The sequence below is a fragment of the Phyllobates terribilis genome, unplaced genomic scaffold (assembly GCF_046119375.1).
Source record: "Phyllobates terribilis strain yellow unplaced genomic scaffold, ASM4611937v1 Scaffold_1__5_contigs__length_1240528914, whole genome shotgun sequence".
Taxonomy (NCBI): Eukaryota; Metazoa; Chordata; class Amphibia; order Anura; family Dendrobatidae; genus Phyllobates; species Phyllobates terribilis.
In genome coordinates, this window is record NW_027362761.1 from 846459881 (window position 1) to 846531969 (window position 72089).

The following is a 72089-nucleotide window of genomic DNA, read 5'->3' on the forward strand; positions in this document are numbered from 1 at the left end:
TTTGCTCATGGGAAAACCACTTTAAAATATTTTTTTCAGTAACAAAATGGAAAAATTTTGGATTAGTGTTTGGTACATAGGACTGAATGTGTTAAAATAAATTACGGATTAGATATTATATTTACAGCTCATTCAAGCAAAAATGGGGTGAAATATCTAAGCAATATATTAAAGTATAACTTATTTGCAGTGTTTTAGTTCCATTTTGTGAAGGTTCATTGGCTGATGAGGGCATGAGGCACCCTATTTTATAAACAAATTACATTCTGTCATTTCCAATTATTGTGCTATATACAGCTCCCAGTGTGACTTATTCTGCTGGATATTTATATCTGTGATTACACTTACGACATTATCTTCTCCTCTGCTGTTCAAGTTTTCATATGATCCTTTTTTATGTAGACCTGGACTGTGTAACATATTTTTAGTGTGTTGATTCTGTCATTGGTTACATTCCACTTGTTGTGACCACAGCTAATCAATTTTATTAAAATAAATATAGTTTTTCTTATTTGACAAGGTAATTTATTTATTTTTTTAACCAAAATGTTACTTGTGCTATTCTTACATTTGTATTACACAATGATCTAATATGGATATTTCTTTTGTCTACAACAATACTCAAGTCTTGTGCCTTACTGGATGGTATTCATTGCATAGAGGTCAGCCAGCAAAATTCAGAGCCACAGACTCCACACTGAATCCACAGATGAAGATGAGGGATAAAGTACTTGAACTTTGCTACCCTTCAAATACAGGTAGTAAGCTTTGTTAGGCTACCTCTAAATACTGGACATAATGATAATCTACTTGAAGATGCTGCCCAATTGTCTAAATGTGCATAAGTAAAGCAGATGTAGTTAATAGAGATGAGCGTTGTTCTACTCGAACTGTTCGCCAATCTCAAATTCGAGCTGTTTTGGGCGGTGTTCGAGCCGTTCGGCGAACACGAACAATTTGAGAAAAATTCGGCTGTTCGAGGTTATGTTCGATAACTGTTCGTGCACCAAAATCATAACTGGATTTTTTCTCAGTAATGATGAAAATTAATGTTAATACGCAGTTTGAGTGTACAGCGGGGTGGGGGGAGGGGCAGGGGATGGATCTCTGCAGGAACAATGAAGATCTCCATTTTTTTTTCTCTTTCCCGCATTTACAGTGGGGAGGTGCAATCTGTCAGCCTATCAGCAGCGCACACACGGAGCGAAGTGCTTTTTTTCACACAAGCAAGGGCATGTGTCATTGGCAGTGTATGTCACATGTCCTTGCCCTATAAGACCAAGCCATTTTCCCCGTCGCCACCATTTTCTCACTGCTGCAGCTGCGTGTTAGATGGCACCGCTGTTGCTGTGTGCGCTATACCTTGTTAATTTCAAGCCAATTTTCGCACAAATATACAGATAGCTTGGGAGTAGGGAATAGTTGTGATTGCAGTCCTTTTAAGGACTAGGTTACAGCATTTCCTACGACTTTTATCAGGCAGGTCTGTGCTCTTAAATAGATAGGTTGTGGGAGTAAAGACAAATTGTAATTGGAGTCCTTTTCAGGACTAGGTTACATCAGTTCCTATCAGTTTTTGCCAGGCAGGTCTGTGCCAGTGCTGTGCAAGTTTTTTTCACAGCATTTGGCTGAATCTAGCAAAGCTAATCCTTTTTGGCCTATTGCAGAGTGTGTTAGTCAGTGGAGTAGCCTATCTGTGTTGCAAGATATACCACCTGTGTATAGAATACCAATTTTTTTACTGCACCTAGTGAAGTAAAATCTTTTAGGCATAGCATCATTCTATTAGTCCATCTATACTGACCTCCATCAGGTTGCAAACTGAATCTAATTTTTTTCTGCATCTAGCTCTGAAAAAATATTTGGCCTTCTAGCAGTGTGTGGGACTTGTTCTATTAGTCCACCTATACTGACCTCCATCAGGTTGCAAACTGAATATATTTTTTTCTGCATCTACCTCTGAAAAAATATTGGGCTTCTAGCTGTGTGTGGGACTTGTTGTATTAGTCCATCTATACTGACCTCCATCAGGTTGCAAACTGAATATATTTTTTTCTGCATCTACCTCTGAAAAAATATTGGGCTTCTAGCTGTGTGTGGGTCTTGTTCTATTAATCCATCTATACAGACCTCCATCAGGTTGCAAACTGAATATAATTTTTTTCTGCATCTAGCTCTGAAAAAATATTTGGCCTTCTAGTAGTGTGTGGGACTTTCTCTGTTAGTCCATCTATACTGACATCCATCAGGTTGCAAACTGAATATATTTTTTTCTGCATCTACCTCTGAAAAAATATTGGGCTTCTAGCTGTGTGTGGGTCTTGTTCTATTAATCCATCTATACTGACCTCCATCAGGTTGCAAACTGAATATAATTTTTTTCTGCATCTAGCTCTGAAAAAATATTTGGCCTTCTAGTAGTGTGTCGGACTTTCTCTATTAGTCCATCTATACTGACCTCCATCAGGTTGCAAATTAAAAATAATTTTTATCTGCATCTACAGTACCTCTGAAAAAATATTTGGCCTTCTAGTAGTGTGTGGGACTTTCTCTGTTAGTCCATCTATACTGACCTCCATCAGGTTGCAAACTGAATATATTTTTTTCTGCATCTACCTCTGAAAAAATATTGGGCTTCTAGCTGTGTGTGGGTCTTGTTCTATTAATCCATCTATACTGACCTCCATCAGGTTGCAAACTGAATATAATTTTTTTCTTCATTTAGCTCTGAAAAAATATTTGGCCTTCTAGTAGTGTGTCGGACTTTCTCTATTAGTCCATCTATACTGACCTCCATCAGGTTGCAAATTAAAAATAATTTTTATCTGCATCTACAGTACCTCTGAAAAAATATTTGGGCTTCTAGCTGTGTGTGGGACTTGTTGTATTAGTCCATCTATACTGACCTCCATCAGGTTGCAAACTGAATATAATTTTTTTCTGCATCTAGCTCTGAAAAAATATTTGGCCTTCTAGTAGTGTGTGGGACTTTCTCTGTTAATCCATCTATACTGACCTCCATCAGGTTGCAAACTGAATATATTTTTTTCTGCATCTACCTCTGAAAAAATATTGGGCTTCTAGCTGTGTGTGGGTCTTGTTCTATTAATCCATCTATACTGACCTCCATCAGGTTGCAAACTGAATATAATTTTTTTCTGCATCTACCTCTGAAAAAATATTTGGCCTTCTAGTAGTGTGTCGGACTTTCTCTATTAGTCCATCTATACTGACCTCCATCAGGTAGCAAATTAAAAATAATTTTTATCTGCATCTACAGTACCTCTGAAAAAATATTTGGGCTTCTAGCTGTGTGTGGGACTTGTTGTATTAGTCCATCTATACTGACCTCCATCAGGTTGCAAACTGAATATATTTTTTTCTGCATCTACCTCTGAAAAAATATTGGGCTTCTAGCTGTGTGTGGGACTTGTTCTATTAATCCATCTATACAGAACTCCATCAGGTTGCAAACTGAATATATTTTTTTCTGCATCTACCTCTGAAAAAATTGTGGGCTTCTAGCTGTGTGTGGGACTTGTTGTATTAGTCCATATATACTGACCTCCATCAGGTTGCAAACTGAATATATTTTTTTCTGCATCTACCTCTGAAAAAATATTGGGCTTCTAGCTGTGTGTGGGACTTGTTGTATTAGTCCATCTATACTGACCTCCATCAGGTTGCAAACTGAATATATTTTTTTCTGCATCTACCTCTGAAAAAGTATTGGGCTTCTAGCTGTGTGTGGGACTTGTTGTATTAGTCCATCTATACTGACCTCCATCAGGTTGCAAATTGAATATAATTTTTTTCTGCATCTAACCCAGCCAATAGTTTTGGCCTAATACCACAGTTTGGCCACTCAGCTCTGCTCGGTTACCATCCATTGTTTTTTTGTGCAAACAACTCCAGAGTTGTGAATTAGTTAACCACCAAAATGAGTGGAAAAAGGCCTGCTGCTGGTGGAAAGGGGAATAGGCGTGTTGGGAAGGGGAAAAAAGTTTGTGTCCGTAAGGGGTAGGTGTTAAAGCAACAGTAACATCTGCAGAAGAAAGACCATCTTCCAGCCAAACTAAAATGTCTACTTCTTTTAACGGACAATGTGATAAGATCCCTTTCTTACGGCCACGCCAATCGCTGCAAATTCCAGATGAGGCACAAAAACAGCAGGTGCTTCAACGGATATCAAGTGCTCCTTTAAGTGGGCTCTCCTCCACATCAACTTCAACATCACAAATACTCCAGTCCTCAAAGGTGTCACCCAAATCGCACTTGCTTCCTCACAGCTCCCAAATCTCCAGCTGCCCGTCTGAGTATGAGGTAGAACAGATGGTTGAGTCTGCAGAGCTGTTTACTCATACTATAGCCTGGGAATCAGAGGTCGACTCCAGCGCTTCTGTGAATCCAGACGAGGAAATGATCTGCACTGATGCCCAGAATCTTTATGAGTCGGATCCAGGACCAGACGCAGAAGGTTCTGACCATAATGTAGACCCTCATTCCCAAACTGTAACTCCTGTTGGTGGAGACAATGAGGAAGACGATGATAAGACTCAAATACCTGATTGGAGCGACAACTTTAGTTTTTTGTCAGGGCAGGAACAGGTTGGCTCTGAGGACGACGGGTGTGATAACACACAGGGTGATGATGATGAGGTTGGAGATCCCACTTACTGTCAACCCACAGTCAGCCAAGAGATGAGGTCAGCAGAGGAGTTGGAGGAAGATGCTAGTGACGACGAGGTCAGGTTGAGCCTTCCTGGACAGAGACGTAGTACTGGAAGCACGTCAACAACTGCATCCTCAAACACAACTCTGCCTCTCACCACAAGTCGTGGTGGCTCTTCAGGTCGCATGGGTGCTAAGCCTTGCATAGCCTGGGCATTTTTTCAGATCGATAAAGATGACCCAACTCGTGTTATCTGTAACATTTGTCAGCAAAAGCTAAGTAGAGGCCAAAAAATACATAGTTTGAGTACTTCATGCATGAACCGGCACATGGACATGAAGCATAAGTTGCAGTGGGAAGCTCAGTGTGCTACAATGCGGCCTAGCCGGCCGGGCCAACCACCGTCTGCCATATCTTGTGCATCCGCGGCCTCTTCATCCTCTGTGACTGGGGGGACAGCAGTCACACCTGTTTTGGGGCACAGACCTGCCACCTCTTTACCCGCAACAGCCAGCGTGATTGGCAGGTCATCATTTTCTTTGGAGGTGGTAACACCAGCTGGTGTTGAGCGCTGTCCGACATCGATAGCACCACCTTTGGATCAAGGCAACCTAACATGTCCGCCTGCATCTTCCTCACAGACCGGCAGTTTGCCGGGGACACACTTATCAACCCCGTCTAAGCACAATAGCCAGCCCTCGGTCCCTCAGATGTGGACAAGTAAAAGACCATTTCCTCCTAGCCATGAGAAAGCTAAGAGGTTGAATTTCACCATCTGCAAGCTCTTGGCTACAGAAATGCTGCCTTTCCGCCTGGTGGACACAGAGGATTTTCGAGACCTTATGTCCGTCGCAGTGCCCCAGTACCAGATGCCCAGTCGGCACTACTTCTCAAAGAAAGGTGTGCCTGCGCTCCACCAGCATGTCGCACACAACATCACCGCTTCTTTGAGAAACTCTGTGTGTGACAGGGTGCATTTCACCACAGACACTTGGACGAGTAGGCATGGACAGGGGCGTTACATGTCGCTGACTGGGCACTGGGTAACTATGGTGACAGCAGGACAAGGGGCTGCTGTCCAAGTCTTGCCGTCCCCACGAGTTGTGCGTCAATCCTCTTTATGTCAAAGTTCCTCCACTGCTTCTGCCTCCTCAACCTCCTCTCGGTCTTCCACCTGCACCCAAAGCCTGTCTGGTCATGCCACAAGCTTTCTAACTGCGCAGAAGGGATCCTGCACACCTCCTTACTATGCTGGCAGTAGGGCTCAACGTCATCAGGCGGTTTTTACTTTGAAATGTCTGGGAAATGTGAGTCACACAGCTGAGGAGTTGTGGTCAGCTCTGGAGAACCAATTTCATGAATGGCTGTCTCCACTGGACCTGAAACCAGGGAAGGCCGTGTGCGACAATGCTGGAAACCTGGGTGCGGCCCTTCGCCGGGGCAATGTCACACACGTGCCTTGTATGGCTCACGTGTTGAACCTGGTTGTCCAGCAATTTTTAGCCCACTATCCCAGACTAGATGGCCTTCTGCAGAGGGCACGGTCGCTGTGTGCTCACTTCCGCCGTTCGCATCCCGCAGCTCAGCGACTTACATCTCTACAGAAGTCGTTGGGCCTGCCACTTCACCGGCTAAAATGCAATGTGCCTACCCGGTGGAATTCAACTCTGCACATGTTGCAGCGACTGTGGCAGCACCGACAAGCCCTGGTGCAATACGTTCTGACGTATAGCCTGGGCCAACGAGATCCAGAGGTGGGGCAATTCACGCTGGAGGAGTGGTCTCATATCAGGGACCTATGCACCCTTCTGCACAGTTTTGAAATGGCGACGAAGATGTTTAGTGCTGATGATGCCATTATCAGCATGACTATTCCGGTGATTTACATGCTGGAGCACATGTTAAACAGAATTCGGAGTCAGGTGGTGGCACAAGAGGAGGTGGAGGAAGTAGAGGAGGAGGAGTTGTATGCGGAAGGGCTAACATCTGCAAGGTCCAGACGGTCGGCAGCACCAAGGCGGCAGGCATGTGAGGGTGGGGGAGATGGTTTTACCAGGGCGCATGGTAGCAGCCAAACTAGTGAGGAAGGTGCAGGAGCCCAGGAAGAAGTGGAGGACGAACTGATGGAAGACTCATCAGATGAGGGAGACCTTGATCACATTTCTGTTGTGCGAGGTTGGGGGGAGAGGACAGAGGAAGGAAGCATGATTGTTACCTCGCCACCAACACAACAGGGACTTGGTGCTCCTGGATGTGCAACACACATGAGTGCCTTCTTGCTGCACTACCTGCAACATGACCCTCGAATTGTGAGAATTAGAAATAATCCTGACTACTGGGTTGCCACACTGTTAGATCCCCGGTACAAAAGTAAATTTGCCGAAATTATTCCTGCCATAGAAAGGGATGCACGCATGCAGGAGTATCAGCAGAGACTGTTGCAGAATCTTACATGTGCTTTTCCACAAAACACCAGTGGTGCACGTAGTTAATCTCACAGTTCCAACTTGCCAACCGTGGGATCGTCAAGTGTTCAGCACTCAAACCGTAACAGAACCACAGTATCTGCTGGTAACATCAATTTTGCGGAATCATTTCACCACTTTTTAAGCCCATCCTTTGCAAGGCCACAGGAGACAAGAAGTCTGACACATAGTCAACGCCTAGAGACGATGGTACAGGAGTATCTCCAAGTAAACATTGAAGCCACGACTGTGTCACTGGACCCTTGCTCTTTTTCTGCTTCCAATCTGGATAAATGGCCAGAGCTAGCCACTTACGCCTTGGAGATCTTGTCATGCCCCGCAGTCAGCGTTCTGTCTGAACGTGTGTTCAGCGCTGCTGGTGGTGTGCTGACAGATAAGCGCACGCGGCTCTCCACTGATAATGTAGACAGACTCACGTTCATAAAGATGAACAATTCATGGATCCGAAACGACTTTTCTACCCCTGTGTCATCCTGGGGAGAGTAAAAGCTTGATGATTGGTTAAAATCACCCTACCAACCGGTTTAAGCTTTCAAATTACTAATCATGTTTATCAGTATCTTGACTGGAAAATAATTTGGGCTTTGTAGCAGTGTGCAGCACTGATCCTATTTAGCCATCTATAATAAGCTCCACCAGATTTAAAATTAAAAATAATTTTTAGCTGCATCTAGCCTGGAAAATAATTTTGGGGCTCCGAGATGCGCAAGACACATAAGTGCCTTCTTGCTGCACTACCTGCAGCATGACCCTCATATTGTCAGAATTCAAAGTAATCATGACTACTGGGTTGCCACACTCTTAGATCCCCCAAACTTTTCGATCAACCTTTTCATTTTAATAAAGACCAAAAAAATGGTCATTTTTGAAATTATAAGCATTAGCAGGTTGTTAGAAACTGAAATCAAACAGTTTTCAACTCAAAACTTTATTCTAGGTGATGTTACATTTTCACATAGGACCCCTTGTTCGAAAGGAGCTTCTGAACTCTCTCGTCCATTGAATTTGTCAGGTTTTGGATGGTTTCTGCTTCAATTGTTTTGCATGAGGACAGAATACCCTCCCAGAGCTGTTGCTTAGATGTGAACTGCCTCCCGCCATCATAGACACTCCTTTTAATGATGCTCCAAAGGTTCTGAATGGGGTAGAGGTCAGGGGAGCATGGGGGTCACACCATAAGTTTGTCCCCTTTTATGCCCATATCAGCCAGAGATGCAGATGTTTTATGTGCAGCATGAGATGGTGCATTATCATGCAGAAAAATGATCTTGCTTTGAAATACACGGTTCTTCTTCTTGAACCATGGCAGGAAGTGCTGTTTGAGAAAATCCACATACATTATGGAGTTCATCTTTAGCGCCTTCAGGGATCCTAAAGGGGCCGACAATCTCTCTCCCCATGATTGCAGCCCAAAACATTACTCCACCTCCTCCTTGTTGGCGCTGTAGCCGTGTTTGCGTGGGGTGTCCATCAACCAGCCATCCTCCACTCCATCCATCTGGACCATCGAGCGCTGCACGGCACTCATCCGTGAACAAAACAGTTTTGAAATCAGTCTTCATGTAATGTTTGGCCCACTGGAGCCGTTTCTGCTTGTGTGAAGTGGATAGAGGAGGTCGACAGGATGGCGTATGCACAGCTGCAAACCTCTGAAGGACCCTGCATCTTGTTGTTCGGGGGACGTTGGAGGCACAAGCAGCTTCAAAAACTTGTCTGCTGCTATGACAAGGCTTTTTTGCCGCTGCTCTTTCAACCTGACGTAATTGCCTGTAGGAAAGAGTCCTCAATTTGCCCTTATCAGCACGCACACGTGTGTACTGTGAATCAGCTACATACTTCTTGATTGCCAAGACACTTCATCCTGATCATCGCACAATGTTGATTGTAGTCATGCCTTGACCTAAACACTCCACAATTTGTTGCTTCTCAGCAGCCGACACATCCTTTTTCTTTCCCATTTTGGCAGAAAATGTAGGCTGCTTAATAATGTGGGACAGCCTTCTTAAGTAGTCTTGCCTTTCATTGGACACCACTGCCAAACTAATTAGCACAGGTGTCTGCAATTGCTTACAGTGATATAAAGAGCCCTGACACACATCACCATCAATGAGTTTAACTGACAAACAAACAAATTCTTCCCTTATCACTCCTAAACACTTTTTGCATAATAATTTGGAACACAGTGTACATGTGCTTTTCCACAAAACACCAGTGGTTCACGTAGTGAATCTTAGAGTTCTAACTTGCCAACCGTGGTCTGTATGGAATTGTTCAATAAAGGGCCCAAAATTAAGATAACATAGATGGGAGAGGTCTCTATGAATAGGAATTCCTAAGTATTTGATACCCTGTGAGGGCCAGGCAAAGGGAAAGTTGAACTGGATGGAATCCTATATGGATTTGGGGAGGGAGACATCGAGGACCTCAGACTTCGCTGCATTGATTTTAAAATTTTACCATGTAACAAAGTGATCTATTTCAGCCATAACAGCAGGGATGGATATATGTGATTGAGTGATATATACTAGGACATCATCAGCAAATAGAGAGCACTTGTACTCGGTGCCTCCCACCTCAATCCACCTAATATTGGGGTTATGGCGAATTGATGAGAGCAGGTGCTCCGTCACTAGGATGTATAAGAGAGGGGACAGAGGACATCCCTACCTTGTCCCATTGGTGATTGTGAAAGGTGATGAAAATGTTCTGACGCACCCCCTGGGCCTTGGGACACCCGGAGCCGGACCCTTTTTGGTGGATGCTGGTGGTTGTAGTCTTCGTGGCGGCGACCCGATTCCGTGGCTCAGGGCGGTCAAACCAGTGGCGGAACTATTTATGTGGTTTTGATGTTTAAATGTCCGACTACGCCACCCGTGGATTGCGGTCAGAGTGAACCGCCGCTACAGGGCAGACCGCTGAGGCTGGTGTTGTGGGTGCAGCAGAGCGTAGCATAACTCCCCACGGGAGGAGTATAGCCTCAGGGCAGTGTATGCGGAGGATGGGGGTGATGGTGCAGGGCAGCAGCAGTAACGACACGGAGTCAGTGATGCAGTCCAGGGCCTTTACTCACAGTCCTTATTATCCAGACTACGTCTGCAGGTAACGGCTGCCCACGTCGTACTGTGCTCACCAGGTGAGGGGCTCAGACAACTCCCAGATAACTTTGGAGCACTTCACAGGACCCCCTTTGTGTGTCCTTTGTCTGGCCTTTCTTACCAACACTTCTGTCCGGCTGCCTCGGGCCTCCTCTTGGTAAACTTGGCGCCAGTTTCCCTGACCCTATGTGGTGCCTTCCTAGCGGGTGTAGCGAGGGGCTGCGCCACATAAAATGTCAGAGCCTCCGGTTTGTAGCTGAGGGTCGTTTCCTGCCTCCACTAGTTCGGGGACCGGTCTCCCCCTTTGGCCTGACCCCTCCACGCAGGTGGATTCGGGCGTGCGGTGGCGACTCGCCCGTCCGCACCCCTGGGATCCCTACATTCCTCGTTCCTGGAGCCTTCTCCGCTCCTCTTCCTTCCTTCTCCCTCTTCCAGGCCTGGGCCTCTGTTACTAGGCCCGCCTCCGGAGCAGAGCTCATGCAGAGCCCCTGCTCCCTGCCACTTCTGCTCAGATTTCTCTGCACTGAACTAAGATGGTGCCCACCTTTTATACTCCCTTCTCAATGCACCCAGGAACTGCTTCCTCCCTGCTCCTGCACTACAGGGTTCCCCTTCCTCAGTGTTCCCTCCCCCCACTCCAGCCAGGGACAGGGACTGTCGTGCCCATCTCAGGGGCATATTGGTCGCCCTGCCCCACGGCAATGTGGTGTAATGCATGCAGGTGTCGGGTCCTGATCCACACTCCATCCTTACCTGAGAGTGAGATATCACCGAGCAGACACTCAATGGGTCAATACTGGGGGTGTAGCATAGAGGGGAAGTACAGGCTGAACAGGCAGGGAGCTGGATAACAGTTAGGAGGGATAGAGGGAAGAAGTATAGGAAGGCTGGTTCAGAACCGGCATTATTGGAGCACGACAGATCCTCTGAACGCCGGTAGAGTGTATGCTCCAGTAATGAGGGGGAGGGGGGAAGTGTAGGGCAGGCAAGACAGGTTCTGGTAGTGGGTGACTCTATTATTAGGGGGACAGACAGGGCAATCTGTCACAAAGACCGGGATCGCCGAACGGTGTGCTGCCTCCCTGGCGCTCGAGTCCGGCACATCGCGGATCGGGTTGACAGGTTACTGGGTGGGGCTGGCGAAGACCCAGCGGTCATGGTCCGCATCGGCACCAATGACAAAGTGAGTGGTAGATGGAGGGTCCTAAAAAAAAGATTTCAGGGACCTAGGTAGGAAGCTTAGGGCAAGGACCTCCAAGGTAGTTTTCTCAGAAATACTACCAATCCCGCGAGCCACACAGGAGCGCCAACGGGAAGTTAGGAAGGTGAATAAGTGGCTAAAGAGTTGGTGCAAGGCAGAAGGGTTTGGGTTCATGGAGAACTGGGCCGACTTCGCGGTCGGCTACAGGCTCTACCGTAGGGACGGGCTGCACCTCAATGGGGAGGGTGCAGCGGTGCTGGGGAAGAAGATGGCTAATAGGTTGGAGGAGTTTTTAAACTAGAGACGGGGGGGGAAACCAAGGAAATAGGTGGGATGTGAGGCAAGCAAGGGGGAAGGGGAGAAGTGAATATAATGAGGATGGAGAGGGGGGTGGGGATAATACAGTTAGATCGTTAGAGAAGAATAGGATGCTAAATAACCCCAAAGTTTTATCTTGCATGCTGACCAACGCAAGAAGCCTGACCAATAAGGCGGATAAGCTGCAGGCGCTTATATCGGAGGAGATGTATGACATCGTAGGTATAACAGAGACTTGGCTAGACGATAGCTACGACTGGGCGGTAAATTTATTAGATTATAGTTTATTTAGAAGGGACCGGAAACAGGGGAAAGGCGGAGGAGTCTGCTTATATGTAAAGTCATGTCTAAAACCCAGACTAAGGGAAGATATAGGAGAGGGAGAAGAGGGGGTCGAGTCCATGTGGGTAGAGATAGAGGGAACTAAAAATAATAATAAAATATTACTGGGGGTCTGCTATAAGCCACCCAATATAACAGAGGAGAATGAGAATCTGCTATTAGGACAAATAGACAAAGTAGCAAAACATAATGAAGTGATTGTAATGGGGGATTTCAACTACCCGGATATTGACTGGGAAACAGAAACCTGTAGATCTCAGAAAGGAAAAAGGTTCTTGACAAATATTAAGGATAATTATCTCTCCCAACTAGTGCAGGAACCAACGAGAGGGAAGGCCGTGTTGGACTTAATATTGACTAATAGGCCTGATAGAATAACTGAGGTACAGATAGGGGGCACCTAGGTAATAGCGACCATAATATTATCGACTTCAAAATGCCCTTCAGTAGGGTTATCAATAAGGGAACAACAAAAACATTAAACTTTAGGAGGGCGAAGTTTGATCAGCTGAAAGAAAGCCTTCAACTTATTGACTGGGACAAAGTTCTTAATCAAAGGAATACGAATAGTAAATGGGAAACCTTCAAAAGAATTCTGAATACTCAGTGCGAGAGATATATACCGTATGGGAATAAAAGGGCCAGAAATAAGAGGAAACCAATATGGTTGAACAAGAACGTAAAAGGGGCGTTAAATAGCAAAAAAGAGGCATTCAAGAGATTAAAACAGGAAAACAGTAAGGAGGCACTAATGTGTTACAAGGAAAAATCGAGAACCTGTAAAAAACAAATAAAAATAGCGAAGGAGGAAACAGAGAGACGTATTGCTAGGGAAAGTAGATCAAATCCCAAACTGTTCTTTACGTATATAAATAGTAAAAGGATTAAATTGGATAATATTGGACCGATAAAAAGTGAGGAAGGCAAAATCATAGAGAAAGATGAGGATAAAGCTAATCTATTAAATAATTTTTTTTCGACAACTTTCACAAAGGAAATCGAACTAACAGGAGAAATGAGAAGTGACAAACTTAATCCTCCACTAAGTATGACAAATCTAACCCAAGCTGGGGTACAGAAACGCCTCAGTAACATTAAAATAAACAAATCACCAGGACCTGACGGCATACACCCACGGGTACTAAGGGAACTAAGTAATGTGATAGACAGACCGTTATATCTTATATTTAAGGACTCTGTTGAGACTGGGTCTGTGCCACTTGATTGGCGACAGGCGAATGTAGTGCCAATATTCAAAAAGGGAGCGAAAAGTGACGCCGGAAACTATCGGCCGGTGAGTCTGACGTCCGTTGTGGGCAAAATTTTTGAAAGCTTCTTTAAAGAGGCAATTACGGAGCATCTTGATGCTAATAATCTTTTAATCCAGAACCAACATGGATTCATGAGGAATCGCTCCTGCCAAACAAACCTGATTGACTTCTACGAGGAGGTGAGCTCTCGATTAGATCAGGGGGAACCAGTGGATGTCGTGTATCTCGACTTCTCAAAAGCGTTCGATAGCGTGCCACATAATAGGTTGGTATACAAAATGAGAATGATGGGGCTGGGGGAAAATGTCTGCAAGTGGGTAGCTAACTGGCTAAAGGATAGAAGGCAGAGGGTGGTTATAAATGGAATATACTCAGATTGGGTAAGCGTCACTAGTGGGGTGCCACAGGGGTCTGTACTAGACCCAATGTTATTTAATATCTTTATTAACGACATAGTCAACGGGATAAATAGTAAAATATCAATATTTGCAGATGACACAAAGTTATGTAAAACAATTAATACAAAAGAGGACAGTGCAGACCTACAGAGGGATTTGGATAAGCTGGGTAGGTGGAGCATTAAATGGCAAATGAGGTTTAACGAGGAGAAATGTAAGGTCATACATATGGGAAGGAAAAATGGAAGTCACCAGTACTCACTGAATGGGAAATCATTGGGGAATTCAGAGATGGAGAAGGACTTGGGCATCTTGATTGATAGCAAACTAAATTGGAGTGCCCAAAGTCAGGCCGCTGCTGTAAGAGCAAACAGGGTAATGGGATGTATCAGAAGAGGTATAGCTGCAAAGGATGAGAACATTGTTCTTCCACTGTACAAAGCACTGGTCAGACCACACTTGGAATACTGTGCTCAGTTATGGGCCCCAATATATAGAAAGGATATAAATGAGCTTGAAAAGGTACAAAGGAGGGCAACAAAATTAATAAAGGGAATGGAGGGACTGCATTACCCAGAGAGGCTGGCAAAACTAGGACTATTCAGCCTGGAAAAGAGAAGGTTGAGGGGGGACATAATAAATGTGTACAAATATGTTAGGGGACAGTATAGAGATCTTGCCCGGGATTTGTTCAAAAGGAGGGATATTACGGTAACAAGAGGGCACTCACTAAGACTGGAAGAGAAAAGGTTTCAGCACCAGCACAGGAAGGGGTTCTTTACGGTAAGAGCAGTGAGAATATGGAATTCACTGAGTGAGGAGACGGTAATGTCAGATTCACTACACCAGTTGAAGCGGGGACTGGATGCATTTCTAGACACCAGGCAGATTTCAGCGTATACTTAATAATAGAATAAAATAGTAGGTTGATACAGGGATTTATTCTGACTGCTGGTTTCAGAGTCGGGAGGGAATTTTTCCTCAGGTGAAGATTGGCCAAATCATTTGGGGTTTTTGCCCTCCTCTGGATCAACTTTAGCAATTACAGAACTAACAGGTCGAACTTGATGGACGCAAGTCTTTATTCGGCTTTACAAACTATGTTACTATGTTACTATGTTACCTCTGGGTGAGGTGCAATACGTCTGTAGCAACCGAGCCCTCAGGGTGCTACAGTTCCATTTATCTTCAGCCTAGGTGACGTATTGCGATACAGGGCCGTGATTTTGGCTATAAAAGGGTCCCCTAGACCCCTACCCCAAGCTTTTTAAGAGAATCATATATGGCGTGCCAGCAGACTAATTACAAATTTTTAACTGCATCTAGCCCAGGAAATACTTTGTGCCTAGTAGCAGTGTCTGCTAGTCAGCGGATTATCCCGGCTGTTAAGCAAGTTACACCACCTGTAGTTTAGACACTTAATTTTTTCAAAGGAAATGCTTCGGGACCATGGGATACTTAGTGAAGAGCATCAGGAGGCACCCCAAGGCATAGGGGCTGGGACTGGCAGTAGGATGCCTTGCGGTGGACAGCCGAGCTCGATCCTTATAAAAGCTTTTTAACTGCAGCAGCTTTAGTGGACGCTACTGGAGCTGGAATTACCGCGGCTGCTGGCATGAGACTTGCCCTCCAATAGATCCTTGTAAATGGATTTAAAGTGTATTCATTCAAATTAGAGAGACAATTTAAATTAAAAAGCTTAGAGCTGCCTCCACCACAGGGGGGCTCGCTCGACCCACCAGCGGACAGGCACCAGTATTGGGAGAGGGGGGCTGGCCGTCAGGGTTCACCGCGGCTCTGGCACAAACCCGGCGACACGGAGGTGGCACGGGCAGGAGCGGACTGGCCGTGTCGGCTTCTCACTTTTTGGATTTTAGAAGGGCATGACATGCCTATATCTGTGTCTCCCCCTCCTTTTACTCCTCCACCTCTTTTATTTTCACATGACTATATGTACTTGTCACTTTTCCATGTGTTAGTTATGTCTTCTGAGCAGTTTTTCAGCTTTTGGACACCTTTGAAGGTGTTTTCTATGTGTTTCTATGTGTTTTTGTTTGCCTGCCATTGGTTTTAACGGTGTTCGAAGGTGTTCGACGAACAGTTCGACGAACAGTTCGGCGAACACACGGGTGTTCGACGAACCGAACCGAACTCGAACACTACGGGGGTGGCTCAACACTAGTAGTTAACCAACTATTTCACAATTTTTTTTTAAGATTTAATCATCTAATATCAGATGCAATATCTAGTGCTCACAGATACCAGTAAAATACAAAAACTATTCTAATGTATCCACATTCAGAAAGATAGGGGAAATAATTATACCTTCCGTGTGTAATTAAAATTCCTATATCATTTATAGACTGATGATTACTGATCTTAACCTAACAATTTTAATCCAACAGTAGCTCTAATTACAGAAAGGGAGGGGAATAGATTTCTAAAGAACACAAAAGCCTATAATTTAGAGGGACACAGTGGGCCAGCAAGTTGACATCTGTGAATTATGCAAATAAGCGAAAAAACAGTAATGTCCTATTGAACAGGCTGTAGACAGACAAGATAGTAGACACCAGAAAGTGAAGGAGAGTGAAATTACACTTTTTTTCTGATAATTATTAATGTTGGGAGGCAACTATTCCCATGGTGCATTTTTTATGGAAGAGTACTTTGTTTTGGCTTGTCTGTTCAAGTGGAAACCGAAGTGTAAATTAAAAAATGGCATGCTGTGCTTTTGGAGTGGCTGCTGTTTTCTATGCCAGGACGAAAGACTGCATAGAGGGCAACATGTCATTGCTCTAGAAGCCCAAATGCTCTTTTTAAACCCCTGTGCAGTGTAGTAGATGATATAATGTTGCTTGTTAAACATAGATTATAAATAATGATACAAACAGCATAAAAATTTTACCAGATCGACTTTTCTTCCAACCTGAGTTGGAGCTACCACCTGCTCTTTAGAATTTGAACACCAGAGAATGAATCTTCTCTAATTATTAATTACGCAGAAATTTTGTCTCAATGGAAAAATACTTCTCTTTGCTTGAAGTTTAAGTCAATTTATTTGGAATTGTATTAACTAACATATGCCTGGCACAGCAATTGACTCTCTCTATGAATACATATATTATGAGCAAACAATATGGAACTGGAAAAAATCCAGAGCTCATTGAATGTCTTCATAATGCATCTGTGTATGAAGTAAGAATCATAATTTTTTAAATGTGCAGCTGATGCACACCTTCTTAGCATTAGCTTTATTCATAAGAAGTTTCTCTGCCACGCCATCTATTTCACAAAACTACAGGTAATGTAAATGGCTTATTGCATAGATAGAAAAATATATATTTTTTACCTGACAGCTTTAATAGATGTGAGGAATGCCTGTTTTTCCAGCATTCCTCACATGTATTAAAGCTGTCAAACAGTCGCAAATCATGTTCACGGAGCTAGGAAAACGTAACGCCCGAGCACGCTGAAGATAATAAGTGCTTGCCAGAGCATGCTTGTAAATCTCGAGCAACGAGCATGCTCGCTCATCACTAACTGCTAGGTCATTTTTACTATTCAGTAATCCCAATGCTCAATCATCATTACTAGCAGTATGATTGTCCAGTTCTGTACAATTATGGTGATACCAAACTTGTGCTTTTAATTTTTTATTTAAATTGTGCAAAAAAATTATACATTTGTTAAAAAAAATTTAGCTTATGTTACAATTTTCCAAGACTTGTAATGTTTTCATTTTTACATTGAAGGAGCTGTGTGAGAACTTGTTTTTATTGAATGGTGAGCTCACATTTTCATTCATACCATTTTCAGTAAGATATGACATTTTCATCGTTTCTTATTACATTTGTCGGGGCAACTAAGAAAACATGATTTTGATGTTTAAATTTTTTTGCTTTATAGCATTTACCAATCAGTTTATGTAAGCCCTTCACAACTTATGACGTATCTGTGGCACCCCACGGGTCCGGTTGCCACAGTGGCATTGCCTCCCTCACAAGGGGTGATGCCATGCCTGGAAGCAAGCAGGGGTCCCCTAATCAGGTATACTAGCATGCAACACTTTCCTGGCTCCAGACCAGCAAGGGGAGCTCCTCCCCTTAGCAACTGGGATTTGGAGGCGGGTTTAGTTAGTTAGGGAGAGGAATTGAATACAGGACAGCGAAGAGGAAAGACCTGGGGAGTGGAGCTGCATGGCAGTTCACCCAAGAGAGGAGAGTAGAAGTACCGGACACCGGAGCCGGAGGTTGTGGGGCACTGAAGGCCAAGCAGCAGAAACCGGAGGGCAAGAGACTGCAGGACTCCTGGCCCCATCAGACGCCCGGAAGCTCAGCAGCACATAGGGCCCAGCACCGCCAAGTGGGAGCGACACTCCAGGAAGGCCCGAGCTGCCTGCCATATGGGTGAGCACAAAGACGTTTTACTCAGGGATGAGGGCCACAGTACAGATATAAGCAGCAGGGCCAAACCACCACAAGTAAAGATAAGAGGAAACTGCCATTAAGCTGTGGGCTGGTCATTATCTGCGCTATCCCCTGCACTACACTGCACAGCAACATCTATCACATCACCACTTCCTGCCCTGGAGCTAAGCTCTGCATGTGGAGAGCTGAACCAACTCTGCTGCGTCACCATCAGCTCCAGAGGATCTGCACTGGAGCGGCGGCTCCATATAGCCGCATAGCACAGGTGGCGTGACTAACATTTATATAAAAACTATAATCCCCTTTCAATAATCCCCCTTTTATTGACCGCCCTGGGTCACGGACCGTGTCACCGCCACTGTCACATCCCCTGCACTGACTGGCCCGGCACCGAGTACCCCACGGCCCAGGGGGGCGCGTCATATCTATATGTCAAATGTCGTGTCTCCCACTTCGATGCTGGCTCCGGTGCGGAGCATGTATTTTTTCAGGCACATAACAGCTGATCTGATCAGCTGTCATGTGCCCCTAACAGCCGCAGGTTGAATCGCGATCCACCTGCAGCTGGTACACATGTTAAAAGACGCTGTCAATCTGACAGCGGAATTTAATATGCCAGCGCTGGAAGTGCATCATAAGACCCGCCCATCGGTGCCCCTGTCACATGATTGCAGGGTGCCAAAGGGTTGGCATCACAACCTGGGGTCTGCAGGAGACCACTGTGGTTGTCATTGTGGATCTGCTATGAGCACCGTCCCATGGCTGATGCTCGTAGAGGGTGATCAATTTTGCTACAAGTAGCAAGGCTGAATCCCTGCTATGCATAGCACAAGCGATCAGATGATCACAGCTTCAAGTCTCACACACATCAGAAAAGGGTTAAAAATATATATATTTTTTAAACATGTTTTTTATTTCCCTTAGGCGACTTGAACCTATGATCATTAAATCTCTTAAACTATACACTGCAATACCAAAATACTGCAGTATGTAGTAAAAATTATGGTCTTCTATAAAGGCCAGCCAAGACAGGCATGGTTACATTCATCTGTTTTCCAGTTGCTATGGTAAATCATCACAATGGGCACATTGAAAACTTCCCAGGACCAGCGCTGAAGTCAGAGATAATACAGGCGTTATCTACCAATATGTCCAATGTTGAGGAGGGGTTAAGACTGTATAGTCTAAATTTGCATACTCCAAGAATTAGAAAGTATTGAAAGAAAGTATTGATAAATATGCCTCTCTGTGTTTCTTTTAAATTTATACAGTACATTGTACTGCAGTGCTTTAGTATTGTAGTATATTGTGAAATTGACTTTCGCTTATGAAGTCCAGCCACACTTTCAGTAGGCTATGGTGTTGTCATCTCAAGCCATTTGTACCCTGTAGTGTTGAGCGAGTACTAAAATGCTTGGGTGCTCGAAGCTCTGGCCGAGCTCGCCGTGATACTCGGGTGCTTGACCCGAGCAACGAGCCCAATGTTAGTCTATGGGAGACCCGAGCATTTTTGCGGCGGCACCTCCGGCAGTCTTTTAAAAGCCTAACAAGTGCCCAAAATGATAGTGACAGTGTTCAAATGACAAGGGGACAGCATGGGGATCGCCCCAGGAAGCATCTATGACCCCCAGGTCACTGCTCTCAACAACGTGGTCAGAGGTATTAAGCCACTTTTAAGGGCTCACAATAAAACATTCAAAAACGAAACTGAAACTGCTTTCCTGTGAAATATGTTAAGGAAGTTCCTTTCCAGGGTAAAGACTTGGGTATAAGGTAAAATAAATAACCCCCCCAAAAAAATACTCCTCCACACTTTGGGCTATGTTCACAAGTTGCATTTTTTATGCGTTTTTGCACTTTTGTATTGCTTTAAACCGTGACAAAAGCATTCACCGGGAAATGTCATTTTAACATTTTACAATCTTATCTGGCCATGTGCTGTGTGACACATGCATACAGTGCTGAAAAGACATGGGAACAGCTTGAGGAAGACCCCTGGAAGCATCCGACACCCAGGTCACTGCCTAAAAGTGTGCCCATCAGAAGTCGTCCTTGCCGCATCAGAGGATGCAGACTTGCAACTATCCCCGTGCAACTTCTTGTCCCAGGGCAGTGTTCAATTGTACGTCCCCCATTCTTTGCAATGCAAGAGCAAATATGCAGCCAACCACCCACCCCCAGGCTGCAATACAAGACAGCTTGCTTGCTTGCACTTGAAATTGGGACTTTTAGGCATGTGGAGGCGGAATCTGGCCACCACCTCATGGCTGTGTTGGCGGCCTGGAATCCATACTCAGTCCCCAGCCGCCCGGCGGCCGGGTGTCCACACTCGGCCCCTAGCCGCCAGGGGGCGGCCGGGTGTCCATACTCGGTCCCCAACCGCCCCACGGCCGGGTGTCCACACACGGTCCCCAGGGGGCAGCCAGGTGTCCATAAACGGTCCCCAGCCGCCCCTATTTCTCCTTGGAACATCCACACACATACTTTTCTTAGCCCGGCCTGCTTTAGGGCAGCATTGGACGAGCCCACCAGAGAACCAGACTCCTTGGGTGTGCCCTGGCTTCACCATCAGGGGAGTTGAGAGTGCCAAGGTGAGAAGCATGATGATGATGATAGAAGTTAGCATCTGCTTTGTTTTCTTGGAATGCAAGTGTATGTATGTTGTAGCGGCTAGGCCTGAGGTGGTCAGCGTTTTGGCGCATATCCTACCCCCTCCGAGGATTGCTGGATGTTTTCCTGCTACTATCCCATTTCTATGACTCCCGTTAAAACAAAGCTTCAGGTGATAAATGATGGATGAGGTAGTGGCAAAGGAGAAAGTGAAAGGTACTTGTTCCTCCTGCTCATCAATATCAGGCCAGTCAACCACATATGTCTTGTAGGATATGTTTCTGTAACAAAAGGAGCGGATCGGCTACACAGTTATAGGGCATACAGTGAGTGCAATGCCTACCAAAAATTTTGAGGCACTCCAATGCCCCTTGGAAATGACATGGAGGCATAGGGCCTTAACTAAACCGTTTTTTCCATTTATAGCAACTGGGTCTCCTGTACACTGTTGGCCTAAGGAGTGAATGGAAGGCTTTCCAAAAATTATGAGGAACTGCAATGCCCCTTGAAACAGACATGGATTACAGCGTACTAAAAACCTTCTACCCATTATTTGGGAGTGGGTCTCCCTTAGTTTTCACCTCTGCATTGAAAAGCAAAAGCTGACTAAAATTAGGAGGAAATGCAATGCCCATTGGAAGAGTCGTGGAGGTTAGAGGTAACTAAAAACAACATTTCAATGCCCCTTGGAAGAGCTGTGGAGTTCAGAGTGGCTTAAGAAGATGCGGCGATCCGGTTACTTACTACCTGTGCCTCCGAATAGTGTCCCCCTATTGGGCTGCTTCTGGGAAGGAGCATACTATATAGATCGCTGTTTGCCCATGGGGTGGACCAGATCCTGCTCACTATTTGAGGCGTTTAGTTGCTTCCTCAATTGGGTTGTAATGGACGTTTCTAAGGGGGCACATATTATCCATTACCTCGACAACTTCTTATGCCTGGCCCAAAAGATTCGCCACAGTGTGAATACACGCGGTAGTCCACTTGTGAGAAGGAGAGAGCTGGAGGGAGAGCGGACACCACAGAGCCGAGGGGTTAGATGGAGAACGGAAGAAGGAATGAGGGCGAGGGAGGTAAGGGAGTACAGTGGAAGGCCGACCTAAGCTCCCCCACTTTCCTGCTGGGCGGGGAACAGCCCTGGGAAGAAAAGCCACTTGAGCATCCCTTTGAGGTTACGGGCGCGAGCGGGGAGAGGGACTACACTGGAGTGCGAAGCCGACACGGCCAGTCCGTTCCTGCCCGTGCGACCTCCATGTCGCCGGGTTTATGCCAGAGCCGCGGTGGACCCTGATGGCCAGCCCCCCTCTCCCAATACTGGTGCCTGTCCGCTGGTGGGTAGAGCTCCCCCGCGGTGGGGGGGGGAGTAACATCTGCAGAAGAAAGACCATCTTCCAGCCAAACTAAGATGTCTACTTCTTTTCGTGGACAATGTGATACGATCCCTTTCTTACGGACACGCCCATCGCTACAAATTACAGATGAGGCACAAAAACAGCAGGTGCTTCAACGGATATCAAGTGCTCCTTCAATTGGGTTCTCCTCAACCTCAACTTCAACATCACAAATACTCCAGTCCTCAGAGGTGTCACCCCAATCGGATTTGCTTCCTCACAGCTCCCAAGTCTCCAGCTGACCGTCTGAGTATGGGGTAACACAGATGGTTGAGTCTGCACAGCTGTTTACTCATAATATAGCCTGGGAAAGGGAGGTCTGCTCAAGAGCTTCTGTTAATCCACACGAGGAAATGATCTGCACTTATGCCCAGAATCTTCGAGTCGGATCCAGGACCAGATGAAGAAGGTTCTGAGCATAATGTAGACCCTCGCTCCCAAACTGTAACTCCTGTTGGTGGAGACAATGATGAAGATGATGTTGAGACTCAAATACCTGATTGGAGTGACAACTTAACTTTTCGGTCAGGGCAGGAAGGTTGGCTCTGAGGACGACGGGTGTGAGCACACACAGAGTGATGACGACGAGGTTCGAGATCCCACTTACTGTCAACCCACAGTCAGCCTGTCGATGAGGTCAGCAGAGGAGGTGGAGGAGGAGGCTAGTGACGACGAGGTTAGGTTGTGCCTCCCTGGACAGAGACGGAGTACTGGAAGCACGTCAACAACTGCATCCTCAACGACAACTCTGCCTCTGATCACAAGTCGTGGTCGCTCTTCAGGTAGCATGGGCTCTAAGCCTTGCATAGCCTGGGCATTTTTTCAGATGTATAAGGATGACTCAACTCGTGCTATCTGTAATATTTGTCACCAAAAACTAAGTAGAGGCCAAAAAATCCATAGTTTGAGTACTTAATGCATGAACCGTCACATGGATATGAAGCATAAGTTGCAGTGGGAAGCTCACTGTGCTACAATGCGGCCTAGCGGGCCGGGCCAAACACCGTCTGCCCCATCTTGTGCATCCACTGCCTCTTCATCCTCTGTGACTGGGGGGACAGCAGTCGCACATGTTTTTGGACGCAGACCTGCCACCTCTTTACCCGCAACAGCCAGTGTGATTGGCAGGTCATCATTTCATTTGGAAGTGGAAACACCAGCTGGTGTTGAGCGCTCTCCGACATCGAGAGCACCACCTTTGGATCAAGGCAACCAAACTTTTCCGCCTGCATCTTCCTCACAGACCGCCAGTTTGCCGGGGACACCTTACTCAACCCCGTCTAAGCACAACAGTCAGCCTTCGGTCCCTCAGATGTGGACAAGTAAAAGACCATTTCCTCCTAGCCATGACAAAACTAAGAGGTTGAATTTCACCATCTGCAAGCTGTTGGCTACAGAAATGCGGCCCTTCCGCCTGGTGGACACAGAGTGTTTTCGAGACCTTATGTCCGGTCGCAGTGCCCCAGTACCAGATGCCCAGTCGGCACTACTTCTCAAAGAAAGGTGTGCCTGCGCTACACCAACATGTCGCACACACCGCTTCTTTGAGACTAGATGGCCTTTTTTGAGACTAGATGGCCTTCTGCAGAGGGAACAGTTGCTGTGTGCTCACTTCCGCTGTTCGCATCCCGAAGCTCAATGACTTACATCTCTACAGAAGTCTTTGGGCCTGCCAGTTCACCGGCTGAAATGCGATGTGCTGACACGGTGGAATTCAACTCTGCACATGTTGCAGCGACTGTGGCAGCACCGACAAGCCCTGGTGCAATACATTCAGACGTATAGCCTGGGCCAACGAGATCCAGAGGTGGGGCAAATCATGCTGCAGTAGTGGTCTCAGATCAGGGACCTATGCACCCTTCTGCACAGTTTTGAAATGGCGATGAAGATGTTTAGTGCTAACGATGCCATTATCAGCATGACTATTCCGGTGACTTACATGCTGGAGCACCTGTTAAACAGATTTCGGAGTCAGGTGGTGGGACAAGAGGAGCTGGAGGAAGTAGAGGAGGAGTCGCATGCAGAAGGGCTAACATCTCCAAGGTCCAGACGTTCGTCAGCACCAAGGCGGCAGGCATGGGAGGGTGGGGAAGAGGGATTAACCAGGGCACATGGTAGCAGCCAAACTGTTGAGGAAGGTGCAGGAGCCGAGGAAGAAGTGGAGGACGAACTGGCGATGGGCATGGAAGACTCATCAGATGAGGGAGACCTTGATCACATTTCTGTTGTGTGAGGTTGGGGGGAGAGGGCAGAGGAAGGGAGCATGATTCTTGCCTCGCTACCAACACAACAAGGACTTGGTCCTCCTGGATGCGCAAGACACATGAGTTCCTTCTTGCTGCACTACCTGCAACATGACCCTCGGATTGTCAGAATTCTAAGTAATCCCGACAACTGGGTTTCCACACTCTTAGATCCCCGGTACAAAAGTAAATTTGCCGAAATAATTCCTGCCATAGAAACGGATTCACGCATGCAGGAGTATCAGCAGAGGCTGTTGCAGAATCTTACATGTGCTTTTCCACAAAACACCAGTGGTGCACGTAGTGAATCTCACAGTTCTAACTTGCCAACCGTGGGAGTGTCGAGTCTTCATCACTCAAACCGTAACAGTAACACCACTTTTTTAGACCATCCTTTGCAAGGCCACAGGAGACAAGAAGTCTGACACATAGTCAATGCCTAGAGAGTATGGTACAGGAGTATCTCCAAGTGAACATTGAAGCCATGACTGTGTACTGGACCGTTGCTCATTTTGGGCTTCTAATCTGGAAAAATATCCGGAGCTCGCCACTCACGCCTTGGAGATCTTGTCATGCCCTGCAGCCAGCGTTCTCTCTCAACGTGTGTTCAGCGCTGCTGGTGGTGTGCTGACAGATAAGCGCACGTGGCTGTCCACTGAGAATGTAGACAGACTCACGTTCATAAAGATGAACAAATCATGGATCTGCAAGGACTTTTCTACCCCTGTGTCATCCTGGGGAGACTAAAAGCTTGAGAATTTGGTAAAATCACCTCACCAACCGTTTTAAGCAACTCTGGGGCAATTGATGCCACTTAAGTGGTGTCTGTGCCACAATTTTTGGAAAAAATGGAGACTCTTTTTGGATCTCCCTTGCTGTGTCAATTCCTGGTGGGTTGGGTCGCTCCCCCCCCCCCTTTTCACCGTAAGAAACTACATACACTATGGCTTGGGGTAACACAGATGGTTGAGACTGAAGAGTTGTTTACTCAGAGGTCTGCTCCAAAGCTTCAGTGTCTGCTAGTCAGCGTAGTAGCCCAGCTCTGAAGCAAGCTACACCGCCTGTGTATCTAATAAGAATTTTTAACTGCATCTTGCCTAGGCAGACTGTGGGGACCCCCAACCAAACCCAGATGCTCAGCAGCCCTACCGCCCCCCTTTCCTTGACAATACAGTAATGTAAATCTTACAACTGGATGGGTGAGGATCGGTCACAGCTTTATTACCTCTTTATACTCATTCCATTAGAAAGGCATTTTATTTCTAAAATAATTCAGCTTGTTGCAGCATGCCCTGTGTTTCCACACCGGCAAGTTGGCCAACAAGTGTAACTCTCCAACATGTCCTTTCTATTTCCAGGCCATGGAGGATCCTGCGTACTCGTATACAGGACTCTGACCCCCATCCATCACTTTTAACGTTTTTTCCACTCCGTCCTGGAGTCCTGACAGGAATATGTCCAGTCCAATATCCATTAAGTGAACACCGTCGGGCCGTATGAGGCCTGCTTTATCTCCTTCCAGTTGTCGGTGTCGTATCACTACACCACCTCTGTTTCTTCTAAATTTTGCCATCTGAATATTTATTACCCGCCTTGTCCGTTCGATGGCCGTTATGTCTCGCTCACCTTGCCATACCGCTATCGGCACAATCTCTGACCATACTATAGTTAGTTTTGTGAAAAATTCTCTGAAGCGCTCAGTGTCTAGTTTCATTATTGCCATTAGTTCTGCGCTCTTGTGATGACCTATGTCGTTTCCCCCGGCCTTTATAACTAAGATGACCGGACCTCTTGCCTCTCTCCCTACCTTGATTACCTCCATTAGTACCTGTGGCCATTGCAGGCCTCTAAGACCTCTCCAGTTAAAATATGTGTTATGAAACTCTAATTTCCTCACGCCTGGGTGAACTTTTGCCATTTTTTCTGCCCAATATATATACGAGTGGCCTATCACCCACACTGTTGGCTTAGCGTCACCTGTAAAAGAAACAAACCACGTTAGGATAACAAGTCCAGTCTTATGTATCTCGCCAAACACGTGGATCGCCATCTCCCTATTCTTTGAACTACCGTTTCTGACAGTCCTGCTCTTGCTGCTTCCGTGGCCGCGCCTATGCGGATTGAGTGTGTCCCGTAATCTTTGGGATGGTTCCCTGCCGATGTTAGGCATTTATTAAATATAGCTTGGAACTGGTATCTTGATAATGGCGTTCCATCAATGTGTGATAGGAAGAAATTACTTTGTGATCTGATGGTTAGATATGTTTTTACTATTGTTACCCGACTCAGTGTACCGTTTGTGGGTTGTAGAAGTACCCAAGTGCCCCTGCCCGCTGGAACTGTTTTCGATTTGCGTATGCATAGACGTATTGCATTATTGGCTATGACTACGTCCTGGTGTAATAAGCCTCCACTGGTGGTAATTTTGGATTGAGGGACTAATTCGCTTATGCATAGCGCCCCGAAGAAGGTGATCGCAAATGCAGTAGACAGTAGTGTTGCTTCAAATTGTGAGTGTCATGTTAATGGTGTTAGGGATATGATGAGAAATCAGTTTTAGTGACACGGGACGGGCCGTCTACACTCCTGACTTGGCTCACCACTTTTCCACCCTTTTATGGATTGTCTGATGATGAATCTTTGTCACACCTCCCCAATTCAGTTGTTGGAAGTGAAATGCTACTCCGGTTAGACACCGCTGCGCTGACGCCCCTGATATGCCCCTCATCATTAGCTGGTGGAGAAATTCTATGGTGACTTGTGATCTGGCTTGTTCACATTGGTCAACTCGTCTGCCTGCTACTAGTCGTGTCCGCTCTTCCCATGGCTTACCGTATGCTTGCCACGTAACTGACACTCTGATAAATGGCATCAACTATTCGCCACTAGATCCCATAGGGAGGGTGGGCAACTGTTGCCCGATGGGTGGGCATTGGGGAGGAGCTCTGTGAAAATCTGCCAATTGAATTGTGATAAAGCGTTAGCAGCAGCGTTAGACGCCTCAGCTTCGTGGCTAGCACGGACCCATACATTGTGTTTTAGGCACAGGAATGCTAGCCGGTGTAGTAGGCCTAGCACTGGGAGAGACGATGATGCCATCTTATTAATGCAGTGCGCTAGGCTGGTGTTTTTTGTAATGAAGCGTATATTTTTGTTAGCCAGGCGCGCCCCATATTTCTATTGCTACCACTATTGGGAAGAAAAATTATTTTCCGGGCTAGATGCAGCTAAAAATTATTATTAATTTCAAAGCTGGTGGAGCTTGGTATAGATGGCCTAATACAATGAGTACCACACACTGCTACTATGCCCAAAATTATTTTCCGGGCTAGATGCAGCTAAAAATTATTATTAATTTCAAAGCTGGTGGAGCTTGGTATAGATGGCCTAATACAATGAGTACCACACACTGCTACTATGCCCAAAATTAATTTCCGGGCTAGATGCAGCTAAAAATTATTATTAATTTCAAAGCTGGTGGATCTTGGTATAGATGGCCTAATACAATGAGTACCACACACTGCTAATATGCCCAAAATTATTTTCCGGGCTAGATGCAGCTAAAAATTATTATTAATTTCAAAGCTGGTGGAGCTTGGTATAGATGGCCTAATACAATGAGTACCACACACTGCTACTATGCCCAAAATTATTTTCCAGGCTAGATGCAGCTAAAAATGATTATTAATTTCAAAGCTGGTGGAGCTTGGTATAGATGGCCTAATACAATGAGTACCACACACTGCTACTATGCCCAAAATTAATTTCCGGGCTAGATGCAGCTAAAAATTATTATTAATTTCAAAGCTGGTGGATCTTGGTATAGATGGCCTAATACAATGAGTACCACACACTGCTAATATGCCCAAAATTATTTTCCGGGCTAGATGCAGCTAAAAATTATTATTAATTTCAAAGCTGGTGGAGCTTGGTATAGATGGCCTAATACAATGAGTACCACACACTGCTACTATGCCCAAAATTATTTTCCGGGCTAGATGCAGCTAAAAATTATTATTAATTTCAAAGCTGGTGGAGCTTGGTATAGATGGCCTAATACAATGAGTACCACACACTGCTACTATGCCCAAAATGTTTTACATGGCTAGGTGCAGTAAAAAATTCTAATTACATACACAGGTGGTGTAGCTTGCAACACAGATAGGCTACTCCACTGACTAACATACAGTGCAAGAGGCCCAAAAGGATTTGCTTAGCTATATTTAGCCAAATGCTGTGAAAAACACTTGCACAGCACTAAAACAGACCTGCCTGGCAAAAAGTCCTAGGAAATGCTGTAACCTAGCCCTCAAAAGGGCTGCAATTACAACTAGTCCCTACTCCCAACCTATCTATCTATTTAAGAGCAAATTCGCTTGCAATTCACTCAGTTAATAAGTATAGTGCCCACAGCGGCAGCGGTGCCGTCTAACACTCAGCTGCAGCAGTGAGAAATTGTTGGCGACGTGGAAGATGGCTGGGTTGCATGTGTGCGCTGCTGATAGGCTGACAGACTGCACCTCCCCACTGTAAATGCGGGAAAGAAAAAAAAAATGGAGATCTTCATTATTTCTGCAAAGATCCATCCCCTACCCCTCCCCCCACCCATTGTACACTCAAATTGTGTATTAACATTGATTAACAGCATTACTGTGAAAAAATCCAGTTATGATTTTGGTGCACGAACAGTTATCGAACATAACCTCGAACAGCCGGATTTTTTTCAAATCGTTCGTGTTCGTCGAACGGCTCAAACACCGCCCAAAACAGCTCGAATTTGAGATTGGCGAACAGTTCGAGTCGAACACCGCTCATCTCTGCTTCCAAGCAAAAGCTGCCAAAAATTAGGACAGAGGAACTTGCAAAGCCCCTTACAAGAGCCATGCAGTACAGCATATTATAAACATTATTCCCATTATTGGGGAGTGGGTCTCCCATAGTATTTGCTTATGCCTTCCAAGCAAAAGCTGCCAAAAATTAGGATGGAGGAACTTGCAATGCCCCTTACAAGAGCAATGCAGTACAGCATATTACAAACATTATTCCCATTATTGGGGAGAGGGTCTCCCACAGTGTTTGCTTATGCCTTCCAAGCAAAAGCTGACAAATATAAGGACGGAGGAACTTTCAATAATGGCAACATGGACCACGGTCACCCTGCTGGTATAGTGGTGGTGGAGGCTGAGGATAAGAAGATTAAACAGCCGAAACGAGGAAGCGTATACCCATGTGTGGGTGTGAAGCGGTGCATGTGAATACACCTCCCGAAACAACACAGTGGATTTGACTTTATGTTACTCTGCTGTCATTTGGTGGTGATGAGAAGTCTGGCCCAATCCAGCCCTTGTTCATTTTGATAAGGGTCAGCTTGTCAGCATTGTCAGTTGACAGGCGTTTGCGCTTATCAGTTATAATTCCCCCACCGGCACTAAGAACACGCTCCGATAACACGCTAGCGGCAGGGCAGGCCAGGACTTCCAAGGTGTACAGAGTGAGTTCATTCCAAGTGTCCAGCTGGGATACCCAATAATTAAAAGGCACAGAGGAATCACGGAGGACGCTGGTACGGTCGGCAAGGTACTCCCTCACCATCTTTTGAAACATTCCACTCCTTGTGTGAGTACCCCGCGCCTCAGGGCCTGTAAGCTGGGCGGGTCTAAGAAATCTGTCCCAGAACGTTGAGTGTTCCCCTGCCTCTGCTGGATTGGAGTTGCCTCTCTCTCACTTGTACTCTTTGGTTGGTCAATGAACTGTGACCTCTGCCGCTAGCGTGTTCAGATGGGAATTTTTTTAACAGCTCTGCAGCAAGGGCCTTCTGGTACTGCCCCATTTTTGTAGACCTCTCCACCTCAGGAATAATAGAGTGAAAGTTCTCCTTGTAGCGGGGGTCTAAAAGTGTCACCAACCAGTAATGACTGTCACCCAACATTTTGACAATGCGAGGGTCACAGTTAAGGCAGCGTAACATAAAGTCAGCCATGCGTGCCAGACTGGTAACGGGCAAGACTTCCGTGTCCTCACCAAGATGACGACTGACCATGCTTTACTCCTCCTCCTCCTCCTCCTCCTCCTCCCCCCTGTCCTCAGACCACCCACGCTGAACCGACTGTATGACAGTTGTACAGGTACTACCGTCTTCAGCGCATGAAACAAGCTCCTGACCTTCCTCCTCCTCCTCCTCCTCTCACCTTCTCTCCCTCACTGTCCCCCAATGCACGTTGGGATGAGATGAGGCTGGGCTGTTTGTAATAGACTGCTACGGCTTCTTCATCCATCTCATCATACTCTGGCTGCAATGCCTCCTATTTAATTCTCTGCAGAGAGCGTTGCAAAAGACAGACACGTGGAATGCGGACGCTTGGTGGACTATTCAAAGTTTGTCAAGATGGTACATATGTCAGACATTCAGGTCCACTCCTGTGGGGAGTCTGACCTGAAAATCGACGGCCTTGTCGCAGCTGGTACTCCACAACTGCTCTCTTTTGCTCACAAATCCTTTGCAACATGTGGGGGGTAGAGTTCCAACATGTGGGGACATCACACACCAGTCGGTGTGACGGAACCTGCAAACGCTGCTGCAACACAGCAAGGGCGGCGGAAGCTGTAGCCGACTTGCGAAAATGAGCTGACAGGTGGCATACTTTGACAGGCAAATATGGCAACTCGGGGTACGATTTAAGAAACCGCTGAACCACGAGGTTAAGCACATGAGCCAGGCATGGTACGTGTGTGATCTCGCCTCGCCTCAGAGCCGCCACCAGGTTACGGCCATTGTCATACACGACCATGCCTGGATGTAGGTTCAGCAGTCTCAGCCACAGATCTGCCTGCTCTTTAACAGCTGTCCACAACTCACAACCAGTGTGAGGTTTCTCACCTAAGCTTATGAGTTTCAGCACAGCCTGTTGCCGCTTGGCGGAGGCAGCACTGCAGTGCTTTCAGCTTGTAACTGATGTGGTGATATCTGAGATGGAGGCTGAACATGAGGAGGAGGAGGAGGATGATGCGCAGGAGCTGTACACTGTGGGGGCAACTCTGACTGACATAGGGCCCGCCATCCTCGGTGTGGGGAGGATGTGTTCCGTCCTAAGGTCCGATTGGGTCCCGGCTTCCACTATGTTTATCCAGTGTGCCGTCTGGGAGATGTACGATCCCTGGCCACAAGCACTTGTTCACGTGTCCATTGTCAGGTGGACTCTCCCAGTAACTGCGTTGTTGAGGGCACGGCAGATGTTTTTGGACACGTGCTCGTGTAGTGCGGGCATGGCACTCCGCGCAAAATAGTGTCAGCTGGGGACCGAGTACCGAGGGACAGCCACCGCCATAAGGTTGCGGAAGAATTCCGTCTTCACCAGCCTAAAAGGCAGCATTTCCAACGCAAGCAGTCGTAAAATGTGCGAATTTATGACTGTGGCCTGTGGGGCAATAGCTGCGAATTTCCGCTTTCGTTCAAAGGTCTGGGATATGGACAATTGAACGCTGCGGTGGGACGTGGACGTGGACGTTGATGCTGTTTCTTGAGAAACTGCCATAACAAGTGAAGACTGAGAGGAGGGGGCATCGTTACATGCTATATGGACAGGGGATTGCCTTGCACACACAACAAGGGGGGTTCTATTGCACACACAACAGTGGAAGAAGCAGTGGTGACACTCGCTGACACTGGTCGTGGACCCTGGGGTTCGCCCCACAAAGTCGGGTGCTTTTCTGCCATGTGCCTGATTATGCTGGTGGTGGTCAGGCTGGTAGTTTTGTCACCCCTGCTGATGCTGGCATGGCAGGTGGTACAAATGGCCTTTTGGGGTTATCAGCAGAGTCTTTAAAAAAATTCCACTCTCTGGAAGACCTACAGGTGGTACTGGCTACGTCCCTCTTGTAAGTGTTACGGGGAACTGTTGCCCGCCTTCTGTGTGCGGCCACCACACTGCTTCTTCCTGCCTGTTGGGGTACTCTGCCTCCCTCCCCCTGTGTGCTGCTGGCCTCACTCTGCGTGTCCTCCTGCCACATTGGGTCAGTTACTAGATGATCCACCACCTCCTCCTCTTCCACTTGCGCACCACGAACCTCCTCCTCACTTCCTGGCAATTGTGTCTCGTCATCGTCCACCTCTTGTGACAAATTGCCAGCGTCGACTTCCTGTGTCCGTGGCAGTTCAAATATTTGGGCATCGCTACATGGGATCTCCTCTTTCACCACTTCAAGCGGAGCAGGTGAGGGGCACAAATATGGAAATGGACCAGTGAACAGCTCTTCAGAGTGTCCAAGTGTGGGATCAGTTGCTGTTTGATGACACTCGGCATGGTGGGAGGAAGGAGCATCAGGGTGAGGAGGAGTATGCGGTCGAGACTCACGGCTACTAAGAGTTGACCATGTGGAAGACAGAATGGAAGTGGTGGTGCCCAGGTAACTGGAAGTATTATCTGCTTTTCAATTAATAACCTGTTCACACTGATCAGTTCGCAATACTGGTGTTGTTCTGTGCTTCCCTAGTAATTCGGTCAAGAAGTGGGAGCGAGAATATGTGGCTGTTGGTTGTGGCACATTTTCACCTTGGCCACGGCCCCGTCCTCTGCACGCACCATCACCAGAACGTCCAGTTCCACGTCCCTTGCCACGCGCCTTGCCCATTGTAAAGGAAGTAAAATAGCTTACACTCGCAATATCAATGGAAAAATGGTAATTAAAGGTAGATTAGAACTGTGGAAGAGGAAAACCACAGTTCTATTTTTCTTGCCTACACCCGACTCTTTTAAACAATCTTAACAATCAGGGAGAAACTATTACTGTTTTTCTTTACGAAAAAATACCAAAAGCTGAATAATAGAGATTTTTTACTGTAGTTATTGTTTACTGGGGTATACCAGAAAATTTTAAATAGATATATTTGCGGCTGAACAGTGAGCGACGCACGCAAACTGTTTTTTTTTTAGGTAAAAATGGCCCAAAAGTGGATAATACAGAGATTTGACTGGTGGAACTGCAAAACCACACTTGTATTTCTCGGGCCTACACCAGACTATTTTCAACAGATATATTTGTGATTGAAAAATCAGGGAGACACTATTAGTTTTTTTTTTTGCGGCAAAAAATGGCAAAAGCAGGATAATAGAGATTTTTTACCGTGGAACAGCAACACCACAGTTATAATTTACTGGTGTATACCAGACTTTTTAAAATATATATATTTACGGCTGAACAGTGAGCGACACACTCAAACAGTTTTTTTTAGATACAAATGGCCCAAAACTGGATAATACAGAGGTTTGAACCGTGAAACTGCAAAACCACACTTCTATTTCTCTAGCCTACACCAGACTATTTTCAACAGATATACTTGTCTGAAAAATCAGAGACACACTTTTTTTTTGGGGGGGGGGGGTGACACCAAAAGGTTAATAAGACGGGTATTTGTACAGTGTGAAGGAGGAAAAAAAAAGAGGATTTAGATGAAAAAAAAGGATTTTTCCTGGCCCTCGAGACCTGGAGCTAAGTTCAGCAACAGGAGCACACAGGACTGTAATGCAGCGCTTGCTGGTAAAACCACTGAATCTCCTATACAGCCTCCTGCCAGATATCTGGGATGGATATTAGTCCTGAGTAGTGTTGAGCCACCCCCGTAGTGTTCGAGTTCGGTTCGGTTCGTCGAACACCCGTGTGTTCGCCGAACTGTTCGTCGAACTGTTCGTCAAACACCTTCGAACACCGTTAAAACCAATGGCAGGCAAACAAAAACACATAGAAACACATAGAAAACACCTTCAAAGGTGTCCAAAAGCTGACAAACTGCTCAGAAGACACAACTAACACATGGAAAAGTGACAAGTACATATAGTCATGCGAAAAGAAAAGAGGTGGAGGAGTAAAAGGAGGGGGAGACACAGATATAGGCATGTCATGCCCTTCTAAAATCCAAAAAGTGAGAAGCCGAGACGGCCAGTCCGCTCCTGCCCGTGCCATCTCCGTGTCGCCGGGTTTGTGCCAGAGCCGCGGTGAACCCTGACGGCCAGCCCCCCTCTCCCAATACTGGTGCCTGTCCGCTGGTGGGTCGAGAGAGCCCCCCTGTGGTGGAGGCAGCTCTAAGCTTTTTAATTTAAATTGTCCCTCTAATTTGAATGAATACACTTTAAATCCATTTACAAGGATCTATTGGAGGGCAAGTCTCATGCCAGCAGCCGCGTAATTCCAGCTCCAGTAGCGTCCACTAAAGCTGCTGCAGTTAAAAAGCTTTTATAAGGATCGAGTTTGGCTGTCCACCGCAAGGCATCCTAGTGCCAGTCCCAGCCCCTATGCCTTGGGGTGCCTCCTGATGCTCTTCACTAAGTATCCCGTGGTCCCGAAGCATTTCCTTTGAAAAAATTAAGTGTTCAAACTACAGGTGGTGTAGCTTGCTTAACAGCCGGGATAATCCGCTGACTAGCAGACACTGCTACTAGGCACAAAGTATTTCCTGGGCTAGATGCAGTTAAAAATTTGTAAGTAGATACTCTCGTTGGATGCTGAGAAAGCATTCCATAGAGTCTCCTGGCACGCCATATATGATTCTCTTAAAAAGCTTGGGGTAGGGGTCTAGGGGACCCTTTTATAGCCAAAATCACGGCCCTGTATCACAATACGTCACCTAGGCTGAAGATAAATGGAACTGTAGCACCGAGGGCTCGGTTGCTACAGACGTATTGCACCTCACCCAGAGGTGTGATATCTCACTCTCAGATAAGGATGGAGTGTGGATCAGGACCCGACACCTGCATGCATTACACCACATTGCCGTGGGGTAGGGCGACCAATATGCCCCTGAGATGGGCACGACAGTCCCTGTCCCTGGCTGGAGTGGGGGGAGGGAACACTGAGGAAGGGGAACCCTGCAGTGCAGGAGCAGGGAGGAAGCAGTTCCTGGGTGCATTGAGAAGGGAGTATAAAAGGTGGGCACCATCTTAGTTCAGTGCAGAGAAGTCTGAGCAGAAGTGGCAGGGAGCAGGGGCTCTGCATGAGCTCTGCTCCGGAGGCGGGCCTAGTAACAGAGGCCCAGGCCTGCAAGAGGGAGAAGGAAGGAAGAGGAGCGGAGAAGGCTCCAGGAACGAGGAATGAAGGGATCCCAGGGGTGCGGACGGGCGAGTCGCCACCGCACGCCCGAATCCACCTGCGTGGAGGGGTCAGGCCAAAGGGGGAGACCGGTCCCCGAACTAGTGGAGGCAGGAAACGACCCTCAGCTAGAAACCGGAGGCTCTGACATTTTATGTGGCGCAGCCCCTTGCTCCACCCGCTAGGAAGGCACCACATAGGGTCAGGGAAACTGGCGCCAAGTTTACCAAGAGGAGGCCCGAGGCAGCCGGACAGAAGTGTTGGTAAGAAAGGCCAGACAAAGGACACACAAAGGGGGTCCTGTGAAGCGCTCCAAAGTTATCTGGGAGTTGTCTGAGCCCCTCACCTGGTGAGCACAGTACGACGTGAGCAGCCGTTACCTGCAGACGTGGTCTGGATAATAAGAACTGTGAGTAAAGGCCCTGAACTGCATCACTGACTCCGTGTCGTTACTGCTGCTGCCCTGCACCATCACCCCCATCCTCCGCATACACTGCCCTGAGGCTATACTCCTCCCGTGGGGAGTTATGCTACGCTCTGCTGCACCCACAACACCAGCCTTAGCGGTCTGCCCTGTAGCGGCGGTTCACTCTGACCGCAATCCACGGGTGGCATAGTCGGACATTTAAACATCAAAACCACATAAATAGTTCCGCCACTGGTTTGACCGCCCTGAGCCACGGAACCGGATCGCCGCCACGAAGACTACAACCACCAGCATCCACCAAAAAGGGTCCGGCTCCGGGTGTCCCAAGGCCCAGGGGGTGCGTCAGAACATTTTCATCACCTTTCACAATCACCAATGGGACAAGGCAGGGATGTCCTCTGTCCCCTCTCTTATACATCCTAGTGACGGAGCACCTGCTCTCATCAATTCGCCATAACCCCAATATTAGGTGGATTGAGGTGGGAGGCACCGAGTACAAGTGCTCTCTATTTGCTGATGATGTCCTAGTATATATCACTCAATCACATATATCCATCCCTGCTGTTATGGCTGAAATAGATCACTTTGTTACATGGTAAAATTTTAAAATCAATGCAGCGAAGTCTGAGGCCCTCGATGTCTCCCTCCCTAAATCCATATAGGATTCCATCCAGTCCAACTTTCCCTTTGCCTGGCCCTCACAGGGTATCAAATACTTAGGAATTCCTATTCATAGAGACCTCTCCCATCTATGTTATCTTAATTTTGGGCCCTTTATTGAACAATTCCATACAGACCACGGTTGGCAAGTTGGAACTGTGAGATTCACTACGTGCACCACTGGTATTTTGTGGAAAAGCACATGTAAGATTCTGCAACAGTCTCTGCTGATACTCCTGCATGCGTGCATCCCTTTCTATGGCAGGAATAATTTCTGCAAATTTACTTTTGTACCGGGGATCTAACAGTGTGGCAACCCAGTAGTCAGGATTATTTCTAATTCTCACAATTCGAGGGTCATGTTGCAGGTAGTGCAGCAAGAAGGCACTCATGTGTGTTGCGCATCCAGGAGCACCAAGTCCCTGTTGTGTTGGTGGCGAGGTAACAATCATGCTTCCTTCCTCTGTCCTCTCCCCCCAACCTCGCACAACAGAAATGTGATCAAGGTCTCCCTCATCTGATGAGTCTTCCATCAGTTCGTCCTCCACTTCTTCCTGGGCTCCTGCACCTTCCTCACTAGTTTGGCTGCTACCATGCGCCCTGGTAAAATCATCTCCCCCACCCTCACATGCCTGCCGCCCTGGTGCTGCCGACCGTCTGGACCTTGCAGATGTTAGCCCTTCCGCATACAACTCCTCCTCCTCTACTTCCTCCACCTCCTCTTGTGCCACCACCTGACTCCGAATTCTGTTTAACATGTGCTCCAGCATGTAAATCACCGGAATAGTCATGCTGATAATGGCATCGTCAGCACTAAACATCTTCGTCGCCATTTCAAAACTGTGCAGAAGGGTGCATAGGTCCCTGATCTGAGACCACTCCTCCAGCGTGATTTGCCCCACCTCTGAATCTCGTTGGCCCAGGCTATACGTCAGAACGTATTGCACCAGGGCTTGTCGGTGCTGCCACAGTCGCTGCAACATGTGCAGAGTTGAATTCCACCGGGTAGGCACATCGCATTTTAGCCGGTGAAGTGGCAGGCCCAACGACTTCTGTAGAGATGTAAGTCGCTGAGCTGCGGGATGCGAACGGCGGAAGTGAGCACACAGCGACCGTGCCCTCTGCAGAAGGCCATCTAGTCTGGGATAGTGGGCTAAAAATTGCTGGACAACCAGGTTCAACACGTGAGCCATACAAGGCACGTGTGTGACATTGCCCCGGCGAAGGGCCGCACCCAGGTTTGCAGCATTGTCGCACACGGCCTTCCCTGGTTTCAGGTCCAGTGGAGACAACCATTCATGAAATTTGTTCTCCAGAGCTGACCACAACTCCTCAGCTGTGTGACTCACATTTCCCAGACATTTCAATGTAAAAACCGCCTGATGACGTTGAGCCCTACTGCCAGCATAGTAAGGAGGTGTGCAGGATCCCTTCTGCGCAGTTAGAAAGCTTGTGGCATGACCAGACAGGCTTTGGGTGCAGGTGGAAGACCGAGAGGAGGTTGAGGAGGCAGAAGCAGTGGAGGAAAAATGACATAAAGAGGATTGACGCACAACTCGTGGGGACGGCAAGACTTGGACAGCAGCCCCTTGTCCTGCTGTCACCATAGTTACCCAGTGCCCAGTCAGCGACATGTAACGCCCCTGTCCATGCCTACTCGTCCAAGTGTCTGTGGTGAAATGCACCCTGTCACACACAGAGTTTCTCAAAGAAGCGGTGATGTTGTGTGCGACATGCTGGTGGAGCGCAGGCACACCTTTCTTTGAGAAGTAGTGCCGACTGGGCATCTGGTACTGGGGCACTGCGACGGACATAAGGTCTCGAAAATCCTCTGTGTCCACCAGGCGGAAAGGCAGCATTTCTGTAGCCAAGAGCTTGCAGATGGTGAAATTCAACCTCTTAGCTTTCTCATGGCTAGGAGGAAATGGTCTTTTACTTGTCCACATCTGAGGGACCGAGGGCTGGCTATTGTGCTTAGACGGGGTTGATAAGGGTGTCCCCGGCAAACTGCCGGTCTGTGAGGAAGATGCAGGCGGACATGTTAGGTTGCCTTGATCCAAAGGTGGTGCTATCGATGTCGGACAGCGCTCAAGACCAGCTGGTGTTACCACCTCCAAAGAAAATGATGACCTGCCAATCACACTGGCTGTTGCGTTTAAAGAGGTGGCAGGTCTGCGCCCCAAAACAGGTGTGACTGCTGTCCCCCCCGTCACAGAGGATGAAGAGGCCGCGGATGCACAAGATATGGCAGACGGTGGTTGGCCCGGCCGGCTAGACCGCATTGTAGCACACTGAGCTTCCCACTGCAACTTATGCTTCATGTCCATGTGCCGGTTCATGCATGAAGTACTCAAACTATGTATTTTTTGGCCTCTACTTAGCTTTTGCTGACAAATGTTACAGATAACACGAGTTGGGTCATCTTTATCGATCTGAAAAAATGCCCAGGCTATGCAAGGCTTAGCACCCATGCGACCTGAAGAGCCACCACGACTTGTGGTGAGAGGCAGAGTTGTGTTTGAGGATGCAGTTGTTGACGTGCTTCCAGTACTACGTCTCTGTCCAGGAAGGCGCAACCTGACCTCGTCGTCACTAGCATCTTCCTCCACCTCCTCTGCTGACCTCATCTCTTGGCTGACTGTGGGTTGACAGTAAGTGGGATCTCCGACCTCATCATCATCACCCTGTGCGTTATCACACCCGTCGTCCTCAGAGCCAACCTGTTCCTGCCCTGACAAAAAACTAAAGTTGTCGCTCCAATCAGGTATTTGAGTCTTATCATCGTCTTCCTCATTGTCTCCACCAACAGGAGTTACAGTTTGGGAATGAGGGTCTACATTATGGTCAGAACCTTCTGCGTCTGGTCCTGGATCCGACTCATAAAGATTCTGGGCATCAGTGCAGATCATTTCCTCGTCTGGATTCACAGAAGCGCTGGAGTCGACCTCTGATTCCCAGGCTATAGTATGAGTAAACAGCTCTGCAGACTCAACCATCTGTTCTACCTCATACTCAGACGGGCAGCTGGAGATTTGGGAGCTGTGAGGAAGCAAGTGCGATTTGGGTGACACCTTTGAGGACTGGAGTATTTGTGATGTTGAAGTTGATGTGGAGGAGAGCCCACTTAAAGGAGCACTTGATATCCGTTGAAGCACCTGCTGTTTTTGTGCCTCATCTGGAATTTGTAGCGATTGGCGTGGCCGTAAGAAAGGGATCTTATCACATTGTCCGCTAAAAGAAGTAGACATTTTAGTTTGGCTGGAAGATGGTCTTTCTTCTGCACCTACCCCACGGACACAACCTTTTTTCCCCTTCCCAACACGCCTATTCCCCTTTCCACCAGCAGCAGGCCTTTTTCCACTCATTTTGGTGGTTAACTAATTCACAACTCTGGAGTTGTTTGCACAAAAAAACAATGGATGGGAACCGAGCAGAGCTGAGTGGCCAAACTGTGGTATTAGGCCAAAACTATTGGCTGGGTTAGATGCAGAAAAAAATTATTTTTAATTTGCAACCTGATGGAGGTCAGTATAGATGGACTAATAGACCAAGTCCCACACACCGCTAGAAGCCCAAATATTTTTTCAGAGCTAGATGCAGAAATTTTTTTTATTCAATTTGCAACCTGATGGAGGTCAGTATAGATGGACTAATAGACCAAGTCCCACACACTGCTAGAAGCCCAAATATTTTTTCAGAGCTAGATGCAGAAAAAAATTATTTTTAATTTGCAACCTGATGGAGGTCAGTATAGATGGACTAATAGACCAAGTCCCACACACTGCTAGAAGCCCAAATATTTTTTCAGAGCTAGATGCAGAAAAAAATTATTTTTAATTTGCAACCTGATGGAGGTCAGTATAGATGGACTAATAGAACAAGTCCCACACGCTGCTAGAAGCCCAAATATTTTTTCAGAGATAAATGAAGAAAAAAATTATTTTTAATTTGCAACCTGATGGAGGTCAGTATAGATGGACTAATAGACCAAGTCCCACACACTGCTAGAAGCCCAAATATTTTTTCAGAACTAGATGCAGAAAAAAATTATTTTTAATTTGCAACCTGATGGAGGTCAGTATAGATGGACTAATAGACCAAGTCCCACACACCGCTAGAAGCCCAAATATTTTTTCAGAGCTAGATGCAGAAAAAAATTATATTCAATTTGCAACCTGCTGGAGGTCAGTATAGAAGGACTAATAGAACAAGTCCCACACACTGCTAGAAGCCCAAATATTTTTTCAGAGCTAAATGAAGAAAAAAATTATTTTTAATTTGCAACCTGATGGAGGTCAGTATAGATGGACTAATAGATCAAGTCCCACACACTGCTAGAAGCCCAAATATTTTTTCAGAGCTAGATGCAGAAAAAAATTATATTCAGTTTGCAACCTGATGGAGGTCAGTATAGATGGACTAATAGAATGATGCTATGCCCAAAAGATTTTACTTCACTAGGTGCAGTAAAAAAATTGGTATTCTATACACAGGTGGTATATCTTGCAACACAGATAGGCTACTCCACTGACTAACACACTCTGCAATAGGCCAAAAAGGATTAGCTTTGCTAGATTCAGCCAAATGCTGTGAAAAAAACTTGCACAGCACTGGCACAGACCTGCCTGGCAAAAACTGATAGGAACTGATGTAACCTAGTCCTGAAAAGGACTCCAATTACAATTAGTCTTTACTCCCACAATCTATCTATTTAAGAGCACAGACCTGCCTGATAAAAGTCGTAGGAAATGGTGTAACCTAGTCCTTAAAAGGACTGCAATCACAACTATTCCCTACTCCCAAGCTATCTGTATATTTGTGCGAAAATTGGCTTGAAATTAACAAGGTATAGCGCACACAGCAACAGCGGTGCCGTCTAACACGCAGCTGCAGCAGTGAGAAAATGGTGGCGACGGGGAAAATGGCTTGGTCTTATAGGGCAAGGACTTGTGACATACACTGCCAATCACACATGCCCTTGCTTGTGTGAAAAAAAGCACTTCGCTCCGTGTGTGCGCTGCTGATAGGCTGACAGATTGCACCTCCCCACTGCAAATGCGGGAAAGAGAAAAAAAAATGGAGATCTTCATTGTTCCTGCAGAGATCCATCCCCTGCCCCTCCCCCCGCCCCGCTGTACACTCAAACTGCGTATTATCATTAATTTTCATCATTACTGAGAAAAAATCCAGTTATGATTTTGGTGCACGAACAGTTATCGAACATAACCTCGAACAGCCGAATTTTTCTCAAATTGTTCGTGTTCGCCGACCGGCTCGAACACCGCCCAAAACAGCTCGAATTTGAGATTGGCGAACAGTTCGAGTAGAACAACGCTCATCTCTAGTCCTGAGAAGAACTGTTTGTTTGATCTGGCAGCCTTTAGAGACCCTACACTAACTATTTCCCAGGATATATCTCTCCCTAAATCAGCAGCTCTGTCCCTACACTGTCTAATCCGGAGCGACTGTGTCCAAGATGGCGGCGCCCGGTTTTAAATACTCGAGGTGACGCTGTGCGGCCAGCCAATCACTGTAATGCCCACAAACAACATGGCTGAGGCATTACAGTGACTGGCTGGCAATCCCTGCATATTCATTGGCTCTGTAAAGAGCGCCAGACTTGCAGGGCGGAGACCCGAGCTCCCGCCCGAGTAACCCCGAAATGCTCGGTGCTAGCCAAACATCCCGAGTAGCGTGATGCTCGGGCGAGTACCGAGCAGTGTCGAGCATGCTCGCTCAACACTAGTACCCTGCAATCATGTCTGTCTTTATTTTTTCTTCTTTTAGACCTTCACTGGCCAGCCACGCTGTGGAGTAGTTGGATGCATGTGATGGAGCATTGTCCTGCATGAAAATAATGTTTTTCTTGAACGATACCGACTACTTCCTCTACCACTGCTTGAATAAGTTGTCTTCTGGAAACTGGCAGTAGGTCTGGGAGTTGAGCTTCACTCCATCCTCAACCCGAAAAGGTCCCACAAGTTCATCTTTGATGATAGCAGCCCATACCAGTACCCCACCTCCACCTTGCTGGCGTCTAAGTCGGAGTGGAGCTCTGGTCCCCTTAACTGATCCAGCCTCTAGCCCATCCATCAAGCCGACCCAACAAGAGTCACTCTCATTTCATCAGTCCATAAAACCTTTGAAAAATCAGTCTTAAGATATTTCTTGGCCCATTCTTGACGTTTTATCTTATGTTTCTTGTTCAAAGGTGGTCGTTTTTCAGCCTTCCATACCTTGGCCATGTCCCTGAATATCGCACACCTTGCGCTATTTGATACTCCAGTAACGTTGCAGCTCTGAAATATGGCAAAACTAGTGGCGAATGGCATCTTGGCAGCTTCACGCTTGAGTTTCCTCAATTCATGGGCAGTTATTTTGCGCCTTTTTTGGCCAACACACTTCTTGTGACCCTGTTGGCTATTTGCCATGAAACGCTTGATTTTTTCGGTGATCATGCTTAAAAAGTTTGGAAATTTCAAGACTGCTGCATCCCTCTGCAAGACTTCTCACAATTTTGGACTTTTCAGAGCTAGTCAAATCTCTCTTCTGACCCATTTTGCCAAAGGAAAGGAAGTTGCCTAATAATTAAGCACACCTTATGTAGGGTGTTGATGTCATTAGTCAACACCCCTCCTCATTAAAGAGATGCACATCACCAGATTTACATAATTGATAGTTGGCTCTCAAGCCTATGCAGCTTGGAGTAGGACAACATGTATAAAAATTATCATGAGATCAAAATACTCATTTGCTTAATAATTCGGCACACAGTGTAAAGCAAAATAAATAACCAAAACCAAAAATACTTCTCCGCACTTTGGGCTATGTTCAGACGTAGCGTTTTTGATGCGTTTTTGCACTTTTGCATTGCTTTCTACTAAGACAAATGCATTCACTGGGAAATGTCATTTACACATTTTACAACCTTATCTGGCCATGTGGTGTGTGACACATCATCAGAGACATGCATACAGTGCTGAAAAGACATGGGAACAGCATGGGGAAGACATCTGGAAGCATTTCTGACTCCCAAGTCACTGCCTAAAAGTGTGCCCTTCATAAGTGATCCTTGGCGCATGTGAAGATGCCTTCCGCCATGTACCTGTCGTTGCAGACTTGCATCAATCACCGTCCACATCCTTGTCCCAGTGCAGCGTTCAGTTGTCCCTACCCCATTCCTTGGAATGCAAGCGCAAGTATGCAGCCAGCCACCCACCCACCCACAGGCTGCAATACTACAGTATACTGCCAAATTTTTGACAGCTGCTTGCACTTGAAATGTGGCCTTTTAGGCACGTGGAGGCGGAAGCTTTTCACAAACTCATGTCGGCGGCGGCCGGGTGTCCAAACTCTGTCCCCAACCGCCACTGTTTCTCCAGGTGTCGCCTCCACCTTCCACAAACATGGGTCCCACAACATTATCCGTGCCCTCCCCAGTGCAGTTACTGGGAAGGTCCGCCTAACCACAAACACATGGACGTTTGAATGTGGCCAGGAACGGTATGGAGCCAGTCCACAACTTTTTTTGCTGAGAGTTGTATTTACAGTACAGACCAAAAGTTTGGACACACCTTCTCATTTAAAGATTTTTCTGTATTTTCATAACTTTGAAATTTGTACAGTCACACTGAAGGCATCAAAACTATGAATCAACACATGTGGAATTATATACTTAACCAAAAAGTGTGAAACAACTGAAAATATGTCTTATATTCTAGGTTATTCAAAGTAGCCACCTTTTGCTTTGATGACTGCTCTGTACACTCTTGCCATTCTCTTGATGAGCTTCAAGAGGTAGTCACCGGAAATGGTTTTCACTTCACAGGTGTGCCCTGTCAGTTTTAATAAGCGGGATTTCTTGCCTTATAAATGGGGTTGGGACCATCAGTTGTGTTGTGCAGAAATCAGGTGGATACAAAGCTGATAGTCCTACTGAATAGACTGTTAGAATTTGTATTATGGCAAGAAAAAAGCAGCTAAGTAAAGAAAAATGAGTGGCCATCATTACTTTAAGAAATGAAGGTCAGTTAGTCCGAAAAATTGGGCAAACCTTGAAAGAGTCTCCAAGTGCAGTTGCAAAAACCATCAAGCGCTACAAAGAAACTGGCTCACATGAGGACCGCCCCAGGAAAGGAAGACCAAGAGTCACCTCTGCTTCTGAGGATAAGTTTATCCGAGTCACCAGACTCGGAAATCGCAGGTTAACAGCAACTCAGATTAGAGAACAGGTCAATGCCACACAGAGTTCTAGCAGCAGACACATCTCTACAACAACTGTTAAGAGGAGACTTTGTGCAGCAGGCCTTCATGGTAAAATAGCTGCTAGGAAACCACTGCTAAGGGCAGGCAACAAGCAGAAGAGACTTGTTTGGGATAAAGAACACAAGGAATGGATATTAGACCAGTGGAAATCTGTGCTTTGGTCTGATGAGTCCAAATTTGAGATCTTTGGTTCCAACTACCGTGTCTTTGTGCGACGCAGAAAAGGTGAACGGATGGACTCTACATGCCTGGTTCCCACCGTGAAGCATGGAGGAAGAGGTCTGATGGTGTGGGGGTGATTTGCTGATGACACTGTTGGGGATTTATTCAAAATTAAAGGTTTACTGAACCAGCATGGCTACCGCAGCATCTAGCAGCGGCATGCTATTCCATCCGGTTTGTGTTTAGTTGGACCATCATTTATTTTTCAACAGAACAATGACCTCAAACACATCTCCAGGCTGTGTAAGGGCTATTTGACCAAGATGGAGAGTGATGGGGTGCTACGCCAGATGACCTGGCCTTCACAGTCACCAGACCTGAACCCAATTGAGATGGTTAGGGGTGAGCTGGACCGCAGAGTGAAGGCAAAAGGGCCAACAAGTGCTAAGCATCTCTGGGACCTCCTTCAAGATTGTTGGAAGACAATTTCCAGTGATTACCTCTTGAAGCTCATCAAGAGAATGCCAAGAGTGTGCAAAGCAGTCATCAAAGCAAAAGGTGGCTACTTTGAAGAATCTAGAATATAAGACATATTTTCAGTTGTTTGACACTTTTTTGTTAAGTATATGATTCCACATGTGTTAATTCATAGTTTTGATGCCTTCAGTGAGAATGTACAATTTTCATAGTCATGAAAATAGAGAAAAATCTTTAAATGAGAAGGTGAGTCCAAACTTTTGGTCTGTACTGTAGCTCGGTGAAAGGACTGGCATAGAGGGAAACTGTATCTACCCTGTGTGTCATTTCCCCCAGGAAGTCCTCTAATGCAGCTTGTTGCAGAAGCAATGTCTGCCCGTTCAACATCTACTCGCAGTTGTCGGTGGTGCTTTGACACACACAACATATTTCTTTGCGCATTTAATTTCTTGAATACAGAGTTGGACATTGGCCTGATCTGTAATGCGGTTTAAGAAATAGCATAAGCATGCCCGATCCACATTAAAAAAGCAGCCACAGAGTGTCCGGGAACCTTCTACCACACTTTTCTTAGCCAGGGCTGCTTCTCAGAAGGATTGGACGGGCCCACCAGAGAACCAGAGACTCCTCCGGCGGGCCCTGGCTTCTCCTTCAGGAGAGTTCATAGTGCCAAGGTGAGGCCATGATGATGATAGAGGCCACCATCTGCTTAGTTTTCTGTTACTTGGAATGCAAGGGCAATTACGCAGCCAGCCACCCACCCACAGGCCGCAACACTAAACTGGCAGACTTCTGGGCAGCTGCTTGCACTTGAAATATGGCCTTTTAAGCTCATGAAGGCGGAAGCTTTTCACAACCTCATGCTGGCGGCGGCCAGGTGTCCATACTCTGTCCCCAGCCGCCACTGTTTCTCCCGGTGTCGCCTTCCACAAGCACGGAACCCACAATATTACCCGTGCCCTCCCCAGTCCACTTACTGGGAAGGACCGCATAACCTCAAACACGTGGACAGGTGAATGTGGCCAGGGACGGTACGGAGCCAGTCCACAACTTTTTTTGCTGAGAGTTGTATTTAGCTCAGTGAAAGGACTGGCATAGAGGGAAACCATATCTACTCCAGCTGTCATTTCTCCGTCACCAGGTTCCACCCATTGTCACACACGACCATGCCTGGCTATATGTTCAGCGATGAGAGCCACAGATCAGGCTGCTGTGTTACAGATTTCAACATCTCTGCAGCGCTGGGCGGTTTGTCAATTAAGCATTAAGCATGTTATCTTCAGCACAGCCTGTTGCCGCTTGGCCAAGGCAGTGCTGCAGTGCTGCCAGCTTGTGACTGATGTGGTCATTTCGGAGATGGAGGAGGAGGTGTTTGAGCTGAACAATGTGATTACATTGAGGTTAAATTGGTGACGCTGTTTTTTATACTAATGAAATATCCTATTGTTTTGTTTTAAGTTATTTTTTAAGACAAATGCATTCACCGGGATATGTCATTTTAACATTTTACAACCTCATCTGGCCATGTGGTGTGTGACACATCATTAGACAAATCCTGTTTTATTTATGATGGAGGGACTCTGAAAGTTATAAAGCCTATTTTTATAGGGTCATCAGATGGCCCTTACTATTCTTAAAAGGCCAGCAGTTGGCCCTCGCTATTGTTAGTGGGCTATGCTTTGTTATTCCCATTATTAACAAATGGGTCTCCTATACTGTTGTTGCATATCCAGTGACTGCAAGGGCTGCCAAAAATTTGGATGCAACCTAATACCCCTTTGAAGAGACACAGAGGAGGGTCTCTGTAAAAAAATGTGCCCATTATAAAGGAGCGCGTCTCCTATAGTGGTAATGCCCATGATGTGACAGCAAGGGCTGCCAAAATTTGGGAAAAACCCCACTAAGAATTTAAAGACACACAGAGCAGGGCCACAGTAACAAGTACGACATGTTCCCATTAGAAAGGAGGTCTGCAATACAGTAATAGGGTATGCAGTGAGTCCAACGGCTGACCAATTTTAAAAAAAAAAACCACTAAGAATTTAAAGACACATAGAGCAGGGCCACAGTAACGACAAATTACCATAAGAAAGGAGAGGGTCTGCTATACAGTTATAGGGTATGCAGTGAGTCCAACGGCTGACCAATTTTAGGAAAAACCCCACTAAGAATTTAAAGACACATAGAGCAGGGGCACAGTAATGACAAATTCCCATTCGAAAGAAGAGTCTCCCATTGTGTTGGCCTATGCAGTGAATGCAAGGGCTGACAAAAATTTGGAGGCACTTCAATGCCCCTTGGAAGAGACGTGCAGGAGGGCCTCATAAAAAAATCTTCCGATTAGAAAGGAGCGGGCCTCCTATACTTGTTATGCCCATACACTAAGTGTATGGGCTGACAAACATTTATCCCTGGGGGGTATACATGAACATACTGTATAAAAAAAATTTTTTACGGGCATCATAAACACCCTTTCCAAAAATTATGTGGGTGTTGCATCATGGACCATGGTCATCCTGGTGATATAGTGGTGGAGGATGTGGAGAAGGACAAGAGCAAATAGCCAAAATCAGGAAGCGTATACCCATGTGTGGGTGTGAAATGGTGCATGGGAATACACCTCCAAAGAAAAGACACTGGATTTGAGTTTGTTACGCTGCCATCATTCGGTGGTGTTGAGAAGTCGGGCCCAATCCAGCCCTTGTTCATTTTTATAAGAGTCAACCTGTCAGCATTTTCAGTTGACAGTATAATTCCAAAAGCGGCACCAAAAACCCCCTCTGATAAAACGCTGGCGGCAGGGCAGGCCAGGACCTCCAAGGCATAGAGAGCCAGTTCATTCCACGTATCCAGCTTGGATACCCAAAAATTATAAGGCACAGCAGAATCACGGAGGATGTTGGTACGGTCGGCAAAGTACTCCCTCAGCATCTTCCCAAACTTTGCACTCCTTGTGAGAGTACCCCACGCCTCAGGGCCTGTCCGATGGGAGGGTCTGAGAAAACTCTCCCAGAACTTTGACAGTGTTCCCCTGCCTCTGCTGGATTGAAGTTGTGTCTCTCTCGCCTGTACTCCTTGGTTGTCAACGAAGTGTGCCCTCACCCGCCAGCATTTTCAGATGTGAATTTCTTTAATAGTTTCGCAACAAGGGCCTTCTGGTACTGCCCCATTTTTGTAGACCTGTCCTCCTCAGGAATAAGAGATATAAAGTTCTCCTTGTAGCGTGGGTCTAGAAGTGTCACCAACCAGTAATGACTGTCACCCAAAATTTTGAGAACGCGAGGGTCAAGGGAAAGGCAGCGTAACTTTAAACTCAGCCAAGTGTGCCAGACTACTAACAGGCAAGACTTCCGTGTCCTCACCAAGAGGATGACTGACCATGCTCTCCTCCTCCTCCTTCTCCTCCTCTCTGTCCTCTGGCCATCCACGCTGAACAGATGGTATGACAGCTGTGCAGGTAGTACCGTCTATAGTGCATGAAACTAGCTCCTGTCCTTCCTCCTCCTCCTCTTCCTCATTGTCACCCAATCCACGTTGGGATAAGATGAGGCTTGGCTGTGTGTACCACCCTGTATGGTTCCTTGCTCCATATCATCGTGCTCTGCCTGTAATGCATCCTCTGAGTGTGAGCAGAGAGCATTTCAGAAGACAGAGAAGCGGGATGGTGACACTAATTATGGCGTCATCGTCGCTCACCATCTTGATGGAGTCCTCAAAGTTTTGGAGATGGTACATATGTCTGACATCCAAGTCCACTCCTGAGGTCTTATGTGTGTAGTCTGAACTGAATACCGACGGCCTTGTTGATGCTGGTACTCAACAACTGCCCTCTTCTGCTCACAATTCCTTCCCAACATCTGCAGTGCAGAGTTCCAAAGCGTGGGAACATCACACACCAGTCTGTGAGCCGGAAGCTGCAAATGCTGGTGAAACACTGCAAGGGCGGCGGAAGCTTTAGCTGACTTTCTAAAATGGGCACATAGGCGACGTACTTTAACAAGCAGATCTGGCAGCTCTGGGTAGGATTTGAGAAACCGCTGAACCACAAGGTTAAGCACATGGGCCATGCATGGTACGTGTGTGAGCTCGCCTTGCCTCAGAGCCGCCATCAGGTTCCGGCCATTGTCACACATGACCATGCCTGGCTGTAGGTTCAGCGGTGTGAGCCACAGATCTGCCTGCTATTTCAAAGCTGTCCACAACTCTTCAGCATTGTGGGGTTTGTCACCTAAACATTAGTGTTGAGCGAGCATGCTCGACACTGCTCGGTACTCGCCCGAGCATCACGCTACTCGGGTCTCCGCCCTGTACGTTTGGCGCTCTTTACAGAGCCAATGAACATGCAGGGATTGCCAGACAGTCACTGTAATGCCGCAGCCTTGTTTGTGGGCATTACAGTGTTTGGCTGGCCGCACAGCGTCATCTCGAGTATTTAAAACCGGGCGCCACCATCTTGGACACAGTCGCTCCGGATCAGCCAGTGTAGGGTTAGTGCTGCTGAGTTAGAAAGAGATATATAGTGTGAAAGGTCTCTAAAGCCTGCCAAATCAAACAAACAGTCCTTCTCAGGACTAATATCCATCCCAGATATCAGGCAGGCATGCAGGCAGGCTGTATAGGAGACGTAGTGGTTATGCCAGCAAACGCTGCATTACAGTCCTGTGTGCTCATGTTGGTCAAATTGCTAGACTTATCACCCCGGTCTCAGGGGCCAGAAAATTTTTTTTTTTTTTTTCATCTAAATCCTGTATTTTTTTTTTTTTCCCTCAGTCAGACTGTACAAATACGCGTCTTATTAACCTTTTGGTATTTCCCCTCACCCCCAATAAAAATTGAGGGTGTCTGTAACTGTTCAAAAGAGTTCCATGGGTCAAATCTCTGTATTATCCTGCTTTTGGCATTTTTTGCCGTAGAAAAAACTGTAATAGTGTCTCCCTGACTGGTCAGACACAAATAAATCTGTTTGAAAGAGTCTGGTGTACGCCACATAACTATAACTGTGGTTTTGCAGGTCCACGGGTCAAATCTCTGTATTATCCACTTTTGGGTCTTTTTTACATTAAAAAAACAGTTTGAGTGTGTCGCTGACTGTTCAGCCCCAAATCTATCTATTTAAAAAAGTCTGGTATACGCCAGTAAATTAGAACTGTGGTTTTGCAGTTCCACGGTTCAAATCTCTGTATTATCCAGCTTTTGGCCTGTTTTACGTAAAAAAAAAACACTAATAGTGTCTCCCTGTCTGTTCAGTCACAAATATATCTGTTTAAAAGATTCTGGTGTAGGCCAGACAAATAGAACTGTGGTTTTCCTCTTCCACAGTTCTAATCTCCTTTTCATTACCCTTTTTCCATTGATAGTGCGAGTGTAAGCTATTTTACTTCATTTACAATGGGCAAGGTGCGTGGCAAGGGATGTGGAACTGGACGTTCTGGTCATGGTGCGTGTAGAGGACAGGGCCGTGGCCAAGGTGAAAATGTGCCACAACCAACAGCCACATCTTCTCGCTCCCACTTCTTGACCGAATTACTAGGGAAGCACACTACAACACAAGTATTGCGAACTGATCAGTGTTATTAATTGGATAGCAGATAATACTTCCAGTTACCTGGGCACCACCACCTCCGGTCTGTCTTCCACACGGTCAAGTGTTGGTAGCCATGAGTCTCGACCGCATACTCCTCTTCATCCTGATGTTCCTAACTCCCACCATGCCGAGTGTCATCAGACAGCAACTGATCCCACACTTGGAAACTCTGAAGAGCTGCTCACTGGTCCACTTCCATATTTGTGCCCCTCGCCTGCTCCGCTTGAAGTGGTGGAAGAGGAGATCCGATGTAGCGATGCCCAAATATTTGAACAGCCACGGCCACAGGAAGTCGACGCTGGCAATTTGTCACAAGAGGTGGACGATGACGAGACACAATTGCCATGAAGTGAGGAGGAGGATCGTGGTGCGCAAGTGGAAGAGGAGGAGGTGGTGGATGATCTAGTAACTGACTGAACGCAGCAGGAGGACACACAGAGCGAGGCCAGCAGCAGACAGGGGGAGGGAGGCAGAGTACCCCAACAGGCAGGAATAAGCATTGTGGTGGCCGCACACAGAAGGCGGGCAACAGTTCCCCGTAACACCAACACGAGGGACATTGCCAGTACAACCTGTAGGTCTTCCAGAGTGTGGAATTTTTTTAAAGACTCTGCTGATAACCCCAAAAAGGCCATTTGTACCACCTGCGATGCCAGCGTCAGCAGGGGTGACAAAACTACCAGCCTGACTACCACCAGCGTGATCATGCACATGGCAGCAAAGCACCCGACTTTGTGGGGCGAATCCCAGGGTCCATGACCAGTGTCAGTGGGTGTTGCTGTTGTGCGTGTAATAGAACCCCCTGTTGTGCATGCAAGGCGATCTCCTGTCCATGCTGCATGCAAACATGCCCCCTCCTTTCAGTCTCCACTTGTTATGGCAGTTTCTCAAGAAACTGCATCAACGTCCATGTCCACGTCCCACCACAGCGTTCAATTGTCCATATCCCAGAGCTTTGAATGAAAGCGCAAATTGTCAGCCAACGCCCCACAGGCCACAGTCCTAAATTCGCACATTTCATGACTGCTTGTGTTGGAAATGCTGCCTTTTAGGCTGGTGGAGACAGAATCCTTCCGCAACCTTATGGCGGTGGCTGTCCCTCCGTACTCGGTCCCAAGCCGACACTATTTTGCCTGGTGTGCCATCCCCGCACTACACAAGCACGTGCCCCAAAACATCTGCCCTGCCCTCAACAATGCAGTTACTGGGAGAGTCCACCTGAGAACGGACACGTGGACAAGTGCTTGTGGCCAGGGACGGTACATCTCCCTGACGGCACACTGGGTAAACATAGTGAAAGCTGGGACCCAGTCGGACCTTGGGACGGAACACATCCTCCCCACACCGAGGATTGCAGGCCCTATGTCAGTCAGAGTTGCCCCCACAGTGTACAGCTCCTGCGCATCATCCTCCTCCTCCTAATCATGTTCAGCCTCCATCTCAGATATCACCACATCAGTTTCAAGCTGGAAGCACTGCAGTACTGCCTCAGCCAAGCGGCAACAGTCTGTGCTGAAACTCATAAGCTTAGGTGATAAACCTCACACTGCTTGTGAGTTGTGGACAGCTGTGAAAGAGCAGGCAGATCTGTGGCTGAGACTGCTGAACCTACCTCCAGGCATGGTAGTGTGTGACAATGGCCGTAACCTGGTGGCGGCTCTGAGGCGAGGTGAGATCACACACGTACCATGCCTGGCTCATGTGCTTAACCTCATGGTTCAGCCATTTCTTAAATTGTACCCCGAGTTGCCAGAACTGCTCGTCAAAGTACGCCGCCTGTCAGCTCATTTTCGCAAGTCTGCTACAGCTTTCGCCGCCCTTGCTGTGTTGCAGCAGCGTTTGCAGCTTCCGGCAAACCGACTGGTGTGTGATGTCCCCACACGATGGAACTCTACCATCCACATGTTGCAAAGGATTTGTGAGCAGAAGAGAGCAGTTGAGGAGTACCAGCTGCAACAGGGCCGTCGATATTCTGGTCAGACTCAACACATAAGACCTCAGGAGTGGACCTGGATGTCTGACATATGTACCTTCCTGACAAACTTTGAGGAGTCCACCAAGATGGTGAGTGGCGATGACGCCATCATTAGCGTCAGCATCCCACTTGTTTGTCTTTTGCAACGTTCTCTGCAGAGAATTAAAGAGGAGGCATTGCAGCCAGAGTATGATGAGATGGATCAAGAAGGCATAGAGGGCGATTACACACAGCCCAGCCTCATCTCATCCCAACGTGCATTGGGGGGTAATGAGGGAGAGGAGGAGGAGGAAGAACTGGAGCTGGTATCATGCGCTGTAGATGGTAGTACCTGTACAACTGTCATACCATCGGTCCAGCATGGGTTTCCTGAGGACAGGGGAGAGGAGGAAGAGGAAGAGGAGGAGAGCATGGTCAGTCGTCATCTTGGTGAGGACACGGAAGTGTGGCCCGTTACCAGTCTGGCACGCATGGCTGACTTTATGTTACGCTGCCTTAACCGTGACCCTCGCGTTGTCAAAATTTTGGGGGCACTCATTACTGGTTGGTGACACTGTTAGACCTCCGCTACAAGGAGAACTTTCATTCTCTTATTCCTGAGGTGGTGAGGTTTTCAAAAATGGGGCAGTTCCAGAAGGCCCTTGCTGAAGAACTGTTAAAAAAAATTCCCATCTGAACACGCTAGCGGCAGAGGTCACAGTTCGTTGCCCAACCAAGGCGTACAGGTGAGAGAGACGCAACTCCAATCCAGCAGGGGAACACTGTCAACGTTCTGGGACAGTTTTATGAGACCTGCCAGCTTACAGGCCCTGAGGCGCAGGGTACTCTCACAAGGAGTGGAAAGTTTCAAAAGATGGTGAGGGAGTACCTTGCCGACCGTGCCAGCGTCCTCCGTGATTCCCCTGTGCCTTTTAATTTTTTGGTATCCAAGCTGGACACTTGGAATGAACTCACTTTGTACGCCTTGGAGGTCCTGGCCTGCCCTGCCGCTAGCATGTTATCGGAGCGTGTTTTTATTGCCATTGGGGGAATTATAACTGATAAGCGCACTCGCCTTTCAACTGACAATGCTGACAAGCTGACCCTTATCCAAATGAACAAGGGCTGAATTGGGCCAGATTTCTCATCACCACCAAATGAAAGCAGAGTAACATAAAGTCAAATCCACTGTGTTTTTTCGGGAGGTGTATTCCCATGCACCACTTCACACCCACACATGGTTATACGCTTCCTCATTTAGGCTGTATTTTGCGCTTCTCCTTTTCCTCAGCCTCCACCACCACTATACCACCAGGGTGACCTTGGTCCATGTTGCCAGCATTGCAAGTTCCTCCGTCCTAATTTTTGGCAGCTTTTGCTTGGAAGGCATAGGCAAAGACTATGGGAGACCCACTCCCCAATAATGGGAATAATGTTTTTAAGATGCTGCACTGCATGGCTCTTCCAAGGGGCATTTAACCATCTTGTCAAGCTACTGCAACCTCCACGTCTCTTCCAAGGGGCATTAAAACCATCTTATTAAGCTACTGCGACCTCCACCACTTTTCCCTGGGGCATTGATATTGTCTTTTTATTCCACTCCGACCTCCACGTCTCTTCCAATGGGCATTAAAACCATCTTGTTAACCTACTGCGATCTCCACGTCTCTTCCAAGGGGCATTAAAACCTTCTTGTTAAGCTACTGCGACCTCCACCCCTTTCCCCAGGGGCATTAAAACTGTCTTGTTAAGCTACTGCGACCTCCACCTTTCTTCCAAGGGGCATTAAAACAGTGTTGTTAAGCTACTGCATCCTCAACGTCTCTTCCAAGGGGCATTAAAACCGTCTTGTTAAGCTACTGCAACCTCCACATCTCTTCCAAGGGGCATTAAAACAACCTTGTTAAGCTACTGCGACCTCCACCACTTTACCCAGGGGCATTGATATTGTCTTTTTATTCCACTGCGAACTCCACGTCTCTTCCAAGGGGCATTAAAACCGTCTTTTTAAGCTACTGCGACCTCCACAATTCTTCCAAGGGGCATTAAAACCATCTTGTTAATCTACTGCAACCTCCACATCTCTTCCAAGGGGCATTAAAACCGTCTTGTTAAGCTAATGCAACCTCCACGTCTCTTCCAAGGGGCATTAAAACCGCCTTGTTAAGCTACAGCGACCTCCACCACTTTTCCAAGGGGCATTGATATTGTCTTTTTATTCCACTGCGACCTCCACCATTCTTCCAATGGGCATTGCATTTCCTCCTAATTTTAGTCAGCTTTTGCTTTTCAATGCATAGGCGAACACTGAGGGAGACCCACTCCCCAATAATGGGTAGAAGGTTTTTAGCACGCTGTAATCCTCGTCTGTTTCAAGGAAAGCCTTCCATTCACTGCTTAGGCCAACAGTGCACAGGAGACCCAGTTGCTATTAATAGAAAAAACGGTTTAGTTAAGGCCCTCTGACCTCCATGTCACTTCCAAGGGGCATTGGAGTGCCTCGAAATTTTTGGTAGGCATTGCACTCACTGTATGCCCTTTAACTGTGTAGCCGAACCGCTCCTTTTGCTACAGAAACATATCCTACAAGAAATGTGTGGTTGACAGGCCTGATATGGATGTGAATGGTCCCTGTTCCTCATGCTCTTTCTCCTTTGCCACCACCTCATCCATCATTCATCACCTGAAGCTTTGTTTTAACGGGAGTCATAGAACTGGGATAGTAGCAGGAAAACATCTAGCAATCCTCGGAGGAAAACGCTGACCACCTCAGGCCTAGCCACTACTGCATACATGCACTTGCATTCCAAGAAAACAAAGCTAACTTCTATAATCATCATTATGCTCCTCACGTTGGCACTCTCAAATCCCCTGATGGAGAAGCCAGGGCCCACTGGATGAGTCTGGTTCTCTGGTGGGCTCGTCCAATGCTGCCCTAAAGCAGGCCAGGCTAAGAAAAGTGTAGGGGAAGTTCCAAGGAGAAATAGGGGCGGCTGGGGACCGTTTATGGACACCCGGCCGCACCCAGGCGGCTGGGGATCATGTGTGGACACCTGGCCGCCCCCTGGCGACTGGGGACCGAGCTGCCGAAGCAGCCATGAGGCAGTGGCCAGCTTTGGCCTCCTTCAAGCTAAAAGGCCCCATTTCAAGTGCAAGCAATCAAGCAGTATGCTATTGCAGCCTGGGGGTGGTTGGGTGGCAGGCTGCATAATTTCTTTTGCATTGCAAGGAATGGGGGAGGTACAATTGAACACTGACCTGGGACAAGGACTTGCACGGGGATAGTTGCAAGTCTGCATCTTCTGATGCGGAAATGATCACTTCTGATGGGCACACTTTTAGGCAGTGACCTGGGTGTCAGAGATGCTTCCAGGGCTCTTCCCCATGCTGTTCCAACGTCTTTTCATCACTGTATGAATGTGTCACACAGCACATGGCCAGATAAGATTGTAAAGTGTTAAAATGACATTTCCCGGTGAATGCATTTGTCACGGTTAAAAGCAATACAAAATTGCAAAAACGCATAAAAAATGCTACTTTTGAACATAGCCAAAGGTGTGGAGGAGTATTTTTGTTTTTGGTTATTTATTTTACCTTATACACAAGTATTTACCATGGAAAGGAAGTTCCTTAACATATTTCACAGGAAAACTGTTTCAGTTTCGTCTTTGAACGTTTTATTGTGAGCCCGTTAAAGTGGCTTAATACCTCTGACCACGTTGCTGACAGCAGTGACCTGGGAGTCAGAAATGCTTCCTGGGGCGATGCCCATGCTGCCCCCATGTCATTTGAGCACTGTCACTATCGTTTTGGGCACTTTTTAGGCTTTCTACAGACTGCCGGGGGTGCCGCCGCAAAAATACTCGGGTCTCCCATAGACTAACATTGGGCTCATTGCTCGGGTCGAGCACCCGAGTATCGCGGTGAGCTCAAGTCGAGCACCCGAATATCACGGTGAGCTTGGGTCGAGCACCCGAGTATCACGGTGAGCTCGGCCCAAGCTTCGAGCACCCGAACATTTTAGTGCTCGCTCAACACTACTAAGCATATTAGCTTCAGCACAGCCTGTTGCCGCTTGGCCGAGGCAGTGCTGCAGTGCTTCCAGCTTGTGACTGATGTGGTTATTTCAGAGATGGAGGCTGAAGAGGAGGAGGCTGAGGAGGAAGAGGTGAAGGATCTATAGATTGTGGGGGCAACCCTGATTGACCTAGGGCCCGCAATCCTTGGCGTCAGGAGGACGTGTTCCATCACAAGGTCCGACTGGGTCCTGGCTTCTATTATGTTAACCCAGTGTGCCGTCAGTAAGATGTACTGTCCCTGCCCACAAGCACTTGTCCACGTGTCCGTGGTTAGGTGGACTTTACTGGTAACTGCATTGCTGAGAGCATGGCTAATGTTTTGGACTCTTGCTTGTGTAATGCGGGGATGGCACACTGGGAGAAATGGTGGCGGCTCGGGACTGAGTACCGAGGGATGGCAGCCGCCATCAGGTTGCAGAATGCTTCCGTCTCCACGAGCCTAAAAGGCAACATTTCGAGCGCAAGCAGTCGTGAAATGTGAGAATTTAGTAGTGTGGCCTGTGGGGCGTTGGCTGCATATTTGCGCTTGCATTCCAAGGACTGGGGTATGGACAACTGAATGCAGCGCTGGGACAAGGACATGGACGTGCTACCTGATTCTGCTACTTGAGAGTGTGCAATGACAGGTGCAGGGCAGGAGGCATCTTCGCATGCACCATGGACAGGGGATTGGTTTGCATGCACAACAGCGGAAGAAGCTATGGTGCCACCCGCAGACACTGTTCCTGGACCCTGGGATTCGGCCCACAAAGTCGGTTTCTTTGCTGCCAAGTGCCTGATCATGCTGGTGGTGGTCAGGCTGGTCGTTTTGTCACCCCTGCTGAAGTTGGTTTGGCAGGTGGTGCAAATGGCCTTTTTGTGGTTATCAGCAGAGTTTTTAAAAAAACAACCAGACTCGGGAAGACCTAACAGTTGTACTGGCAACTTCCTTTTGTGTTGGTGTTACGGGGAACGGTTGCTTGCCTTCTGTCTGTGGCCACCAAACTGCTTCTTCCTGTCTGTTGGGGTTCTCTTCCTCCCTCCCCCTGTGTGCTGCTGTCCTCGCTCTGCATGTCCTCCTACCAGGTTGGGTCACTTACTATATCATCCACCACCTCGTCTTTCACTTCTGCACCCTGGTCCTCCTCCTGACTTTCTGGCAATTGTGGCTCATCATCGTCCACCTCTTGTGACACTTTCCCATCATCGCCTTCGTGTGACCGTGGCTGCTCAAATATTTGGGCATCGCTACACGCGATCTACTCTTGCCCCGCTTCAAGTGGACCGGGCGAGAGGCCCGAATCTATAAATGGAAAAGTGAACAGCTCTTCAGAGTATCCAAGTGTGGGATCAGTTGTCTCTGGGTACTCGGCATGGTGGGAGGAAGGAGGATCAGGGTGAAGAATATGCAGTCAAGACTCACGGCTACTGACACTTGACCGTGTGGAAGACATGGTGGTGGTGGTGGCTAAGTGACTGGAAGCATTATCCACTATCCAACCAATAACCTTTTGACACTGCTCTGGGTTCAATAGTATTGTGTTGCAGTCCCCTAGAAATTGGGACAGGAAGGTCAGGCGAGAAGATGTGGGTGTTTGTTTTGGCACAATTTCGGCTTGTCCACGGCCTTGTCCTCAGCCTCTGCATGCACCATTACCATCATGCCCAGTTCCCCATCCCTTGCCACGTGCCTTGCCCATTTTAAATGCAGGACAGTATCTTCCATGCTCACTACAAATGACTGAGTTTGGAGTGAACTTATATGTGATCTGTGTGATAGAGAAAACAGTGTTTTAAATACCTGTCCTGTAGGTAAGTAGTTTGAACAGCAAACTGCTGTGAATAGCTTCACTGACACACTAAAGGAATTTTTTAATGGAGGCCAGAAATGGCAGTATTTTCTGACAACGTATATGTGATCTGTGTGACGGAGAAAACATAGTTTTAAACAGCTGGATTTCTAGCGCTGTAATATGGAAAGGACCTGGCTGTATTCTGCAGTGCCAACAAGCAAATGGCGCAGAAAAACTGTGTTCTCTGGATTGCTTTTTAAACAAACAATGAGGATTAAGATCCAAAGAAAAGTATTCCTGGCCCTTGAGACCTGGGCCTTTGTATAGAAATTTTTAACAGCAGCAGAAGGCAGCATTGGAATGGAACCTCTTGTGCTATATGCACTGCAGTCTGCTATATACACTGCCTGCCTATTCACCCTGCCTGTTATCTCTGCAGATGGATTAGTCCTCAGATGGACTGTTTGTTAAGATGGATATGTGTAATGTATGGTTTTTCTCCCTACACTACCTAATACACAAGCAAATCTCTCCCTGACGCAGCAGCAGCTCTTCCTACACTGTCTGATCTGGAGTGACTGTGACGAGCATGGCGGCGCCAGGTCTGATATAGACCTGATGACTCTGTGCGGCCAGCCAATCACTGTAATGCCCACAACCAACATGGCTACGGCATTACAGTGCATGGCAGGCAATCCCTGCATGTTCATTGACTCTCTAAAGAGTGCCAAACATGCAGGGAGGGGACCCGAGTTCCCGACCGAGCAACCCGGAAATACTCGGCGAGCGCCGAGCATCTCGAGCAGTGAGATGCTCGGGCGAGCACTGAACAGCAAGCGAGCATGCTCGCTCATCACTACAGAGGATGCAAATATAGTCAGTAAAATAAGCCGAGGTAAAAACAAGAAACAAATACACTACACAGGAGCTGAACAGACAAGACTAAACCAGAGGAAACCAAGGCTATATCTTGCAGCTTCCAGCAGTGAGCTGGAAGCTTAAGTAGAGTGTGGTGCTTTCCAATTGGCTGGAGCAGGGAGCTGTTATCTCTAGGTGGACAGCACATATACCTATTCTGTCAGACTTGGGGGTACTGACGATCCCAGCCAGTGTCCAGAGCCTCTGGTTGCAACATCTCTTCTATCACCGGTGTCGCCCGCAAAATGAATATGACAGCGCCTGATGACATAAGCAGATTTTACTGGGGTAGGTCCTGATGGAGATGTGACAGGTGTGCAAAGAGTTCTTTTAATTAAACATCATTAAGAAAAATTATATTTTATTTTATTAATGTTTGTGAAATATTTATCTTACCATTCACTTTTAAAGTGGAATGAGTGGAACTGCATGTGTTAAGCACTAGGCAAAAAAAACCTCTTACCAGCAAATTGTTAGAGAAGAAACTCAAAGTATATGTGTTCTAATTTTCTTTGAACTGATGATCTTTTGGTTTAACACTTTGCCATTTAGCATTGATAGGGACACCAGATATTTTAAGACTAACACACAGCAAGACCCTTAACCTACTCTTGAAGGTTTCTTTCAATTTTCCCTTTTACTAAGAAGTACAGTGAACAAATTAGGAGTTTCTTCAGGTGCTTCTTTTTACACTTTCTTTTCCCCCTGTTGCATCAATGATTTTAAAAATATATTGAACTAAAAAAGTCACAAAGAAGCATCTTCAAAGTGATTATAAACTATATGCATCTTCAAAACTCTTTTAACTCAATATAATTTCAATTTGTTTCAAGATAACACCCAACAAAATACACTTTTCAAACCAGACTGAATATGACTGACAAAAATAAATGAAAGGAAGCAGTTCAAAGACGAGTAGCTCTTCTTAGGTGACATGGCCACCTGAAGTGTGAATATCTTCTCTCTAATTAGAGTTCTGCATTATATATGCATATCACTATTTTAGTATGATTTTCAAAGACGTAAGTCCTATTTTCTATGGTAATAAAGTAAAGTAATCCCTTCTGCTGCTTATCTTAATAGTGTACAATATATTTCAAATCTTTGCATCTTCACTAAAGATGTTAGAATCTTTGAAAATTCAAATTTGCTAGGTTCAATTAATTTTTATAAAAAGATCATTTTGCAGCAAATCACTTTGTAATCACTTTGCTGCAAATTGCTTTACTGCTAACCCTCCAATTGCTCTAGAAATGTGCAGCACTATATCCAAATAGTGATGAGCGAATATGTTCGAAATCTGATTTCCAAACTTAAGTTCGACACGAATGTGGCACATTCAGATTCATGATTGGAAAGGCTAGCAAAATTTGTTAAATTTGGGAAAATCTGTAACGTTCGGCGAATTTCCGTGGTTATGTGATTGCGGGGCAACTGCAGCGTTTTTAACAGTTTTGCTAGCATAGTGCTTGTATATGATGAGCGGGGAGATGTGGTAAATTGGTGGGGAGGCTGGTGATAGCTCAGAACAGGTCAGATCAGCGGCGCACTGTTTTTTTTTTTTCCTGTAGGCGGTAACTTTAAGTCAGGAAAGCACGGTCAGCCAATCGGAGAGCAGGAAGCATCCACAATGTCCCAGACACAAGGGCTTCTGCAGTTGGCTACTGAAATCACATGTCCTCTCCATATAAAAACCAACCATGTTCCCTCAGTACCCTTTAATGCGTGTCACTTGTGTTAGATGCTGCTCCTGCACCCAGCTCCTGTGTAATGAGAGATATTAGCTAGATAGATGGGCGCTTCTGTGGAAGTCAGATAGTCTAGATAAATCCTGTGATGTGTACCTGTTCAATCGACCTTGCAGAACTTGTGTTTGTTTTTGTGCAATTACTGAGTTTCTGACAGAAAGAGCAGGGCCTATGGCTCAGAACAGTGCTGTGCACCAGTTGAACTGTCTGTTCTCCATGCACGGACATAACTTCAATCTATTTTTGCACTTGCGAATGTGATAAAGCAAGCAAGCCCTTGTAGGCCACTTTATGATTTTGTGGGGTTGAAATTCAGCTATCTGCAGAGCTTGACAGTGCAGAGCACAAAAACTACTATTTTAGTGGTGGTGAACCTCAGCTGTTTTCAAAGTAAAAAAAAATGCATTTTTTTTGTCTTGCTAGGCAGAGTCCATCAAAGTTTTTTTTTGTGTGGCTGCTAAAAGCCACACAAAAATGTTCTGAACCTGTCATTGCTGGTTCCAGTGGAGGATGCTGTAGGCACTCTCCTGTCACTGGAACCAGCAATGACAGGTTCAGAACATTTAAGGGATCACGTTTAAATCCACATGGATCCCCGTATATGCTTCTCTGGAGCACCGCACCTGCCGAGACCTTAATCTATGGGGCTGGCCATTATCGCCTCTTACACTATCTCGCAAGATATATCCCATACACGTGGCACTCATGACCGAGCCAATTGCAGCACGGCACCAGACCATATTTTTCTGCCCGCCACTTATAATTAGAGATGAGCGTTGTTCGACTCGAACTGTTTGCCAATCTCAAATTCGAGCTGTTTTGGGCGGTGTTCGAGCCGTTTGGCGAACATGAACGATTTGAAAAAAATTCGGCTGTTCGAGGTTATGTTCGATAACTGTTTGTGCACCAAAATCATAACTGGATTTTTTCTCAGTAATGATGAAAATTAATGTTAATACGCAGTTTGAGTGTACAGCGGGGCAGGGGGAGGGGCAGGGGATGGATCTCTGCAGGAATAATGAAGATCTCCATTTTTTTTTCTCTTTACCGCATTTACAGTGGGGAGGTGCAATCTGTCAGCCTATCAGCAGCGCACACACGGAGCGAAGTGCTTTTTTTCACAAAAGCAAGGGCATGTGTATTTGGCAGTGTATGTCACATGTCCTTGCCCTATAAGACCCAGCCATTTTCCCCGTCGCCACCATTTTCTCACTGCTGCAGCTGCGTGTTAGACGGCACCGCTATTGCTGTGTGCGCTATACCTTGTTAATTTCAAGCCAATTTTCGCACAAATCTACAGATAGCTTGGGAGTAGGGAATAGTTGTGATTGCAGTCCTTTTAAGGACTAGGTTACAGCATTTCCTACGACTTTTATCAGGCAGGTCTGTGCTCTTAAATAGATAGGTTGGGAGTAAAGACTAATTGCAATTGCAGTCCTTTTCAGGACTAAGTTACATAAGTTCCTATCAGTTTTTGCCAGGCAGGTCTGTGCCAGTGCTGTGCAAGTTTTTTTCACAGCATTTGGCTAAATCTAGCAAAGCTAATTCTTTTTGGCCTATTGCAGAGTGTGTTAGTCAGTGGAGTAGCCTATCTGTGTTGCAAGCTACACCACCTGTGTAGAGAATACCAATTTTTTTACTGCACCTAATGAAGTAAAACCTTTTGGGCATAGCATCATTCTATTAGTCCATCTATACTGACCTCCATCAGGTTGCAAATTGAATATAATTTTTTTCTGCATGTAGCTCTGAAAAAATATTTGGGTTTCTAGCAGTGTGTGGGACTTGTTCTATTAGTTCATCTATACTGACCTCCATCAGGTTGCAAATTGAATATAATTTTTTTCTGCATCTAGCTCTGAAAAAATATTTGGGCTTCTAGCAGTGTGTGGGACTTGTTGTATTAGTCCATCTATACTGACCTCCATCAGGTTGCAAATTAAAAATAATTTTTATCTGCATCTAGCTCTGAAAAAATATTTGGGCTTCTAGCAGTGTGTGGGACTTGGTCTATTAGTCTATCTATTCTGACCTCCATCAGGTTGCAAATTGAGTTTAATTTTTTTCTGCATCTAGCTCTGAAAAAATATTTGGGCTTCTAGCAGTGTGTGGGACTTGTTCTATTAGTCCATCTATACTGACCTCCATCAGGTTGCAAATTGAATATAACTTTTTTCTGCATCTAGCTCTGAAAAAAGATTTGGGCTTCTAGCAGTGTGTGGGACTTGTTCTAAAAGTCCTTCTATACTGACCTCCATCAGGTTGCAAATTGAATATAATTTTTTTCTGCATCTAACCCAGCCAATAGTTTTGGCCTAATACCACAGTTTGGCCACTCAGCTCTGCTCGGTTCCCATCCATTGTTTTTTTGTGCAAACAACTCCAGAGTTGTGAATTAGTTAACCACCAAAATGAGTGGAAAAAGGCCTGCTGCTGGTGGAAAGGGGAATAGGCGTGTTGGGAAGGGGGAAAAAGGTTGTGTCCATGGGGTAGGTGTTAAAGCAACAGTAACATCTGCAGAAGAAAGACCATCTTCCAGCCAAACTAAAATGTCTACTTCTTTTAGCGGACAATGTGATAAGATCCCTTTCTTACGGCCACGCCAATCGCTACAAATTCCAGATGAGGCACAAAAACAGCAGGTGCTTCAACGGATATCAAGTGCTCCTTTAAGTGGGCTCTCCTCCACATCAACTTCAACATCACAAATACTCCAGTCCTCAGAGGTGTCACCCCAATCGCACTTGCTTCCTCACAGCTCCCAAATCTCCAGCTGCACGTCTGAGTATGAGGTAGAACAGATGGTTGAGTCTGCAGAGCTGTTTATTAATACTATAGCCTGGGAATCAGAGGTCGGCTCCAGCGCTTCTGTGAATCCAGACAAGGAAATGATCTGCACTGATGCCCAGAATCTTTATGTGTCGGATGCAGGACCAGACGCAGAAGGTTCTGACCATAATGTAGACCCTCATTCCCAAACTGTAACTCCGGTTGGTGGAGACAATGAGGAAGACGATGATGAGACTCAAATACCTGATTGGAGCGACAACTTTAGTTTTTTGTCAGGGCAGGAACAGGTTGGCTCTGAGGACGACGGGTGTGATAACACACAGGGTGATGATGATGAGGTTGGAGATCCCACTTACTGTCAACCCACAGTCAGCCAAGTGATGAGGTCAGCAGAGGAGGTGGAGGAGAATGCTAGTGACGACGAGGTCCGGTTTCGCCTTCCTGGACAGAGACGTATTACTGGAAGCACGTCAACAACTTCATCCTCAAACACAACTCTGCCTCTCACCACAAGTCGTGGTGGCTCTTCAGGTCGCATGGGTGCTAAGCCTTGCATAGCCTGGGCATTTTTTCAGATCGATAAAGATGACCCAACTCGTGTTGTCTGTAACATTTGTCAGCAAAAGCTAAGTAGAGGCCAAAAAATACATAGTTTGAGTACTTCATGCATGAACCGGCACATGGACATGAAGCATAAGTTGCAGTGGGAGGCTCACTGTGCTACAATGCGGCCTAGCCGGCCGGGCCAACCACCGTCTGCCACATCTTGTGCATCCGCGGCCTCTTCATCCTCTGTGACTGGGGGGACAGCAGTCACACCTGTTTTGGGACGCAGACCTGCCACCTCTTTACCCGCAACAGCCAGCGTGATTGGCAGGTCATCATTTTCTTTGGAGGTGGTAACACCAGCTGGTGTTGAGCGCTGTCCGACATCGATAGCACCACCTTTGGTATCAAGGCAACCTAACATGTCCACCTGCATCTTCCTCACAGACCGGCAGTTTGCCGGGGACACCCTTATCATCCCCGTCTAAGCACATCAGCCAGCCCTCGGTCCCTCAGATATGGACAAGTAAAAGAACATTTCTTCCTAGCCATGAGAAAGCTAAGAGGTTGAATTTCACCATCTGCAAGCTCTTGGCTACAGAAATGTCGCCTTTCCGCCTGGTGGACACAGAGGATTTTCGAGACCTTATGTCCATCGCAGTGCCCCAGTACCAGATGCCCAGTCGGCACTACTTCTCAAAGAATGGTGTGCCTGCGCTCCACCAGCATGTCGCACACAACATCACCGCTTCTTTGAGAAACTCTGTGTGTGACAGGGTGCATTTCACCACAGACACTTGGACGAGTAGGCATGGACAGGGGCGTTACATGTCTCTGACTGGGCACTGGGTAACTATGGTGACAGCAGGACAAGGGGCTGCTGTCCAAGTCTTGCCGTCCCCACGAGTTGTGCGTCAATCCTCTTTATCTCAAAGTTCCTCCACTGCTTCTGCCTCCTCAACCTCCTCTCGGTCCTCCACCTGCACCCAAAGCCTGTCTGGTCATGCCACAAGCTTTCTAACTGCGCAGAAGGGATCCTGCACACCTCCTTACTATGCTGGCAGTAGGGCTCAACGTCATCAGGCGGTTTTTACATTGAAATGTCTGGGAAATGTGAGTCACACAGCTGAGGAGTTGTGGTCAGCTCTGGAGAACCAATTTCATGAATGGTTGTCTCCACTGGACCTGAAACCAGGGAAGGCCGTGTGCGACAATGCTGCAAACCTGGGTGCGGCCCTTCGCCGGGGCAATGTCACACACGTGCCTTGTATGGCTCACGTGTTGAACCTGGTTGTCCAGCAATTTTGAGCCCACTATGGTGGACTAGATGGCCTTCTGCAGAGGGCACGGTCGCTGTGTGCTCACTTCCGCCGTTCGCATCCCGCAGCTTAAATCTCTACAGAAGTCGTTGGGCCTGCCACTTCACCGGCTAAAATGCAATGTGCCTACCTGGTGGAATTCAACTCTGCACATGTTGCAGCGACTGTGGCAGCACCAACAAGCCCTGCTGCAATACTTTCTGACATATAGCCTGGGCCAGCGAGATCCAGAGGTTGGCAAATCACGCTGGAGGAGTGGTCTCAGATCAGGGACCTATGCACCATTCTGCACAGTTTTGAAAAGGCGACGAATATGTTTTGTGCAAACGATGCCATTATCAGCATGACTATTCCGGTGATTTACATGCTGGAGCACATGTTAAACAGAATTCGGAGTCAGGTGCTGGCACAAGAGGAGGTGGATGAAGTAAAGGATGAGGAGTTGTATGCGGAAGGGCTAACATCTGCAAGGTCCAGACGGTCGGCAGCACCAAGGCGACAGGCATGTGAGGGTGGGGGAGATGGTTTTACCAGGGCGCATGGTAGCAGCAAAACTAGGGAGGAAGGTGCAGGAGCCCAGGAAGGGGTGGAGGACGAACTGATGGAAGACTCATCAGATGAGGGAGACCTTGATCACATTTCTGTTGTGCGAGGTTGGGGGGAGAGGACAGAGAAAGGAAGCATGATTGTTACCTCGCCACCAACACAACAGGGACTTGGTGCTCCTGGATGCGCAACACACATGAGTGCCTTCTTGCTGCACTACGTGCAACATGACCCTCGAATTGTGAGAATTAGAAATAATCCTGACTACTGGGTTGCCACACTGTTAGATCCCCGGTACAAAAGTAAATTTGCAGAAATTATTCCTGCCATAGAAAGGGATGCAGGCATGCAGGAGTATCAGCAGAGACTGCTGCAGAATCTTACATGTGCTTTTCCACAAAACACCAGTGGTGCACGTAGTGAATCTCACAGTTCCAACTTGCCAACCGTGGGACCGTCGAGTGTTCAGCACTCAAACCGTAACAGAAACACAGTATCTGCTGGTAACATCAATTTTGCAGAATCATTTAACCACTTTTTTAGCCCATCCATTGCAAGGCCACAGGAGACAAGAAGTGTGACACATAGTCAACGCCTAGAGACGATGGTACAGGAGTATCTCCAAGTAAACATTGAAGCCATGACTGTGTCACTGGACCCTTGCTCTTTTTGGGCTTCCAATCTGGATAAATGGCCGGAGCTAGCCACTTACTCCTTGGAGATCTTATCATGCCCCGCAGCCAGCGTTCTGTCTGAACGTGTGTTCAGCGCTGCTGGTGGTGTGCTGACAGATAAGCGCACGCGGCTCTCCACTGATAATGTAGACAGACTCACGTTTATAAAGATGATCAAATCATGGATCCGAAATGACTTTTCTACCCTTGTGTCATCCTGGGGAGAGTAAAAGCTTGATGATTGGTTAAAATCACCTCACCAACCGTTTTAAGCTTTCAAATTACTACTCATGTTTATCTGTATCTTGGCTGGAAAATAATTTGGGCTTTGTAGCAGTGTGCAGTACTTATTCTATTAGGCCATCAATACTAAGCTCCACCAGATTTAAAATTACTAATCATGTTTATCTGTATCTTGGCTGGAAAATAATTTGGGCTTTGTAGCAGTGTGCAGTACTGATTCTATTAGGCCATCTATACTAAGCTCCACCAGATTTAAAATTACCAATCATGTTTATCTGTATCTTGGCTGGAAAATAATTTGGGCTTTGTAGCAGTGTGCAGTACTGATTCTATTAGGCCATCTATACTAAGCTCCACCAGATTTAAAATTAATAATAATTTTTAGCTGCATCTAGACCGGAAAATAATTTTGGGGCTCCGAGATGCGCAAGACACATAAGTGCCTTCTTGCTGCACTACCTGCAACATGACCCTCAGATTGTCAGAATTCGAAGTAATCTTGACTACTGGGTTGCCACACTCTTAGATTCCCCACACTCTTCGATCAAGCTTTTCATTTTAATAAAGACCAAAAAAATGGTCATTTTTGAAATGTTAAGCATTAGCAGGTTATTAGAAACTGAAATCAAAGAGTTTTCAACTCAAAACTTTATTCTAGGTGATGTTACATTTGCACATAGGACTAGAGATGAGCGTTGTTCTACTCGAACTGTTCGCCAATCTCAAATTCGAGCTGTTTTGGGCGGTGTTCGAGCCGTTCGGCGAACACGAACAATTTGAGAAAAATTCGGCTGTTCGAGGTTATGTTCGATAACTGTTCGTGCACCAAAATCATAACTGGATTTTTTCTTAGTAATGATGAAAATTAATGTTAATACGCAGTTTGAGTGTACAGCGGGGTGGGGGGAGGGGCAGGGGATGGATCTCTGCAGGAACAATGAAGAGCTCCATTTTTTTTTCTCTTTCCAGCATTTACAGTGGGGAGGTGCAATCTGTCAGCCTATCAGCAGCGCACACACGGAGCGAAGTGCTTTTTTTCACACAAGCAAGGGCATGTGTCATTGGCAGTGTATGTCACATGTCCTTGCCCTATAAGACCAAGCCATTTTCCCCGTCGCCACCATTTTCTCACTGCTGCAGCTGCGTGTTAGACGGCACCGCTGTTGCTGTGTGCGCTATACCTTGTTAATTTCAAGCCAATTTTCGCACAAATATACAGATAGCTTGGGAGTAGGGAATAGTTGTGATTGCAGTCCTTTTAAGGACTAGGTTACAGCATTTCCTACGACTTTTATCAGGCAGGTCTGTGCTCTTAAATAGATAGGTTGTGGGAGTAAAGACTAATTGTAATTGGAGTCCTTTTCAGGACTAGGTTACATCAGTTCCTATCAGTTTTTGCCAGGCAGGTCTGTGCCAGTGCTGTGCAAGTTTTTTTCACAGCATTTGGCTGAATCTAGCAAAGCTAATCCTTTTTGGCCTATTGCAGAGTGTGTTAGTCAGTGGAGTAGCCTATCTGTGTTGCAAGATATACCACCTGTGTATAGAATACCATTTTTTTTACTGCACCTAGTGAAGTAAAATCTTTTGGGCATAGCATCATTCTATTAATCCATCTATACTGACCTCCATCAGGTTGCAAACTGAATCTAAATTTTTTCTGCATCTAGCTCTGAAAAAATATTGGACTTCTAGCTGTGTGTGGGTCTTGTTCTATTAATCCATCTATACTGACCTCCATCAGGTTGCAAACTGAATCTAATTTTTTTCTGCATCTAGCTCTGAAAAAATATTGGGCTTCTAGCTGTGTGTGGGTCTTGTTCTATTAATCCATCTATACTGACCTCCATCAGGTTGCAAACTGAATATAATTTTTTTCTGCATCTACCTCTGAAAAAATATTGGGCTTCTAGCTGTGTGTGGGTCTTGTTCTATTAATCCATCTATACTGACCTCCATCAGGTTGCAAACTGAATATAATTTTTTTCTGCATCTAGCTCTGAAAAAATATTTGGCCTTCTAGTAGTGTGTCGGACTTTCTCTATTAGTCCATCTATACTGACCTCCATCAGGTTGCAAATTAAAAATAATTTTTATCTGCATCTACAGTACCTCTGAAAAAATATTTGGGCTTCTAGCTGTGTGTGGGACTTGTTGTATTAGTCCATCTATACTGACCTCCATCAGGTTGCAAACTGAATATATTTTTTTCTGCATCTACCTCTGAAAAAATATTGGGCTTCTAGTTGTGTGTGGGACTTGTTGTATTAGTCCATCTATACTGACCTCCATCAGGTTGCAAACTGAATATATTTTTTTCTGCATCTACCTCTGAAAAAATATTGGGCTTCTAGCTGTGTGTGGGACTTGTTGTATTAGTCCATCTATACTGACCTCCATCAGGTTGCAAACTGAATATATTTTTTTCTGCATCTACCTCTGAAAAAATATTGGGCTTCTAGCTGTGTGTGGGTATTGTTCTATTAATCCATCTATACTGACCTCCATCAGGTTGCAAACTGAATATAATTTTTTTCTGCATCTAGCTCTGAAAAAATATTGGGCTTCTAGCTGTGTGTGGGTCTTGTTCTATTAATCCATCTATACTGACCTCCATCAGGTTGCAAACTGAATATAATTTTTTTCTGCATCTACCTCTGAAAAAATATTGGGCTTCTAGCTGTGTGTGGGTCTTGTTCTATTAATCCATCTATACTGACCTCCATCAGGTTGCAAACTGAATATCATTTTTTTCTGCATCTAGCTCTGAAAAAATATTTGGCCTTCTAGCAGTGCGTGGGACTTGTTCTATTAGTCCACCTATACTGACCTCCATCAGGTTGCAAACTGAATATATTTTTTTCTGCATCTACCTCTGAAAAAATATTGGGCTTCTAGCTGTGTGTGGGACTTGTTGTATTAGTCCATCTATACTGACCTCCATCAGGTTGCAAACTGAATATATTTTTTTCTGCATCTACCTCTGAAAAAATATTGGGCTTCTAGCTGTGTGTGGGACTTGTTGTATTAGTCCATCTATACTGACCTCCATCAGGTTGCAAACTGAATATATTTTTTTCTGCATCTACCTCTGAAAAAATATTGGGCTTCTAGCTGTGTGTGGGTCTTGTTCTATTAATCCATCTATACAGACCTCCATCAGGTTGCAAACTGAATATAATTTTTTTCTGCATCTAGCTCTGAAAAAATATTTGGCCTACTAGTAGTGTGTCGGACTTTCTCTATTAGTCCATCTATACTGACCTCCATCAGGTTGCAAATTAAAAATAATTTTTATCTGCATCTACAGTACCTCTGAAAAAATATTTGGGCTTCTAGCTGTGTGTGGGACTTGTTGTATTAGTCCATCTATACTGACCTCCATCAGGTTGCAAACTCAATATATTTTTTTCTGCATCTACCTCTGAAAAAATATTGGGCTTCTAGCTGTGTGTGGGACTTGTTGTATTAGTCCATCTATACTGACCTCCATCAGGTTGCAAATTGAATATAATTTTTTTCTGCATCTAACTCAGCCAATAGTTTTGGCCTAATACCACAGTTTGGCCACTCAGCTCTGCTCGGTTACCATCCATTGTTTTTTTGTGCAAACAACTCCAGAGTTGTGAATTAGTTAACCACCAAAATGAGTGGAAAAAGGCCTGCTGCTGGTGGAAAGGGGAATAGGCGTGTTGGGAAGGGGAAAAAAGGTTGTGTCCGTGGGGTAGGTGTTAAAGCAACAGTAACATCTGCAGAAGAAAGACCATCTTCCAGCCAAACTAAAATGTCTACTTCTTTTAGCGGACAATGTGATAAGATCCCTTTCTTACGGCCACGCCAATCGCTACAAATTCCAGATGAGGCACAAAAACAGCAGGTGCTTCAACGGATATCAAGTGCTCCTTTAAGTGGGCTCTCCTCCACATCAACTTCAACATCACAAATACTCCAGTCCTCAAAGGTGTCACCCAAATTGCACTTGCTTCCTCACAGCTCCCAAATCTCCAGCTGCCCGTGTGAGTATGAGGTAGAACAGATGGTTGAGTCTGCAGAGCTGTTTACTCATACTATAGCCTGGGAATCAGAGGTCGACTCCAGCGCTTCTGTGAATACAGACGAGGAAATGATCTGCACTGATGCCCAGAATCTTTATGAGTCGGATCCAGGACCAGACGCAGAAGGTTCTGACCATAATGTAGACCCTCATTCCCAAACTGTAACTCCTGTTGGTGGAGACAATGAGGAAGACGATGATAAGACTCAAATACCTGATTGGAGCGACAACTTTAGTTTTTTGTCAGGGCAGGAACAGGTTGGCTCTGAGGACGACGGGTGTGATAACACACAGGGTGATGATGATGAGGTTGGAGATCCCACTTACTGTCAACCCAC